The sequence below is a fragment of the Peromyscus leucopus genome, chromosome 4, assembly GCF_004664715.2.
Source record: "Peromyscus leucopus breed LL Stock chromosome 4, UCI_PerLeu_2.1, whole genome shotgun sequence".
Taxonomy (NCBI): Eukaryota; Metazoa; Chordata; class Mammalia; order Rodentia; family Cricetidae; genus Peromyscus; species Peromyscus leucopus.
Genome location: NC_051066.1, coordinates 51,188,244 through 51,260,332, shown reverse-complemented (window position 1 = coordinate 51,260,332; position 72,089 = coordinate 51,188,244). Strand labels below are relative to the sequence as shown.

The following is a 72,089-nucleotide window of genomic DNA, read 5'->3' as shown; positions in this document are numbered from 1 at the left end:
CAGGTTACATTGCATAATGTATATGAAGATGTTTTTCCCAACCTGTGTGCTAGCAGCTGGGTTTGATGTAGCTTTAGAAACAGATACATAGTTACATTGAATTTCAAAATGAGCTCTCACAGCTGGGGCTGGGGGTGAGGTCTCGTCTTCTGCACCGTGTTTCTTCAATGAAAGGTGGTGTGCATACAGGCTTGTGGTTCTGATATTCGTAACTGATGAGTTATCGCGTTAGACTGGGGCTCACAGTGAGAGTAGCTTCAACGGGCTTAAAGAATGTCATGTAACATTTATTAGTCATTGCGGCAGGGACACCTCCCACTCACTTTGATTTAGTGACATTACTTCTGGTTAAAAGCCTTAGGTAAGGCCACACACAGTGGCTGGTGATTTGGATAATTAGAAGGAATGGCAGAGGCCTGTCTCTTTACAAGGAAGTTAGCAGTGACATGCAATTAAAGCCAGCGGTAGGGGGAGGCTGGGTAGCCGTAAGGACTACAGCGGATTGGGTCAAATCAAACATTTATAAAACCCCCTGTCTTCACAAAGGATTTCTGTTTCTCTATTTAACAAATTACTGCTGAGATGACTGTTCATTTACACAAGCAGGATAACGTCTCAGCACCATGGTCATTTTTCTCATAATTTGTAGGAGCACGGAGGGGCAGCCGCTACTGCTGCTTCTGTTCCCAGGCAACCAAAGCATCATTGTCATGTATGTTTGTGTGTGTGTGGGGGCGGATTTCTGCTTTAAAGTGGGGGCTTCGATATCTGTCACCTATCACGATTCCGAGCGCTGTGAGAGAAAGAGGTAGGGGGTTGTTATTAGGTCCTTTTCAAACAAAGAAATAAAAGCTGAGCTCTGAGAAAGTGTCATCGGTTTACTTAGGGTGGAAGCGAGACGAAAACTCAAGCCACACGTGGAAATCGTAAAAGCGTATCCCGCTTCCTGCTCCCGCGCCCGGGGCAGTTTTCTTCCTCTTCTTGAGACGTGGAAGTGGTTGTGAATGTCTTTAGAAGGAATAAGCCAAAGACACACTGATCCGTACACGAGTTAAAGTTTGCACTCACCATCCGGCCACCTCCTCAAGTCTGTCTGGGGAGTGGAACAGAGAACGTGTCAGGGTACTAGCCTGGGCTTGACCTCAGCTGTGTGGGGGTACCTGGCACTCAGAGGGAACAAGGACGGAAACAGAAGCCACAATACTGTTAACACTCACTTTGCTCTTAGTGAGCACCAGGGGCCGAAGTGCGCGCACTGTGTGACGTCAAACACCATGGCAACCTCAAGGTAATTATTAGTATAGAGATGGTGAGTGGACGGAGATGCTTAGAATACCTTACCAGAACTTGAACCCAGCTGTACCCTTTCGGCCCCTAAGCTTCATGGCCTCCCTGAAATGCAAACTATGTGTTACTGAAGAGCTGTTACCCTAGTAATTGGCCAAGCCTGTGTGTGGTGGCTCTGCAGGGGAAGGTGGGGGGGCCTTCTACAAGCTCTTTCAGCAACAAGGGTTCCTTGGGGGACTCAAGGTGGAGGGTTGAAACTGTTAACAACAGTAAAAATGTGAGGTGTAAAAGTGTTCAGATACAGGGACAGGGGAGAACAGAGCAGCGTCCATGGGGTGGTCCATTTCCCTTGAGATGAACGTTGGATATTCAGCTGTGGTATTAATTTTTATGTCATCCACGCTGTTTCCTTGCTGACTTGGCAAATGACTCACTGAGTTACTGGAATGGGCTGGGTAAGCTCCCCATGGGTATTGCCGGGGTTGGGGGGAAAGAGAAGGGAAGTCCCTACATTTGGAGTTTCCTGAACCATAAATAAGGCTTGTGCTGCCATTCCTGGCAATATGCTTCTGTCATTAATTAACTTTTATGGAAAGCTATGATGTTCATGACTCTGGCCTCTCCCAGCTCTTGATCTATGTGGTGTTATGTGGTGTGGACAGCCGTGCTCACAGGTGGGATTTGTCTGACAGGGGAATCTGAATTAGTCTGTTGTGAAAAACCTGCTAATATATGGCATGTTCCTGCAGTGGGCGATGGGAAGAGAGAGCAACAGTGATACCCAGCCCTCTCTGATTGTCCTCCAGCATCTGTGCAGGGGATAGCCTGTTCTTTGTGAGGTTCCAATGTTTTAAGATTTATTTTCATTATTTTTAATTATGCACCTTGTGTGTGTCTGTGTGTGAGTATGTACATGTGTGTGCAAGTGACCTCAGAGGCCAGAGGAATTGGGTCTTCTGAAGTTGAAGCTACAGGCTGTGGGCCACCTCATGTGGATATTAGGAATTGAACTCTGGTCCTCTGGAAGAGCAGTATGTGCTCTTAACCACTGAGTCAGCTCTCCAGCCTATTGGGTTAAATTATAAGTGTCGAGACTTATTTTGATTTTTCAAATGTTGTTGCTTAGCTTAAGATTTTAATGGTACTCTTCACTCAAAGTTGGAAGGACCTAGGTACATAGGACCCTCCTGTCCATCAAAGCCAAAAAAAGTACTCCAGGTCAAGGACAACAAATCCGTCTTTTTGAAACAGATCACACCTGTGTTAACAATTCTGCCAGAAAATTATACCTATTTGACCTAAAGTTTCCCTGTGTGGTTTCCAGACAGGATTTAAAAAAAAAAAAATTAGTACCCATCAATATCACTGAAAGGACTTATTATTGTAATGATCCACATGAGATAATTGTTGACAACCCATGCTGATTAAGCCAATTAAAATTTTCAATTCCTGCAGGGCGTGGTGGCGCATGCCTTTAATTCCAGCACTCAGGAGGCAGAGGTAGGCAGATCTCTGCGAGTTCAAGGCCAGCCTGATGTACAGAGTGAGATCCAGGACAGGCACCAAAACAACACAGAGAAACCCTGTCTCAAAAAAACAAAAACAAAAAATCAATTCCTTTTTATTGATGGCCAGACCAAGAGCGGCTTCAACCTCCAAAAACTCACTTGAACTTGGGGCCCAAGTTCAGGGATACAGTATTTTTAAAGGAAAAACCCACAAAGATACATCAAAGTTAGGGTTGGAATAACCTTGAAATATTTATTCCTAACAGAGCGTAGCAGTTATTTTAGACATAACTTCCCAATTATTTGGGTTATACACATGGGCTATCGTCAAGGCCATGGATATCTCAAAGATGTTGCTGAGGCAGATGTGAGTTTTAGGGGAGGGTAAGAGAGCCTGAGAACTGTCTATGCAAACACAAAATGGAGTTAGAACAGGATGGTATCACCTTAGTCATTCGTTATTGAACACAGTGCTGGCCCTACCCTCGTGGTTTCTGCTTCTGTACCCCAAACAAGGTCCCGACATGGTGATGCACCTGGTTCAGGGAGAAAATCTGGAAAGAAGCATGGGCTTGGGGGTCAGAAAGCCCGAGGTTAGCATCTTGTTGCATTGCTGTGGATATTTGGAAGTTGGCAAGCTTAGGAGGCTTCCTGGCCCACAGAAAAGGGATGTAGAAAGAGTTGGTAAACATTTCATTTTGTCTGTTTTGATTTGGTTTGGTAAGGGGTAAGCAAGCACCCACGTAAAAGTGCTTGCCCGTATCAGGTACATACGGGCAATATAACAGATGTGGCCTCACGCTGGGGACAATTATGCCTCTTCGTGCTAGGTCACCAGAATCGCTGGCCCATGTTTTAAAGCAAAGACACCTTTCAGAGTTAAGAAGGGAAGGGGAATGTGGGTGAAAATAATCTGCCAGAGACCTCGGGACAATGTCTGAAAGACATTCCATTGTGTTATGGGAAAGAACAAGAAAAAAGATCTGTTTTATGTTGAACTCTTAAGAGAAGCAGGTGTAGAGGACCAGGCGTACATGCCAGGAAGTCTATTAGCCTGTCCCATGTAAGCCCAATAAAGTGCTGTCCATTCAGAGCTGAGCCAACTGTGTTTCTAAATGAGCTTTGGAAAGGAGAGAATGAAGGCTAGGTGATCCAGGTAAAGTAGTACACACTAGAGGAATACATGTGTGTTAATCCAAGTTCTTCAGAGAAATGGAATCATAGGAGCCAAGTCACAGCGTGCCACTGTGGAGGCTAAGAGGTGCACACATACAGGCCAAGCGCAGGAAGGCTGGTGGTGAGGCTCGAAGCCAGACACGAAGTGCTGAGGATTCCGACTCCAGTCTGGACCCAGAGGCTTGAAGAACTACGTGAGCTGGGGCAGAAGATCTGCATTCACCTCAGGCAAGAAGCAAACTTACCTTTGTGTTTTCTTGGTGCCTTCACAGATCGGATGATCCCCTCCACCTTGGGGAAGACCACCTACTTCAAAAGACAAGCTTTCCCAGAAGCACCCACATAAATATATCCCCAGATGATGTTAAACCAGCTCTCTGTCACTCTTGGCCCCAACAGGGTGGCACATAAAATTTACCATCACACCGTGAGATGTCTATTTGCAAAGATTGTGTGTGTTGGGGCCAATTATGGAAGAAGTAATGTTGGCCATCTATCTACCTAACTACCTCTGTCTCCAACTTATTTCTCACCCCTGATGGGTGGGTTAGTGGAGTGAATTCCAACTGTCTGTCTCTTTCAGGCAGTACCCCACTGACAAAAAAAATTCCCAAGAAAGGATTTACAAATATTAATTAGAAGCTGAGTATGAAATTATATGCTAAATGTTGCCTCTCCTTTTGACAGAATTTCCCAAGCTGTATTCATAGGGACTACAAAGCCATGATGGAGGAAAAGGCATTGCTAATTACAAATAGATTAAAGGATCTGAAAATTCCTGATGTTTAAAAGTTATACTTTTTTTTAACCCAATGACTTAAAATCTCCCCTTTGAAAAGTTTTTCTGTATTAAAAAAAAATCCTTAATAAAGCTGGGCAGTGATGGTGTATGCCTTTAATTCCAGCACTTGAGATGTAGAAATAGATCTATGAGTTTGAGGCCAGGCTGGCCTACAGGGCTAAATAGAGAAACCCTGACTCAAAAAAAACAAAAACAAAACAAAATCCATAGTAAATTAATATCACTGTTGCAGCGAGGTAAGAATAAAATTACAGAAGAATTTTAAGATGTAATTTGACTCTGGGCCGTGGTGGTGGTGGTGGTGGTGGTGGTGGTGGTGGTGGTGGTGGTGGTGGTGGTGCACGCCTTTAATCCCAGCACTTAGGAAGCAGAGGCAGGCAGATCTCTGAGTTTGAGGCCAGCCTAGTCTACAAAGCGAGTTCCAGGAAAGGCGCAAAGCTACACAGAGAAACCCTGTCTCGAAAAACAAAACAAAACAAAGAACAAAAAAAAAAAGACGTAGATAGCCTGACATCAGATTCTAGAACAAACTCTTCATAAAACACTCTTTTTGAAATGCTACCAGAGTGTGAACAGTTTGTTTAATTGCCGAATGCCTCACACATTTGCATGATTAGAAAGCTTCTTTATCTTGTGCAGACAGGAACCACCCAGGCATCCTTCTGCAATTAACTGCTCAACTTGATTAGTCAAAAGTATGTCAGTCAAATCCCGGGACAATGAAAATTTCCTATGGCCTGGGCACCATTGGATTTGAAAACCACATTCAGTTTTGCCTTTCAGGCTCCAGTTTGGGCAGATGATCAGAGACATCTTGGCTGTAGTTATGGACAAAGGTGTAGGCTTAACCTATCTTTCAGAGATCTGAAAGACACATTGCTAATGATCTTATTAACAAAAAAAACCCCAGAGCCAGATATTGGGGTGAGGCCAAGAGATCAGAGGAATAGGACAAGCCATAGCCAACCTCACCTCACCAACTCCTCAGCCTCCAAAGAGACCTACTTCCTGTATACCCATGTCTATATGCCTTTCTGTTCTGCACCTCACTTCCTCTCTCTGCCCAGCTACATCACTCCCTGTCTGTCTGTACAGACCTCCAGACCTTTATGGTTAGTACTGGGATTAAAGGTCTATGCCATCACACCTGGCTCTATTCCCAATGTGACCTTGAACTCACAGAGATCTGAATGGATCTCTGCCCTCCCAATGCTAGGATAAAAGGCGTGTGCTACCGTTGCCTGACCTCTGTGTTTAATATAGTAGCTGGCTTTTTCCTCTGACCCTCAGATAAGCTTGTTAGGGTGCACAATATATTGGGGGGGGAACACAGTATATCACCACAGAACTCTCACTTCCATCTCTCGGAAGTGCTAAAACATTTTAGTGGAGGCTTTCTGTGTCCATAGACCATATCCTTCTTAGATGTAAGCATTTGGTATCTCTGGTACTTTTAGGATAACCAGGGGCCCAATGCTATCAATTATATTGTTTTCTTTAAAAAAAAAAAATCTAAATTTGTCAAAACCAGACCAGGAAGTAATTCCACAGTCAACATTCTAGAACACAATTTATGCAGTGACCCCAAAACTTGATGGTTTTTCCAATTGGCAAATCATATTACTTTTTAACCACTGTGACAAAATACCAAACGGAAGCGACTAAGTGTGTGTGTGTGTGTGTGTGTGTGTCTGTGTGTCTGTGTGTGTGTGTGTCTGTGTGTCTGTGTGTGTGTGTCTGTGTGTCTAGGATTTGTATTAACTTGTGGATTCAGAAGGGTTCAGTTCATCCTGATGAGGAAGGCATGGCAGAGCAGCCCATGTGTGGCTGTGGAAGCTTTGGGACTTCACAAGAATGGAAAGAACCATGGGCCAGGTATAACTCTATAGTTCCTGAAAGATCTACCTCCACCTTGGGGGTGAATCAAGCATCCGGTTAAGATTCAAACCCGAACAGCAGTGCAGAGGCTCTGCAGTGCTTGGCTTTCCTTGGTAGAAATGAAATCGAATAATAACTCAGTACGTGTGTATCCAGACAAGCAGAGTCACTGCATCCAATCCATCCTGTGGTTGCACCTAGGAGACACTCTTTTCACCTGTCCAGAACACAAAAATGTTAGTTCTTACTAAAAAAAAAAAAGAAAAGAAAAAGAAAAAGAAAAGAAAATTAACTTTGTTCTTAAGAAATTTGGGAACTGAATTTAAAATTCAGTATCCTTAATTATTTCCCACAGTGAGTTCTTTAGTATGAAACTGCCATTATCTCCTTCCAGAAGCAGAACAAGGAGATGAAGGGGGTGGGAGCTGAACTGAAGGAACTGCCCACATTGAAGTAAATGTCAAGCACTGTAGCAGAGCCCATCCTGCACATTGCAGCAGCAGCAGCAGCAGCAGCAGCAGCAGCAGCAGCAGCAGAGGCAGCAGAGGCAGCAATGGCACCTGGTGTTTGGTAGAGCACACACTGGCCTCTGTGGCACAGTCTGTTAGTCTCTCAGTCCTCCTAGCAAATGGGTGTGGTATGAGAACTCTCTAGCTGACACTTGATGGCTCTGTTGACTGAACCCTTACTGACTGGCCAGACACTATGCTATTTGCTTTTCCTCGTATCATCTTTTGCTTAGTCCTCTGAGATAGTTCTGGAGGTCTGATTTCTACTTAGCTGGCCCCTGAGAGAGATATAACTAGAATGTGGGTACTTTTGCTGGATGGGTCAGCAAGCTTCAAACTTCCTCAGACTCGCACTTGAGAAATAGCACAGTTCTAGGTGGTATAATTCATTGGTCCGAAGAATCATTTCATGAAATGCGAGGCTTCTTAATCGATAATTGATGAATGAGAACTTTCCCAAACAATCTGATGCATTATCAAGTATCCTCACTTTCAGTGAAACAAAAATAGTGAGAAGCTTTAGAAGAGTCTTTGTGGATCTACAAAAATACTTATGGATACAGCTGGTGTGTTGAGGGTAGCAGTGTCCCAATATATCAATAGTAAAAGAATTTGTCATCAAGGATTTGAACTAAAATGTAGTCTTCACATTTGTGTGAATCACACAGTTGAAGGTTCCTGAAGTTTTGTTGTGAAATGCTGCCTCTGGTTGAAGCTCACAAAGAATAGAAAAACACCTCCAACAGGCAAGAGCAACTTATTTCCCCATTCTCTTGAGTTTTAGCCTTATTGCTTTTTTTCTTGAGCCCAAGGGATGCTTCCTTTCATGAAGACAGTTTGGGATTATATCATCATTCAACAATCCTACAAAAGACAGATGTTTTCCCATAGAATTGTCTATGAAATCCTAAAAGATTCTAATTGTCTCAGGAGTTTCCTAAGTTCATCACAAGACCACCATATCAACAAATGTGTAACAGACAGGTGCATCCAGCACATGGAAATGAAAAAAAAAAATCTAAAAGATGCTTGATCTCATCTAAAATGATGTAGCACATTAACAAATATAATTGGAGGCAATATATGATATTGAGACAAGAGACATCTGAAATGGTGATGGAAATGAGACAGGCCAGCTGAGTATAACTAGGCTATTTCACAAGAAACACATGGGTTTGTTGATCCAGAAGTTGACTGAACACGTAAAGGCATCTATCCCAAAGCCTTGCTTTCTCATCTAAATTCAGATCCACATCTTCATCCATGCAGCTAGACACTTCCTTGTGTGCCCCATTACAACTTAAGGCTCCCCTTTGCCTGTCTTTCTTTGTGGGAGCATCGTTTTCCCAGCAATTCAGGGATGGTCATTCTTAGGAATAGTTAGCAACTTGGGGGAGTCACAATGATTTCACTGAATCCCATTTTAATGTGGAAGAACAAATTGAGAGAGGATAGGCAACACGCAAGAAAAAAAAATCAGTGTGCAACCTTGGGGGCCTGGTAGCAAAGGAGAAGGGGCACCCAACTGTCTGTGCAGGCAAAGTGAATCTGGTGAAGCAAGCCAAGCACAGTTACAGATAGACTAACAGAAGTGAGCCCAGGGTATTTTGAGCATCAGTTAGGTGGAGATTCCTCCATCACCTCGATAGCTGAGCTTTGGAGACAAATTTAAATATAACATGGCTCAGAAGACTTAAAGGCTTTCCTGGGGCTTGAGAGATGCTGGGGCCATTCTTACAGCACAAGAACCTGAGTTCAGAACTTGCATGCTCATGTAAAAGCTGGGCATGGTAGTGCATGCCTCCGATCCTAGTGCTGAAGAGGTGGAGATAGGATTCATGGGACTTGGTGGCCAGCTAGTCTTGTCAAATCAGTTAGTTCTAACTTCAATAAGAGGCCCTGCATCAAAAAGTAAAGTGGAGAGCAATAGAGAAAGCTGGTGTTGACCTGTGGCCTCCACATGGACACACAGACATACACAGGCATGTGCAGTTGCAAACAGAAATACATATGTGCACCCACAAACATATGTATGCACACATACATGCATATACACACTCACACATGGGCATGCACATATACATACATGACATTCACAATGTTATAAAATAAGTAAACATTTAAAATAGTTTTTAATCTGAATCCAAGTGTGTTGACTTAAATACAGATCATTTGCTTAAATACAGGCCCTAAAATAACAGTGAGTTAGATAGGGCTTATTGTTCTTATGCAATCATAGGAATATGAATAAATATGGCTTCTCAAGGTGGCTTCTCAACAGAAAATAGTTCTGAAACCAGCAGGAGTGTGCAAGTTTGGTGGTTTGAATGAGAATGACTTCCATAGGCTCATATGTTTGAATGCTCAGCTCCAGTTGGTGGGATTGTTTGGGAAGGATTAGGAGGTGTGGCCTTGCTGAAGGTGTGTCAATGGGGGTGGGCTTTGAGGTTTCAAAAGCTCATATCAGGCCCAGGCTCAGTCTCTCTCTGTCTCTGTCTCTGTCTCTGTCTCTGTCTCTCTCTCTCTCTCTCTCTCTCTCTCTCTCTCTCTCTGTCTCCCCTCTCTCTCCCATCTGCCTGAGGATCAGGATGTAAGTAAGCTCTTAGCCACTGCTCCAGCACCGTGTAGCCTGCCTGCCACCACACTTCCCACCATGATGATCATGGACTAACCCTTTGAAGCTGTAAGCAAGTCACGAATTAAACAGCTTCTTTTATAAGCTGCCTTGGTCATGGTGTCTTTTCACAGCCATAGAACAGTAACTAAGACATCATGTCTACAGTCACACCAGCAGGGGAGAGAAAGATGCTAGAAGGGCACAATCTGAGGGTTGTAGACATGACTGTACATCTCAGTGGCCACTACTGACTTTTCTTCAGACCAAGGACTTCTTTTTCAGATGCTACACATAGCAAGAAATTCTAGAATCATGTGCTCACCTGATCAAAATAGCTATATGCTTTTACGCATTGATTTCTGGGAACTAAGAACTGTTCTGAGAGCTTTATACACATTTATTAACAACAATGCTAGGAAGGTAAGCTCTACTATTATTCTCACATTCCAGACAAGAAAACTAAAAAAACAGAGATGCTGAGTAACTCACACGAGGCCATCCGATAATGATAGAAGTGAAAAGTCAATCAAATTCTCACAAGTTGATGCCAAAATTCTGCAATGCTGATTCTAAAACTCAGGGTCCTACTATTAAAGAAATTAGTGGGAAAACAAAAATCAGGGTGAGTTGGTTATTATGACTACAGCACCCAGAATCCATACTCGTCATACACAGAGATGGTTCTAACCTTTGGGAATCTCCTGTTCCTCTGTTCTCTCTAACTCTCTTGTATATTACAGGTATCCTCAGAGCAGAAGTGATCCACTAAGTTAAGTGCTGGCCTGACCTCCAAGCTTCCAGATTTTTCACTCCAACCTTCCCTATAGTTTCCAGTCAAACAAATCTTCCTCACACCCGGCCATGCCCTGCACCCCAAGAAACCAAGAGGATAAATACAACTTAACTAGATCTACTTCCTTATTTTAAGTGTGGCCTTCAAGGTCCTTCACAGTTTGGTTCCAACTATGCATTTCAACGGTATGTAGCCTTCCACAAAGCTCACTCAAGTCCTTTCTGCACCTGTCATCTGCTCTGGTGGCACTATATGTGTATCCATATGTCAGCTGTCTGGATAGAAAAGAAAGGGTCAGTTACATCTAGACAGAGGAGTCTTACTCAATGGCTATGCCTTGCTACTGAGATTTCCTGAAGACTTTCCACCAAGATACTACTCCAACTTGAGTCTTGTCTGCCCAGTGGCTAACTCAAAATTGTATACCATGTACGCTGGCACTGCTCACTCATCTGACTCATGACCCTTGCTCTGTCCTTTGTCCTCATTTCTCCTGCTGGCTGACTAATGGCATCAATCGTATGTATGTTGCCATTCATCTCCTTGGAGACAGAGGCCAAGTTTTATACCATTGTAATCCCCTATTGCATGGAGGCCCTCATTATACTTTGTTAATTGGATCATGGTTCTTACCAACTGGTTTGTTTCCTCACCCTTGAAAAATCCCTTTTATAGAACACAGAAAATTAATTTTTTGGCTCATGTCCTATGATAAGCAGAAATAAATACCCCTTAGCCTGTAGGCATGCTCAATGTTAAATGTAAAGAAAATAAGGACACATCTTTTCCTCTGCCGTGGACATGTATCGTCCTCCTTAAACTGGTCAGAAAAGGCAGACACAGATCTGTAAGGATATTTGATTCCCAAATGAGCACCTTCCTGGGTTTTGTAAGAAGAATGCATGGCTTCCCAGCTGTTTGCAGATACCATTTAGCTGAGGCTGAGTCCTAGCTATTTCTCGAACAACTTTAAGATACAAGGAAGAAAGTCAGTGGGCACTAATGCAAGAGCATTGGGTCAGAATGGATGGGATGGTGTGCTTCTAGATGGAGAGAGGAGGACCACCCTTTGTGGAGCGGTACCTTGCGGAATCCTTTGTGCTCTTGGCTTTAGAGTAAGAGGGAAGAGGTGGTGACGAGAACCTGCTTTAAAGCTAGGGCGTTGTAAGCTTGCCTTAGACTTTTGAGCTTTCAGAGTGTTTGTTCAGGAGGCAGTTTCCAAGGTTTTACAGCTCCGCTAAAACCATTTGGTCTCCTCTTTAGATCTACTCGGCTGATATCATTTTTAGTGACTTCCGAGGCGCATTGTTGCCGAATTGAACAGCAATGAATCTTTACTGATGCCCATCAAAACTGGACATTTGTACCTCACATTTCACTTTGATTATTTTTCATCTCTTCCTGAGATTCCCCGGAAACCAGCTTTGTCTCATCAACTGCATAACAAGCATGGAATTTTTATAATCATGGCCTTGTCACAGTAGAGCAAATTTGCATCTTCTAGTGAAATGCAAATTGTCCATCCTGGAGTTCAGCAACATTTGCCTCTCTTTAAAGCCATGGCACTAAAGTGGCTGGTAGACACAACTGTTTGTTTAGCTTGGTTTCTGTCTTTGATCTCATGTTAACATACCTTAATGGCAGGTAATGATTGATAATAGAGTATTGTAAAGTTCAGGTAATAAATACTGCTTAACTCATAATAATTCTGAATAATGTACTTTTTATGACTTGGTTTGATGGAAAATTTCCTTGTCAGCTCAGTCTAATTGTCCAAACAAAACCACCATTACTTGAAGAAATGCATGTCCCTCCTAGACACATTAATTAGGGTCATGGCTGGGCTGCACAAAGGAATATAGTAACACTTCAGTTATCTTTAAATGTAATCTTTGGACAATCTTACTAATGCTAAACTCAGGTTTAATGAGAAGCTTTTGTTTACACTTGCCCTTTGAGGTTGCCGGGCTCCCATTGAAATCTGTGCTGATGGCTGGAGCCACATGCACATTTGCCCAGGTCTTTCCTCAGAGGCTTCTTGGATCATCAACTGCAGTGGTTTGCACATTGAAAGTCACAATGGGATGTTATCTTTTTCTTAACACATCAAGATAAAATTAAACATTTAATCTGTAAGGCACTGGTGTAAGAAGCTGAAGGCAACAATTAATGGAAAGATATTCCAGGTTCATTTATTAGAAGAATTAATATTCTTAAAATGTCCTAAAGTGATCCCCAAATTCAATGCAATTATATCAAAATTCCAATAAATTTACCCAGAATTAAGGAACAAAACCCTGACATACAAAGGACCAGAAAAACATCCCCAATAGTCATAACAATCTTGGGTAGACATAGCCAAGCTGGATGGATCTATTTAAATATCTGATCTCAACTTCTGAGGCTCCTATAACCCAAACAACAAGACATTGTACAAACAGACATACCCAGCAAAAGGCCAGAGAAGAAAACCCAGAAAAAAATCTACACAGCTGCCGTCACGTGGCAACCAAGGTGCCCAAGGCACACAGTGGGGAAAAGACAGTTTCAATAAACACTGCAAGAAAAACTGTCAGACCACACGCAAAGAATGGAATTGGTTCTTTATATCACTATGCATACACACTCAACTCAAAATGAATTAGACTGAGAAACAAGACCTGAAACTATAAAACTTAGAAGAAAGTATAGAGGGGTTCTCTATCATATTGATCTGACCACAGATTTTAAAAATATGTAATATTTTTAATATATATATGATCCCCAAAAAACACAGTCAATAAAAGCAAAAACAAACTAACACGGTTGCATCAAACTAAAACCCTTCGGCTTGGTGTAGCAAAGGAAGCAATCAGCAGAATGAATTGGTAACCTATGGGATGAGAGGAAAATCTGCACACCATACATCTGATAAGGGGTTAATAGTGTACACACACATCACATGTGCATGCACACACATACACATATACTCCCTACTTACACATGCATGCACACATACACACACATGCACATACACCCCCTACATATACACACACACACATGCACATACACCCCCTACATATACACACACACACACATGCACATACGCCCCTTACATACACACAAATGCACATACACTCCCTACACCCCCCACACACACCTCATACAACTCAATAGCAAAAATCAAATAGTAACTCAAATCTTAAGAATGGACAAAGGGTATGAACAGACATTTCTGAAGGAAGACATACAAATGAGCAATAAATGCATGAAAAATCACTCAGCATTCCAAACATCATGGAAATGCAAATTAAATCCACAATAAATATCACACCCCCCTCTTGTTAGAATGGCTTCTGTCAAAAAGATGAAAGGCACAACAGGAATATGGAGCACAAGAAAACTTTGTGCTCTATTGCCGTGAATGTAAATTTGTATAGCTATTATGGGAAACAGTCTAGGAGACTACCAAAAATTAAAAATAGAATTACCATATAATCCAGTTCTACTTCTGGCACATATCAAAAGGAAATGAAGCCAGTATGTTGAAAAGAAATTAGTACTCCCATGCTATTGCAGTATCAGCATGAGAGCCAAGATCCAAAGCACTATAAGGACTATACAGAGAAATTGTAGTGTGTATACACAATGGAGCAATAGTCTTCAAAAAGAAGAAAATCTTGTCATTTTCAGTAACATGGCATAAAATTGGAGGATATTATGTTAAGTGAAAGGAGCTAGACACATAGAAAAAATATTGCGTGCTGTCATTTGTATGTGGAATCTAAAAATGTCACACTCAGAAGCAGTGAGTACAAAGTATATCAGATCAACTGCCTACCAGGGTGTAGAGGTAAAAGGGTACAATCTTTCAATCAATTAAGAATAGTAACATTTGTATACCATGATGACTGCAGCTAATAATATCATCCTATATACTTGAAATCTTCTAAAAGAATAAATGAGGTGGGGCCCAATGCTGGGATTGAACACGAGGCCTTGCACACAGGCAAGCAAACATCTTACCACTGGGCTACATCTCCAATCCAAGAGAACTAATTAAATGTTCTCATCTCATCCATATATGTGTGTGTGCACAGGATTATGTATGTCAGGTAAGGATATGTTAATATGCTTGATTTAATCATCCTACAATGAATACATATTTCAAAATGTACACTGTACCCAATAAGTATAATATTGCAAATGGAAAAAAGGAGGAAAGTGTCAAAGTGCTAAACGGACTTATTAATTAAAAACCCAGAGCCAGATATTGGGGTTAAAACCGAGAGATCAGAAAAGCAGAAAGAAGCCAGCCATGTTCTTGCCAGTTGGAGATCCTCAGCAAAAGAGATCTACTTCCTGTATACCCATGCCTTTCTGTTCTGCCATCTCATTTCCTCTCTCTGCCCAGCTATATCACTTCCTCTACCTGCCCAGCTTTGTCATTTCCTATCTGCCTATACAGACCTCCAGACCTTTATGGTTAGTGCTAGGATTAAAGGTATGTACCACCATGCCTGGCTCTGTTCCCAATGTGGCCTTGAACTCACAGAGATCCAGACAGATCTCTGTCTCTGGAGCGATAGGATTAAAGGTGTATGCCACCACTGTCTGGCCTCTATGTCTAATCTAGTGGTTCTGTTCTCTGACCCCAGTTTTATTAGGGTACACAATATATTGGAGGACACAATATATCACCACATTTCCCCTTTTTTGTCTAAAATAATAGGTTATGACTAATATAAGAAAAACTATACCCAATAAGTATAATAAGTATATACAATATATAAAGTCAAGAATTACATTAGCACTATCTAGTCCATTAACATTTGACAGATTCAGACAAAAAACTCCATTATATACATTAACAATATTCAGTCCATTAATGTTTGACAAATTCAGACAAAAAACTCATTATTTATCCTATTTTGGTGAGTCTAATACAGAATTTGTATACAATATACAAAAATCCAATCCAATGTAAAATATTTAAAACAAGTAGTTCCTTTTTAAAAGTAGATTCAATACTCTACCTTTTTATCTTATCAGGAAAGGAAGGGAAAAGAAAATCCAGGAAATGACCACATGAGTCTTTAACAAAATGGCTAATGTAACACCTTGAGTTTGGTTTTATGATGTAACTATAACGAATCCAAAACTAGGTCTTTGAAATAGGTACTTAAAGTTTAGAAAGTACTCAACTCAAGATTTCAAAAAGTGGCTATTACTATACTCAGTTCAGGAGGTTGGTGACAGTTTTGCATTTCATGTAAAGCTCAAATTCCCAAGGAAACCCACAAGTGCCTCACACTGGGAAAAGATTTCATCTCTGTAGTAGAGTGTTTCCGGACAAGTATCTATAAATGGCTGTCTTATAGATGACATGCATTCACAGTTCATGCGGCCTACAGCACCCACAATTGTGGATTCCAGTGGACAGTATTGTTCACTCCACATACTGCTTGCTATCTTTTTGGAATCTCATATATTTTAGAAATAGAGTATTTTTCTCTTTCAAAATGTTTACACTTACTGGTTTTGTATAGTTTTTTATGTGTACATTTGTTTATTTATGTGTGTGTACAGGCACACATGTAGGTATGTGCCATAGCACACGTATGGAGGGCAAAGGACAACTTGTGGGAGTTAGTTCTCTTCTTCCACCCTGTGGGTTCTGGGGGTCAAACTCAACCATTAGGCTTGTGGCAAGTGCCTGTGGGTTCTGGGGGTCAAACTCAACCATTAGGCTTTTGGCACGTGCCTTGACTCCTGAGTCAACTCACCCACCCTAGAAATAGGGTATTTATTGCAGGCTTCAGAATAAAATCTGTTCATCCTTAACAGTTTTGCCACTTAACCTTGCCCCTTCATTCATGCCCTAATTTAGTCTATTTCGGATGGAATTCTTAGGTGTTACGAAATAAACAGCAACATTCTTAGAAGTTTGTTTACGAATTTATGAAGATATGTATGTCTATATGGACTTTATCTGCATGCTTCTTTCCATTAGAATACAAGAATTTTTTATTCTTAAATATGCAAAAAAATACCTCCAATAGCCTTGACACACAAGGAGCTTCAGAAGATAACCACACAGTAGATGGACTACAGACGCCACTGGTGGTCAACTGTCCTCCCTTGCAGTTGGAGGTGCTCATGGCTGCCTCAGGGGACCAACTGCTATTTGTCTAACAAGTTTGTAAATCAAACTAATGTCACTTGGATTAAAATTGATCTTGTATGACTTTTTAATTATTTTAAAGTCAAATACTTAGGAACTTTATTTTCATGTATACGTTTTTCATTTCAGAGGGAATCCATTTTTTGTTGTGTCTGGAAACCATTTAGTAGATAGATTTAAGCATCCCAGTGGCAGTCAGTACAGACAGTCTCAATCCTGGCCTCGTGGTAGAGTCAGTTACCAGAGAAGGAGCTGAAAAGATCTTGGCTTTCTAAGGTCCACTTGAGAAAATCTAAATTAAAAGCTTGGGATTGGCAATCTGGCTCTATTAGGTACTTTATAAAAATCTCCCTGGGTATCCTAATATGTACATTGGGAACTAGAAAGCCAGGTTTGGGAGCTGTGTTTCTAAAATCACAGTCCAGGAGAGCCACTGTGCAGAGTGGCCTGAAGCACCTGTTAAATGCACCTTCCACAGCTCCAGGAAGACCTTCTGAAACTTCACCTCAAATCTGCATTTGAACTTGACCCATAATGCATACATAACCCATCACCACATCCAAAGTTAAACATGATTCCTCCCCTAGAAATTTCTTATCTATCTTTTATTTTTTTTCTGCTACAACATATAAATGGCCACATCATTGGTATCATTGTAAACCCTCTCAGATCTGTTTTACCTCACTGAAGTTCGGCTGTGCTATGGTTGTATTATACACATCTGAAATTTTCCAAGATATTCACTCACCAAGTATCATCAAATGTCCACTATATGCCTACTACTGAGTCTAGAGTAGAGATGTAATCATCAGTAAGATAGAACATTCGCCCTCGGGGAACTTGTAGTATAATAAGGAAAACCACCCAAAGCTAATTATTACAATGCACTGTGGGAAACATGGTAGTAATAAGCACAGGGCTTTAAGGGGATGAACAGAGGCTAAGGCCCAAGCTTTCTCTAGTTCCCGATGCCTCTGGGCGGAGAGGGAGGCTGAGCCTCTAAAGCCCTCGGCTAATGGCGTGCTTAAGGAGAATTGTAGACTTCCCAACTCACTGCTTTTCATCCTTCTGCATAACTTGATCTGACGCATCTTCCCTGTCGCTCACTGCCTCTTCTAAGTCCAAATGTTTTAGACGGGTATTCTCTCGCTCCTTTACTACTGATTGTTAATTCCAGTAACTGTTTTCATTGATTTATTTTACCTCTAAAGTAAATACTCTAGCAATACACTGTGGGCTTCTGATAGCTGCTATAACATAAAAGTTAGGGTTGTAACCACCGGCAGTGATGCTAAGCTGTGTTCTGTTTTCACTCTCTCAGGGCTCCACTGAGATGCCAACAGGTTATGAATACAATCAGAAGTGCGGGTTACAGTAACTTCTCTTACACAAAACAATGCAGTAAGACTAAGTGAAATAACATTGTACCGTCTCCTTTGTACATGAAGTCTGAAAAAGACACTCATCAAGACAGTAGGGCAGGGGAAAAGGAATAGGGACATGTCAATCAAAGCTACAAACTAGTGATTATAACACAAAGACATTCAAGAGAAGTAAGATACAGAGTGAATAAGAATGCACAAATTGGCTTGTGATAACCATTGCACAATGCAGACATGTACCACGTCATTATTTATCATGGATATATGAAGTTTACATATATACGTGTGTGTGTGTGTGTGTGTGTGTGTGTGTGTGTGTGTGTGTGTACTTTTTAAAATAACAATCTTTCTTCTTTTAAGACCATTTCCAAAATTGTGTTCCAAGACCAAGTTCATAAAATGTTTTGGACACTGTATTAATAATAAGGTTTCTTTACTCAAGAAATCCTCAGAGGCTTTAATGTAACATCACATTGTGACTCTGTAGATCATTGGTTATAGTGATTCTCATACCTGTCTGACCATGAAATGAGTTTTCTGGCTTTTTGTTTATATATATATATATATATATATATATATATATTATATATATATGTATATATATATATACATATATATATATATATATATTCTCACCTTGGGACATTCAGTTTTGTATGATGAGTAGAGATGTCTACTGTAATAGATGGTTCATGTGTGTCTTTGGTTACTACTGTTGTGATGAAACACCATGACCAAAGCAACCTAGAGAGGAAAGGGTTTATTTGACTTACACTTCCATGTCACTGTTCATCATCGAAAGAAGTCTGGATAAGAACTCAAACAGGATAAGAACTTGGAGGCAGGAGCCGAGGCAGAGGCCATGGACGAATGTTGCTTACTGTCTTAGTCCCCATAGGCTCTTCATGCTGTTTCTTAAAGAACCCAGGACCACCATCCCAGGGGTGGCCCCACCCACAATGGGCTGGGCCCTCCCCCACGAATCTCAAATTAAGAAAATGCTCCCCAGGCTTGCCTGCAGCCACAAATTGTGGAGGCATTTTCTCAGCTAAGGCTCCCTCCTCTCTGATGACTCTAGCTTGTGTCAAGTTGACATAAATCTAGCCAGGACAATGTGCAAGGCTCCAGCTAGTTCTTTATCAGATGAGGAAAACGCCCTTGAAAGTAAACATTGAAATCGATGGTTTACAAAGCACACCTGTGTAATGGAATGGCCTCTTATGCCATGTGGTGGAAGAACATACTGAAGGGCCCATAAGCTGTATCCTGAGACCTACCTAAGCCTTTGTATCTCCCAGGTCTCAATGAGGAAGAACCACCCTGGGGCTTGTCTCTTGCTTCTCCTTTCAACTTTGGCTTTTGTTCCGACCCCTCTCTTTCCTGTTCTCCACCTGCCCCTTCTGTCTGTGGAAGGGTGTGAATATTCTCAGCCGTGAAGAAGACAGAAACAGGCTAAATGGGAACAGATTGGGAAAGAGGCGAACAATGAAGACAGAGGAGAGGAAACAGGACCTTGGGCATCGTCCTGACATGGTGTTTATACATGTGGTTGAATGAGACACATGTGGTATGCAAATCACTTTAAAAGCAGACGTCAAATCTGCTTCTGTGTTACAGAGGAGGGTTTGGCTGTAAGGAGCAGTGCTGATATTGTAACAGTAATCTCATTTCAGAAGCTTCCAAGGAAAGTTCTAACTAAGCAAGCTTTGACTTTGTCATATCCTCCACCACCAGGCTGTGCATCTATCACCATGGTTTATGCTCCTGGAAAGAATAAAGCTGGATTCGACCTCTTTCTGTGGACGGTCTCATTGTGTGGTTAGAATTGAGAAAAGGGTAGTGAAGGGAAGAAATGACTCAGAAGCTTAGAAAATAGCTGTGGGATAAATGGAACACAAGAAGCTGTGGACAGAAATGAGCAGACTTCAAAAGACAGCCTTTCTGTCGGCACATTAGTTAGTATTGCGTTCAGATGGGAGTGAGAGCAAACCACCGTAACAGTGATTAGCCAAACTGGAAGGTTCGTCCTGTCAAGTGGAAAAGTGTGGGCAGGTGGTCTGAGCTTCATAGGGTGCTCTGCACACCTTCTATATTTTCTGAGAGGTCTTGCCTCTACCACCGAATGCTCTGAAGTGTTAGCATCTGCATGCTAGGTGACTGAATGGAGAAAGGCTGTTTTAAAGTGAGAGAGAAGGGTGCAGCTCTTTCCTTCCATTGCCAGACTGTTCACATGGCCATGCCTAACTGCAGGAGAGTTGGGCAAATGAGGTTTTATTCTGTATATCCAGATATTCAGTCAAAGCTTGGAAGCTCATTTGCTGTGAAGGAAAATGTAACTTGTAATGAGAATGGGGAGTGGATGTATAATTAATCACAAAAATCACTGACCTCTCATTTGATACCAATTGCATGTCTGGCCATATGATTTGTTATAGCCAATGAAATGCAAGTCAGAGCCTTAACAGTCAAGCAGCAATTTCCCATATCTCCTTTCTCCTCTGCTGTGAGACTGACAGTGTTTAACTCAGAGGCTTATCAGTCATGCTGGGGGCTGTTGAGAAATGATATGGAGCAGAGCTGGAGCTGACCATCTAGCAGACATGAGATTCAAATGGGAAATAAAGCTTTGGGATTGTAAGAGCTCGAGATTTAGGGATCTTTTGTTACAGCAGCATGACCTCCCTCAATGGCTTTCGAAGTATAGTCCCTAAACTACCTGCATCAGCTCATCTGGGAACTTGTGAGACAGGTAGCTGCTCTGCCCTAGCCCAGACCTACTGAAGTAGGCATGCCAACCGAGTCAGTCCTACCTCCTGAAAGGGGTTCTAAAAGCATGGCAGCCACTGCCTCTGCTTCAGACTAACCATCTCCACCACACAAAGGCTGAATTGTCTGCCACGTGCCAGCAGGTACATGGCACAGGACTGCTGTCCTGGGTTTTATGAGAACAGAGACAAAAGAATCTCTCTCTAAATAACTAAGAATGGAACTGGCATCTCTCAAGGTAGTTTATAATTTTTTGTGCTGTTGCAAAAAGGATTGCCTCCTTAATGTCTTGTTCATACAGTCCATTATTGTCATATAGAAATACTACTGGTTAGCTGGGTGGTCGTGGCGCACGCCTTTAATCCCAGCACTCTGGAGGCAGAGGCAGGTGGATCTCTGTGAGTTCGAGACCAGCCTGGGCTACCAAGTGAGTTCCAGGAAAGGCGCAAAGCTACACAAGAGAAACCCTGTCTCAAAAAACAAACAAAAAAGAAAAAAGAAATACTACTGGCATTTGTAGCCTGGTTTTATATTCTGCAATACTACTGAATTCATTAATCCCAATGGTTTGGGGGAGTAAAGTCTGTAAGATTTTGTGTATCTATATAGCCATGTTTCCCACAGACAATTTGGCTCCCTCCTTTCTAGTTTGGACACTTTTTCTTTCATTTCCTTGCCTAAATGTTCTGGCTAGTAACCCTAGTACCATGAAATCATGAAGCAGACTCCTTGTCTTAATCCAGTTACTAGTGGAACAACTTCGCACCTTTTTCCATTTGTTCTGATGTTAGCTGTGAGTCTGTCATGCAAGTCCTCTAGTAGTGTGGCAGTCTGAATAGGTATGGCCCCCAAAGACTAATGTGTTTGAATGCTTGGTCATAGGGAGTGGCACTATTGGGAGGTGTGGCCTTGTTGGAGGAAGTGTGTCATTGTGGGTATGGAATTTGAGGTCTCATATGTTCAAGCTATACCCAGTGTGGGACATAGTTCACTTCCTGCTGCCTGCAGATCAAGATATAGAACTCTCAGCTTCTTCTCCAGCACCATGTCTGCCTGAATGCCACCCCCCATAATGATAATGAATTAAACCTCTGAACTGTAAGCCAGCCCCAATTAAATGTTTTCCTTTATAAGAGTTGCCATGGTCATGGTTCTCTTCACAGCAATAAAACCCTAATTATTTATTTTTTAATTAAGAAATTTTCCATTCATCCTACATATCAGTCACAGATTCCCCTGTTCTCCCTCTTCCCACTACCCACCCTCCCCAACACACCCCCCATTCCCACCTCCTCCAAGGCAAGGTCTCCCATGGGAAGTCAGGAGAGCCTGTCACATTCAGTTGAGGCAGGTCTAAGCCCCTCCTCCCTGTGCCAAGGCTGTGCAAAGTGTCTCACCATAGGCACTAGGTTCCAAAAAGCCGGCTCATGCACTAGGGACAGATCCCAGTCCCACTGCCTGGGGGCCTCCCAAATAGTTCAAGCTAAACAACTGTCTCACTTATTCAGAGGGCCTAGTCCAGTGCCATGGGGGCTCCTCAGCTATTGGTCCACAGTTCATGTGTTTCCACTAGTTTGGGTAGTTGTCTCCGTTTTTCCAATCATGGTCTCAATATCTCTTGCTCATAGAATCCTTCCTCTCTCTTGTCAAGTGGACTCCTGGAGCTCCACCTGGGACCTGGTCAAGGATCTCTGCATCTGGTTCCATCAGTCACTGGATGAGGTTCTATGATGACAGTTAGGATGGTCAGCCATCTGATCACCAGAGTAGGTCAGCTCAGGCACCCTCTCAACCATTGCCGGTAGTCTATGGTAGAGTCATCATTGTGGATTCCTGGGGACCTCTCTAGCAGTCTGCTTCTTCCTATTCCCATTGTGTCTTCATTTATCATCGTTTCTCTTTCTTGTTCTCTCACTCTGTTCTTGATCCAGCTAGAACCTCCCGCTCCCCTAAGCTCTCTTTCCCCCGACTCGCCCTCCATTACCTGTCCCCCCCCACACACACACACACTTAGTTTGCTCATATAGATCTCATCCATTTCTCAGTTGCTGGGCCATCCCTGTGTCTTTCCTAGGGTCCTCCTTACTAGCTAGCTTCCCTGGAGCTATGGGTTGTAGTCTGGTTATCCTTTGCTTTACATCTAGTATCCACTTATGAGTGAGTATATATCATGTTTGTCTTTCTGAGTCTTGGTTACCTCACTCAGGATGATATTTTCTAGTTCCAACCATTTGCCTGCGAACCTCATGACGTCACTGTTTTTCTCTGCTGAGTGTATATGTACCACAATTTCTATTTGTAGATGATACGATAGTACATAACTGACCCCACAAATTCGACCAAGGAACTCATACAGCTAATAAACACCTTCAGTAATGTGGCAGGATACAAGATTAACTCAAAAAAATCAGTAGCCCTTCTATATACAAATGGCAAATGGGCTGAGAAAGAAATCAGAGAAACATCATCCTTTACAATAGCCACAAATAATATAAAATACCTTGGGCTAACTCTAACTAAGCAAGTGAAGGACCTGTATGACAAGAACTTTAAGTACCTGAAGAAAGAAACTGAAGAAGATGTCAAAAAATGGAAAGATCTCCCATGCTCATGGATAGGTAGGATTAACATAGTAAAAATGGCAATCTTAACAAAAGCAATCTACAGATTCAATGCAATACCCATCAAAATCCCAACATAATTCTTCACAGACCTGGAAAGAAAAAAAAACTCAATTTCATATGGAAAAACAAAAAACCCAGGATAGCCAAAAGAATCCTATACAATAAAACAATCTCTGGAGGCATCATGATCCCTGACTTCAAGTTCTACTATAGAGCTACAGTAATAAAAACAGCTTGGTACTGGTATAAAAACCGACATGTGGACCAATAGAATTGAATTGAAAACCCTGATATTAATCCGCACATGTATGAACACTTAATTTTTGACAAAGAAGCCAAAACTGTACATCTGAAAAAAATAAAGCATCTTCAACAAATGGTGCTGGCATAACTGGATGTCAACATGTAGAAGATTGCAAATAGATCCATATCTTTCACTGTGCACAAAACTTAAGAATGTGGTGGTATTCTATTTGTACTGAAATGTGATTTTGATTGTATGTTAATAAATAAAGTTGCCCGGGGGTCAGAGCTATTAGAGCCATAGCAAGAGCGTGGCGGTGGTGGCACACGCCTTTAATCCCATAGATCTCTGTGTTCAGGGATACAGCCAGCATTGGAGACATACGCCTTTAAGACCTGGAGGGCTGTACTTACAGGCAGTGATAAGGCAGTCATATGTTTGTGTTTACAACCAATGAGAAGGCAGAACAGAAAGACTAGGTAAAGACATACACACAGGAAATAGCTCTCTTTCAGAGAGCTAGGAGCACCACAGGAGGAAGGGTAATATTTTAGCTCTGAACTCTGACCTCTTAGCTTTCTCTTTTACATTGGTTCTGTGTTTCTTATTTAATAAGACGGTTAGTTACATCTACATCTGGCGCCCAACATGACAAGAATCCATTAAAAGCTGCTTGGCTTGGCAGCAGGTGCAGTTTCCCGCAAGGGCTGCTGGCTCCCTAGCCCAGGCAGCCAGCTCCCTAGCCCGGGCCCAGGTCGACTTGGCCTCAGGCCGGACTAACTGTGAGCTACTTGCTTAAAGCCGGTGCTACAAACAACCCAGGCTGGCCTCGAACTCATGACCCTCCTGCCTCCGCCTCCTTCAGCAAATCCTACAGGTGTGTGCCACCACCACCACCGACTGTGTATCAAAGACCTCAACATAAATCCAGTTACTCTGAACATGATAGAAGAGAAAGTAGGAATAGTCTTGAATTCATTGGCACAGGAGATCAGTTCCTAAATATAACACCAGTAGCACAGACACTGAGAACAACAATTAATAAATGGGACCTCTTAAAAGTGAAAGCTTTTGTGGGGCAAAAGACATGGTCAATAAGACAAAATGACAGCCTACAGAATGGGAAAAGATCTTCACCAACCCCACATCTGACAGAGGGCTGATCTCCAGAGTATATAAACAACTAAAAAACTAGACACCAAAATACCTAACAGTCCAATTAAAAAATGTGCTATAGTGCTAAACAGAGAATTTTCAACAGAAGAATCTCAAATGACTGAAAGACATTTAAGGAATGACTCTGAGATACCATCTTACAGCTGTCAGAATGGCTAAGATCAAAAACACTGACGACAGCTTATGTTGGAGAAGATGTGGAGCAAGGGGAACACTCCTACATTGTTGGTGGGAATGCAAACTTGTACAGCCACTTTGAAAATCAGTATGGTGGTTTCTCAGAAAATTGGGAATCAATATCCCTCAAGACCCAGCTATACCACTCTTGGGCATATACCCAAGGAACGCTCAATCATAACACAAGGACACATGCTCAACTATGTTCATAGCAGCATTATTTGTAATAGCCAGAACCTGGAAACAACCTAGATGCCCCTCAACTAAAACCCTAATTAAGACAAGTAGTGTTATGCACTTCATGTATACCTAACTTACTAAGAGATTTTTTAAAATCATGAAATGATGTTGCATTTCATCAAATATTGCCCTGCCTCTATTGAGATGGTCATGTGCTTTTTGTGTTTTGTTCTGTTGATACGATGATATGATGATCATATTTATTGACTTGTTTATTGATATTTACTGGGTCATCCTTGAGGTCTAGAAGTGGCATCTTCCTGCTATTCCATGTGACTTTAGCTCTAAGGGAATAAACCACAGCTACAGAAACTGTATGTTACACAAATGAAATCAGAAGAAATAAGTGATAAAACAGATGTTTCCATATCATGGAAACTATATAGTAGAGCAACATATTAAAACTCTATTTTTCATTTATTTGATCTTAGGATGCCCTATGCAATTAGAATACAAGCAAGACACCAGAACAGCATATCTACATCGCCAAAGTAGACTGCCTGTTTTAGACGGTCTGTATACGATATCCCCCAAATACTAACACCTCGCGTGACAGTTGAATTCAAGCATTCCGCACACAGCTAACTGGACTAACTACTCAAATGCGGCTCAGCTTAATACTTCTCACATTTTCCTGAGAGGGAGTCCTGAGGCTGGTACCAAACATCATCAGCACATGGCTCTGCAGGGCCCTCAATAAGCAAAAGACACATCCTCACAGGAGCTCTCTGGTGTTGCTTTTCTGCTCCCCACAAGACCATTATTTGGATTGCTCTGACTATTGAAAGAATTCCATACTCTGGCAGGCATGTCCAAGGTTGCAGGCATGTTGACATTGCAACATGACATCACAGCTCCAAAATTCATGGTTAAAAAGAATACATCATGAAGAAATGTCAGTGTTTTAAGAGATCTTGGGATTTTTGTGTTGGGATGATTCATAGCTATCCTTGCCCATACCTGCTTTCTCCTTCATCCTCGGGTCTCAGCATTTCATGACTCCAGTTCAGATGATTATATACATTAGAATGAAGACATGTTTGGGGTGCTTTTCACACATAGCTTTATCTCAACATTGAAAACCTAAAAGTGTGAATATGCTTGGCTCCCCCCTTAGATGTTTGTTGGAATATGCCTTCCATGGGATGGTAAATGAAAACAGCCCAAACCAGGGCATGTGGTCAAGAGGCGATACCTCCTTATTCCAGGCAACTGACTGCATTTCCCCCTGTGCTGTGCTTTTCTGAGAACTTCAGGTCTCAGATAAAATGCCAAATCACCCTAATGAGGCAGCTCTTTAGCTTGAATCAGCGGCAGTACTCTACACGCATTTACCTCACAGTGTGAACTGAGCAAAGCTCCCCTTGTGTGAGGGAGCAGGCCCCTCATTTGCTGTCTTAGGTTGAATAGTTGCCATATTTAAAAGAACAAACATGATTTCCCTAGGACGTAACTTTTAGTGTGCTATGGTCAGTTCTCAGGCTAAGCTTTCCTATTAGTCATTCGGCATTTTCCTCAGAGCCCACATGGAAACCCTACTGTCTCCTTCGTACTGAATTCACCATGTGAAACACCACCACATCAAAGAAGCCAAATGTCCTGAGCTCTATAGGAGAGAGCTACGGAGAGAGCATGGCTCTAGATCTGTCCAGTGGGCAGACAACTCAAACGTACAAGCCCAGGGTCACATCAGGACAGTCGCAGGGTCCAGAACAAGTCATATCCCCCAACGTTCTCTATAAACATAATCAGATTTAGATGGATACCAAGGGCCGTAATGAAGGGAGGAAAAAAACCCAGAAGACGTCACAACCCTTACAAGGTTGATGAGGAGACAGAGACGCCCTGTGTCTTCCCTTTAACAGTGAATCCCTGGCCTTTCCGGTAAAGTGCAAAAGACTATTTGAGGTTCTTTCTTTCCCAGCAAACAAACAAAACATCTCTAAACTATTTCATACCTGTGGAGAGGATTAAGACTAAACAAAGGCAAGCAGCAATCCTTAAACTACTTCCCACATCCATCTATTTTGAGACAAGAAACGTACTCTGACTTGGCTGTGTCGGGAATCCATTCATGGAAATTTCTGAGCTCCAACACTGAGAAATTGCCTCACAGAATTCAAAGTTGAGAGATCCCCAAGGCCTCTGTCACTGGAGTGGCTTACTGGTGTGACCTACCAAGCTGGTGAAACCAAGATGTGGAGTGGAGCTACCTACATCTGGCCGTTTGCTCCAGATGTTCCTCCTCTGCTCCTGCCCCTTTCCATCCCCAGGTTTCTAGATATGTTCTGGATGGGTGTAGTGACTCATTAGTACACCCTCGGCTGGGAGCCAAGGCTGTGTAACTGTGGTGGCCTCTTCAACTGACATCATTCCTTGCATGTCACAGGATCAATTAAATACTGTTTACAGATTTTCACAAAGGTAAATAGTTTTCTCTTTTATAATTTTTATACTCATAGTTAAGACATTTACAAAGCCACAAAGGTAGAAGCATTTCAAAAGCTAAAAACAACCCCACCACCACTACTACCTCAACTCTACAAACCACTGGCCAATCACATCCAAATAGAATCTGATTCATCCTTTTCCTGACCCTGAACTGGTTGTGGGTGGCATTCCTGTAGAGCACAGTACTGTGTCCTATGACCCAACCAAGTGTCTCCATCCTCTACTAAAGAAACTGCATTCCGCCATTTCTACAATGCTTCTGCTGTGGAAGAAAGTGACAGCTCCCATCGCCCTCCCCTACAAGGTACCTATCCGTCATCTCCCCTACCTTTACGCATGGCCCTTGCTGTTCCCAGGGATGCTCTGTCTCTGGCTGTCCTGAGGTGTGTGACTGTCTCCTCCACTTGGCCATTTCCTTTTCTCCTCCTCTATTGCAGCCTTCCTGTTCTCTTTGTTTCTCCCGCATCGGCCCCTCTGGATGGTTATTTCCCTCCAGTATGGCCATTTAAAATTTTTGTTATCTCCTTTCAATCGTTTCTCTTATTCAAAATGGAGCATGTGTCCTTATTAACCAAAGAATGATAAACAAAAGAAAGCTTCCAGGCAGTGAATTTTTTTTCAATTCTACATTATTATCTATGGAGTCTAATTTATTTCCTAAGTTTTATTCTGAAAAATTTCAGTTCTGCTGAGAAGTTGCCAAAATGGTATAAGAAAGAAATATAGATTTCACCTTTGCAAGTCAACTATGAACAGTGTGCTACTGAATTTGATATCTTTTCAATATATACTCATTATTTTTCCTTGCTGAGTTAAGGAGAAAGTTGTAGATATTATAAGCCATCATCCCTAGATACTTCTGTGTATCCTTTAAGAAGAAAAATACTGTTTCCCATGACCACAATATATTTATCACACACCAAAACATAAACAGAGGCCTCATACTGCAGTCTAGTGACCCAGCCCTGGGGGCTACTTTAGTATTCAGAGGAAGAATCTATATGTTGTTTTCATGTAATCACATAAATTAAGGTTTCATTACCAGCCTCACCAAAATGAGTATCAACAGAATACAGTGGAGTTATTACAAAGCTTTTGTAATTCTTCAATTTGTGTCGCCAATAGAAAATACCAAACCTACTTATCAACCAACAGAGTCTAGCCAATGAACTGTATTTCCTGCTAAAGCCATTGAAGCAGCACTGGGGGGGGGGGGCATCTGCAAATAGCTTGTAGAAATGTGACATGATTTTTTTTAAAAAAAAATATATAAATTACTTCTGTGAGGACTCTCGTGTTTGGGGTCATACTCAGCCTTGCTTCTTCCAGGAATGCATCTATCAGCCAATCCACTCACAGCAAGGACAAGAGTGATGTCACCGTGGGGCTGAGAGCTCTGCTGTGTTTGAAAGGGAGAGGTGTGTGCTTCGACATATGCCAACAAGCCCGCGACCCATGGGCAGCATGACTAGTGGAGGAAGAGCATCCATATCCCTGCATCCCGGGCAAACAGCTCTCCTGACAACCAGGAAGCCAAGGTTGAATTTGAGATTGATTTCACCAACACTAATGGAATTAACCAAAAAAAAAAAAAAAAAAAAAAAAAAAAAAGTGTGTGTGTGGGGGGGAGAGATCTTTTTTTCTGGTGATCCACCGAACCTAAATCGAAGTCTCTAAGATTTGTTCCTTTCCTGGTTTGGTTGTTTTCCTGCGATATTAAGAGGACATCCAGTCTGTTGCCAAAAGGGATTTGTCCTTTTTATCTAGGCAGAAGAGTGCTTCAGCTATTTGCATTTCTGAATTGCTTAGCTGCCCAAGCATGCTCGGTGTGTGCTGTTTGAAATGTGTCACTGAGGCACGTGACTGCTGTTCTCGAGCTGATGTTGGACTTTCTCCAACAAATATGGATTATGTTAAAGTCGGTTCTGAATTGACGAGGATATGTTAATAACTCCCAGATGGGTATCTCCGTGCTCTCCAGCAGGGGAACGCAAGCAGTCTATGGCAGGAGCAAGTGTTTGGCAGGTCCATCATTCCGTCATTAAAGGCCACATTATTACTTACAACCGCGCTTGCATGACAATGGCTGCTGAGCTGAGCCCAGCCTCACGGTAATGAGCGCTAGGAACTGGCTCTGAGGTGGAGACTTTCCCAGGTGTTGATAAAAAACAGTCTGCAAGACATGCCCCTTTCCCTGTCACCAAACAGGGTGCTGGGAATGACTCAGGCAGCAGCAGCAGCAGCGGAGGTGGGCTTGGAGAGGGACTGAGGCTAAGATGTGTTCAGGGTGCAGCCACCCAGCCCTTGCTCAGCAGGGCAACTCTGCCTGTGTCTGTCCTGAGCTTGTGTGCTTTGGTGCCTGCCTCCTGTCCTAGCAAGTTTTGCTGAGGCCATTATTCACGGTACAGTCATTTACACTGGGGCCACAGTTGTTTTTATTAGATGGTATACCTTCTTTGTCCTTGGTCCTTAACCTATGGAGTATAATTTTTTTCCTTACAATTGGTTTTATAAAAAATGAGAAAATATATGTCTTCTCTAATCATATTTCTAGACCAGAAGGCAAGTGAATATATTTGATATTGAATTTCAATATGACCAGTTACCTTGGAATACACAGTCCATGGGCTCTGTGCTTACTACAGTTAATTATGATGAAGGTGGATATTAAGCTGAAAGGGAATGCCTTGGTAGAAAAAATAATCACTCTGGTGATTATGAATAGATGTGCCTTATTTTAGTAGACGGGTAAAATGCAACAAAGTCTCGATTTGCAAAGTAAATGCTACGTGCTCATTGCTTCCAGATAGAAGGCAAAACAATCTTGCATCCCTCTATGTATGCTGCAGTGAGAGAATCCCTGAGGATGATAAATGTAATTGAAAACACTCAACTGCAGATGATACACGTTCTCCTTTGTTATGAGTCTCTCTCCATAGCAATTCAGCCACAAAGAGCTCCCCCCACTTTACAGTCAGGTAACTGGATTTTACAGTGTCGTTCCATCTACAGAGGCAGATCTATATGTTTTCTTTATCTCCCCCGACCCTTCCCAGCAACTCGAAGGAATTTCAAAGTATAAAACCACATTTGCCAACAACATTATGACAAACCATTTAGGATTTGGATTTTTCACAAGGCAGTGGCATTAAATGCCATGGATTCCCAGCATGCATTTGGGATATTTTTAGTGCTAACAGTCAGGATTTTAAATATATATTATTTTTTAAGTCATTTCAAAATATCAAAAGATCAGCAAAAGCTTTTTAAGCATTTCTGCCTTGAGGCCTTCTTGAAGAAGGTGTGGGCCCCTGAGTGTTAATAGTTTGGATATTCTAGGAAGGTAGAGGAAAGGAAATCCAGTTCGTGAGCTGGGTTTGGGAGCATAGGCCTACAGTCTCAGCACAGAGATGCGGAGGAGGCTGCACAGTTTCAGGTCAGTCTGGGGGCTGCATTGTAAGGCCTGTCTCAAAACAGAAAAACAAAAACAAACAAGACAAAGCAAAGGGGCTGGAGGAGAAAAGGAGGGAGGGAGGGAGGGAGAGAGAGAGAGAGAGAGAGAGAGAGAGAGAGAGAGAGAGAGAGAGAGAGAGAGAGAGAGAGAATCTAGCTCACCAGGACTCACTGCAGGCTACAGATGTGCTCCAGGGTGACAGCTGTCTTCAGATCTCTGCCAATCAAGGGGAAGGCTTTCTTTCTTTTCTTTTCTTTCTTTCTTTCTTTCTTTCTTTCTTTCTTTCTTTCTTTCTTTCTTTCTTTCTTTCTTTCTTTTTCTTTTTCTTTTTTTTTTTTTTTTTAGTTTTTCCAGACAGGGTTTCTCTGTGTAGCTTTGTGCCTTTCCTGGAGCTCACTTGGTAGCCCAGGCTGGCCTCGAACTCACAGAGATCCGCCTGGCTCTGCCTCCCGAGTGCAGAGATTAAAGGCATGCGCTGAAAAGAACTGCCCAGTCCTTTATAAGTGCATCATGTTATGGTTCCTTATGTGTGAGCATTTCGAAGCACCTGTAATCTGGGAATTCACCGAGCCTCGGAAGCTGCTGGTTGTTGAAAATGCTTCAGCGCCCTTCACATTCTTGAGTGCAAATGGCCGCCCAGTAGTTTTGATGCCACTAACTCCGGTGACTGTGCCTGAGCAACAAGAAGGGGAGAGCTTGTGTTCCAAGATGCTATTGTTTTTATCAACACCTAGTATTTCTTAAGTCTCCAGAATGTACTTCTGTACCATTAATATTCCATCAAAGAGATTCAGTTAATGCGTCCGTGTTTGAGAAAGTCTGGGGAGTTCACCAGCAGTTGTAAAAGAAATGGAAGGCCCTGTACTTCGTGGCCATTAGGTTGAAACTTTCTGAGACGCTATGAGACCTGGCTTAGCCAAGGACCACTTGTTCATTGTCGTTAGGAATTAGTAAGCCAACCTCAGAGTGTTAGCTACTCTGTAAAACTCACAAAATCGACTCCGGTATTTGAGAGGGACTCGCATGTCTGGGGGCGTGGCCACTCTAACACCAATTGGAAGGAACATTCTGGGATGAAGAATTCGGTGTGTGGAAAGAGCCGGAGCCGATGATCAACACACAGCATCGCCGTCACATGGAAGAGATCCGGCCTGCAAAGTGGTGGGCTGTGCAGCTGACGGCGCACTGCAGCCCAGCCTTCCGACGCTCTTTTCAATGTTGCGTCACCTTGGCAGAACGTGCCCCAGGCAACACTAGAAGACGGAAAGGGGGAGGGGCTAAAGGGAACACCCTTTATGCAAAAGCACCTGAACAGCACCTGAACAGCGGTAAGCCCAGGGACGGGTTTTTACCTCGCCTGTCCTTCCCTCTACTACACAGCACACTAGTCTACTCATAACGACTCTCAACTTTCTGGGTTGTTAAAAAGAAGCTTATAAGAGCAATTGAAAGTAATACGGGCATTTTAATATTGTGACACTTAATGCTACACAAAACCTTTGTTTCCTACAGGTTTATTGAGCTGGTGTATTAGATTTCCTGCTGTATGGCCAGGAAGATTATGGTGGCTTAGGTCTTAAGTATACTTTGGGGAAGCATTTTGTATTTTCGCTATAAATAGTCTTTCTAAAACAACACGATTGTGTAACTATTAATGTTTATATTGCATTATACATCTTCCAAAGTTTACTACGCATAGTGAAGAGCATGGTAACCAAAGAAAGCGCTTTTGTCTGTGAAATTATTCAAGTGAATCCATCTTGCCAATTATTTCATCAGTAGGATACCCATGCTCTGTTATTATATTGTGGCATTACACTACTAAGCATGTAAGCTTCTAGAAGCTAAGCGATTACAATACATATATGCCTTATTTTAAAATAAAAGTTGTAACAGAAGTGAGAGACTAACTTTTAAATAGAAGTAATGACACAATGCTACAAGTGTAGCAGTTTTCAAATGTATAGTTTCACAAATGCACCATTGGATTGAGAGAACCAGTGTTCAGAATTAGAGCAAAGCCAATGTTTCATATTAAGTCATTTCTCTGACTTGGTGAAAGTAACCAAATTGTCAATTCTACTATAGAATGCTCATTTTTTAGTAGCTGTTCAATTATTCTCACAAGCACACAGCACTATGGAACCCTGATAAAGGACAGCACTGAGTTCTGCTTGGGCTGCAATCCTCTTCTGATTCCTGGGGAAACATAACACATGGCGAAAACACATTTCTTTAGGTAGATGATTTAATGGGCAACCCCTTCAGAATATATAAGTGAAGAAAAGCCCCAGACCTAACACTGCAGACCCCTCTAGAAGCACTTTTCCTTCCATATGTGAATAACCAGTCTCACTGTGTTCAAAACCATAGCCTGGACAAAGCAAAAGGTGAGGTCTGTCTGTCCCACCCAAGGAAATGAAAGATTATCTTCCTCAAGCAACAGAAACGAGACGGATTGGACCCACCTTTGAATCACTCCCCGCTTCGTTCAGATAGAACATGACACCTGGGTAATCTGCAATTTGCTAGGGGCCGTTGTTAGCATGCTTTCCCTCCAGGGTAGGATTTTAACCAGGCCGCCAGCAGCTGTGGATTTGGCTACTTGGCCACATTAGGCCCACAGAACCCCTGCTATTACCCTGGTGAAACCTGTGCCAGGGCCCCTGGTGACTCGGTGAAGGTATTAGGTCAGATGAGTTACATTAAGTGGCAAGTGATAAATTCAAGATGACAATTTGAAACAGCAGTGTTTCTTCTAGGTAATTAATTCCAGTGGTGCCTGGGGCGGTGTGTGGTTGCCGCCACTGGTGTGGCGGAGCTGCGGAGCTAATGAGAAAACATCACAGTGAGGCTTAGGGGCCTGTGCGTTCTGGCAGGCTGAGGTCACTACGATTAGGAAATATTAATGCGGAGTGACTGTGATCGACCATATACACCCAGGAAACTTCATTTTTAGTTTATTAATGCAGAAACTGTTGACCGCTTTACAATGCGGTTGCTCACTAAGTGGGTTAGGGAGAGAACCGGCACATTCCTCTCTGGGTCTGTGGCAGTCCCTAAAGCCTGCTGGCGATGGTGACACAATGGCTTGCCACAGCCAAGGTCCTGCTCACCTCATCTGTGGACACAGTGTCCTCCGCACACACAGAAGGCAGAGAATGATGGGCCTAACTTACTTTCCTAACCCTGACTTCACCAAGACCTTTTGTAGACGGCTCATCTTCTCCGCTTAAGCACTAACTGTGAAATATGTGGAGAGTGATATTGTCAAGCCAGGGGCAAAGAGCTTCTCTTGTTACATCTGTCCTTTGGAGAGGGAGTGGTCAGGTCACCTTTGACCCCCCAGTGCCATCAAGGCGTTAGAAGACGTGCTCGCCTTCATTCCCATGGCCAAACACTCCCGTTCAGCTTGAAGCAGAAGGAACCTGAGGGCCAGATGGGTGGGGTCCCGGACAAATTCAGACCGTCTGGAGGAGTGTGTGTGAGCCTGGAACTCAGCGCCCAGCCCACTTCATCTGGTGCTCACCTGGATGTCTCACTGGGAAGGGAGCAGAGCCAATCGGCCAAACTGTTTCCCTATAAAACAATCAAAGAAAGCTGTTCAGAGACTCTAGTGCACACCGCCATGCACATGCACACATATATACACACACTCGCAGAACTCGGGGTGTTGGCTCATCTCAAGTAGAGGACTTTTAGTTTGAGCAACTACAGATGTCTTGTGGTGTATAAGATGTATAGCCTATAAAATACCTACTAAACACTTTCCCCTTGGCACTGAAAAACAAACTGCTTCTAGCTGTAAGACCATGCCCTTATCACTTGCTATAAATTGGCTGTGGTGTTGGGTACTCAGCTTCAATATGTGCTCTATCCACAGGTATGCATGTGAGTGAAGGCAGATGAGTAGAAAAGCCATTAGCAACACGTGTTCTTTGAAATCTTGAAGGGCTACCAACTACATCCTTGTACTTCCAGCTTCCTATGTTATTAAGAAGCCAAGTGCATTGCAGAAAAAATAAGAGAAACCTTAACTTAAGCCTGGTCTTCTTCTTCTTCTTCTCCTCCTCCTCCTCCTCCTCCTCCTCCTTCTTCTTCTTCTTCTTCTTCTTTTTTTCCATGTAGAATACACTAGCTTGATTTTTGCATTAGTATACTCAGCTCCAGTTTCTAGAATAGGAGAAACAATTAATAGAACTTCTGGGAGGTTTAATCTCCACCGAGTAAAAATTAAAAAATCACGTACAATCTTATATTTACAAATAAATAAATGAAATTCTTGGCATCATTGCATATGGGAAAAAAAACTTAGAAAAAAGTCAGTAAACAAACCCATATTTTTCTTATATATTTTGAGGTGATGGTTCATAAAAAACACCAAGGAATTGCTACAAAACTCCTTTCCAATGTCATTAAGTAGGGAGGAGGCTTGGAAGTGAGAGGTGGCTGCATGAGCAAGGGAGAAGAATGCAGCATTCCAGTATGCCTATTTTACCATCACGGCAGTCAAAAGTAACTGGATCAAAATGATGAAAGGAAATGCATTTGAGTAGACACAAATGATTTGTGTCTTGATATACATAAATGTATATAGTGCAGGATATTTGATCACACTGTGAACCTCGAGTTTGTGTTAATTAAATAAAACCTTAGGTCAGGAGGCAGAGCCACACACATTCAAACACAGCACATCAGGAGGTCAAGTAGCTGTGTTTCATGAAGTGGGTGCCCAGGAAGCACTCATCTTGCTGCTACAATGTTCTCTAGATCAGGGTCATAAATTCTTTTTCTCTAAAAGTCCAGACAGACATATCTTAGGTCTTTATGAATCATATGATTTTTGTTTTAATTATTCAGCTCTACAGCTGGAACATAAAAGTAGCCATAAGCACTGCAAAAATGAGTGCATATTGCTATGTTTCCAGTAAAACTTTATTAACACTGGAGTTTGAAATACACATCATTTTCACGGGTCACAGAGTATTCTCTTTAGGTTTAAATATTTAAATATTTTAAAACTTAGCCCAATAGGCCATATGAAAATCAGGGGATGGGCTGAATTTGATCCATGGATCAAATTAGTGGATCCCTCATTGCAAAGGGTTGCTCTGATCTACAAGATCAAATCATTGCCATCTAACCCATCTCCTACCCAAGAAATGGAGAAAGGGAAAGAAAATGTCAATCACCTTAGAAAGACTCAATGTCACTCTACTCATGTTGTGCTGACTAGCACACAGTCACACTGCCATAGTTAGCAGCAAGTGACTATGAGGCACATGGTTCCTGGGTAGGCTTGTGTGTACTTAGCTAAATGTCAAGGGAATTCTACCCTTCAAGACCTGGTATGCCTACGGAGGAGCCAACTGTCTCTACTCCAGTACTATGGAACTGAATTGAAGCAATGATGAAGATTATCTCCCAGACTTGGAATCTTTTGAGATTTGTCTGTTACTATTACCCCCAAATGGGATTTATGTTACTCATTGATACTAACTGGAGACACACAGTGGCCACAGTACTGAGAGGGGAAAGGTTGCTAGCCACCCAACAAGCAACTTCTACTATTGTATAGTAGAATATAGAATAATATTGTCAAGGTACTCATGGAGAAATACCACAACACCAAAAGGGCATGCCAAAAGCAACTTGAGAAGCAAAGCTCCTTCTGTTGTTCTTTAACTTCTTATGATATCGTCTTTGCTTCTAAAATATTCTGAGCCAGGTATGTAGTACATATGATCAGCAGTTGAGACCAGCCTGGACTTGACAGTGAAACTTGGCTCCACCACCCCAAATTCCAGTATCTGCTAAACCTTACTCACTCACTCACCATTCCTCTTCTAGATCCTATGCCCTGCATCAGATTTTCAACTCATGCTTGAAGAACCAAAGGGAAAGGGCTGGAAGCATTAGAAAGTGATAGAGCCGGGCAATGGTGGCGCACGCCTTTAATCCCTGCACTCGGGAGGCAGAGGCAGGCAGATCTCTGTGAGTTTGAGGCCAGAGTGAGTTCCAGGAAAGGTGTAAAGCTACACAGAGAAACGCTGTCTCGAAAAATCACAAAAAAAAAGAAAGAGAGAGAGAAAGGAAGGGAGGAGAGGAGGAGGGAGGGAGGGAGGGAGGGAGGGAGGGAGGGAGGAAGGAAGGAAGGAAGGAAGGAAGGAAGGAAGGAAGGAAGGAAGGAAGGAAGGAAGGAAGGAAAAGAAAGTCATGATAACTGGAGCTTTCCAGGTAGCTACCTCTCAAGATGCCCAAAGGAAGAAGCCAATCTTCAGACAGGCATGTGGCCGTAGCCAGAAATGTGAAGTCCTGTAGTTCCAGGGAATTATCACTTGGGTTCTAGATGGACAAGAATATATTTATCATGTCTAGTTCAGTGATTGAGTATAAAATGGGTCCATTTTATTTTGTTTGAGACAGTCTAGGCTCACAGGCTCATTATGTGGAGCATACTGGCCTGAAACTCCTGTGTCGGCCTCTCTAGTGCTGGGATTACAAGTATATGCCACCACACCTGGCTCAAAACAGACTTCATGGATACCTATCTGCTCTGCACAGGGTGCTGCAGTGAACCCTGGGAAGTGAAAGGAAGGTGGAAGGGAACAATAGGAATCATTTTTTCTTGAGGAGTTTGAGTTCTACAATGACAGAGATTTACCATATACATAACTACCAGGAGCATGATGCTAGAAGTATGTATGAAAAAGTTCACAGCAGGAAATGAACGGCTCTGTGTTGGGGTTGGTGAGAAAATAGGCCAGAGAAGTGCCAGTCCAAATTCTGGAAGAAAAATAGTCTCTTCTTTCTTCCCAAGAAAATCCGATTTTGAGTAGAGATGCATCCTGTCCTGTATTCATGAGATATAACTCTTACAGTGGTCATGCCAGACGTGTGTGTGTGTGTGTGTGTGTGTGTGTGTGTGTGTGTGTGTGTGCATTCATATATCAGGACTGGGGCACTGCTACACTATTTCCCCCAAGAATCTACATTTTACATCTGTGTTTTGTTTGGGTTTTTTTTGGGGGGGGTTGTTTGTTTTTGTTTTTGTTTTTGTTTTTGTTTTTTGAGACAGGGTTTCTCTGTGTACCTTTCCTGGAACTCACTTTGTAGCCAGCCTCTGTGTTTTGTATTTTGACTGTTTATATACCTTGACTCAAGCACTCTCAATCACAAGGACCATTTACAATTAGTTTTCAAAAAAATCACTTTGTACAGAAATACACTTGAAACACACACACACACACACACACACACACACCCTACTTCCATTATGGGGCTCATCTAACAAGCGGTCAAGTGAAAGATCAAATTGAAGTCCTCTTTTAATTTTACAAATTAAAATGGAAGCTATTGACATATGGTAATATTTAGTTTTTAATTTTCTCTGAATACTAGCTGCATTTGCATATTGGGTTTAGGCATCATAGATACCCCAAAAGCATTAAAAGTAAGAAACAGAAGGCTTAGAGAACACATAAACAAGGAGAGATGACAGGTATTTTTGTAGCAGTTGGAAGCTGGGGATAATTATACCATTGTCTCTCACTCTGTTCCCATGTGGACTTTCTTAAATGTCACTGGAAACAGTAACTTCTCACTCTTTCTTTCCTGGGAAACCTTATCCAACCTGTGCTCAGACATCATGATAGCGTGCTTTAGCCCAGAGTGCAGGCCCCTGGGGAATTCATATTCAGGCATCACGGGTCGTTGACCTGGCTATTGTTGTTTGTGATACTTACTGGTAAAGTTTCTCAATCAATACAACATCAGCCCACTGAGCTCCAGGGACCGGAGAGCCGCAGCAGCGTACTTAATCTTGGCGCCAGCCTGTGCTCTCTGCTCTGCTGCTAAACTGGGTAGTTGGCCTACTTGATGTGGCATTATTGCTGCTGGGGTCAGAAGTGAGCGGTTCGGCAAGCGCTGATGAATGGCTGTTGGTGGAGGAGCATCTCTCCCGCCCACCCGGAGACAGCCATGATAGACTACAACCGCGCTTGCGCAAAAATCCGTGTCTCTTGTTTGTGAGGCTTCTGGGCTGGAGATGTGGAGGGATTGACACTCTGGTGGGAGGAAGCTTTCAAAATGGTAGCGCCTTTACAATCAAGTTAACTTCTCTTTATCAGAGAAGGTGGCTCCCTACACCTGTTCCGTGACCTTACTGTGTGTCCATTTTCTTCCCATCCTTGAGCAAGACTTCCAGGCAGTAGGGAAAAGATAAATGGGAAATTATTTTAATTGTATTAAGATGGGCCATCAATGTCTTCATCATTGAAGGAGTAATTATTCAGAACGTTAGCCATGGACTTAGCAGGGTAACACCCCCTAATGTGGAGGAGAAATTAATATGTAAATAATTGTTGAACCTCATAATGGGATAGCTTCCACTATTGTTAACAATGTAACACCACAAAAGCCTGGATGATTCTTTTAAAAATAGATGTCTTGCAAGAAGCATCAGTGCATTATTTATCTAGCTATTTCCTGTTCAGTACAATTCTTTTTTTAGTAATCAGACAAAGAAAAATAAAAATGCTTGGCATGACCTAAATATTCTGCCTGTTATAAATGAAGGCAGGGCTCTCTGTACGTAAATAGACCACAGAGTGTTGTCAAGGAAGTGATCAAAGGTGTAAATGGTAGGTTCAGACAGATTCTACACACCATCAGGAGATTTCGCTAAATATTTAATCACATAAGAAATAACAAGGAGAGAGAGGGGTGAGTGGACTTCCAGGGGTGTGGTTAGCTATGTGGCACACAAAGGCTGTGGACGGCTGTCTTCTTCGAGCAGAACCACAGACCTTAACCTCTTGTCCCAGAGCCTATCATGAGGTTGGCAATGGTTAAGGACATATTTTCTGGAACTGGGACAATTGATACTCTGCAGAGCCAAATACTGCCCTGTCTTCCCAGGGCTAGCGATTAGGTTATACTAGTGATGTTAGACTATTACTGTCTAGACTGAATGCTACAAAAGAATGGTGTTTTTTCAAATATTTAAGTTAAAAATCAACCCATCGTGATGTGTGTGTGTGTCTGTGTGTGAATGGATGCACATATATATATTTAGAGGTACGTGTGTTTGTGTGGATAGATGTGCACATGTGTGTGCATATGTGGAGGCCAGAAGTCAACCTTAGGTTTAATTTCTCAGGAAATTACCTTGTTTCCTGAGACAGGTTCTTCCTCTCATTAGAAGCCGGATCTCTCAGATTAGACTAGCCAATGAGCCACAGGGACTTGCCTAGCTCTGTCTCTCCAGTGCTGAGATTACAAGTGCGCACAACTGTTTCCGGCTTTTAACAAGGGCACTAGGGACGGATCTCAGGTCTCCATGCTTGCAAGACACGTATTTCACCAGTTGAATTATCTCCTCAGCCCCTTTTAACCATACGTGTTTGCATGTCAACCAACCTTCACATACTTACAAGGAAAACAGTGTTTCCGTTTTCAACGGCCGAAGCAATCTCTATGCATTCCAACTCATTGTGTAGCCGGGGCAGGGTGGGAAGAGGGACAACTTATTCAGTCTACACTGTTACATCTAGTCTGAATAAATAATTTCCACAGATGATTTAGGTATGGCAGATTTTGATTTTCTACTCTTGTCCTGTGCCTCTGTGTGGGGTTATCCAGCCTTCTAACGGTAGGGATGAAGGGTTCCTGGGATGGATAGCAGATTCCTGTCATTGTCCTAGCCCCTAGTTCCTGAGAAATGGATAGCCTGTATTCTATAGTCTCCCGGTGTCTATGGCAGCAGGTACTGACTTTGGCTGCTGATCAATCTGTGGTCTGTTCTCTAGATTGTGTCTACGTCTGAACTGTCTCCACCCCTGGAGTCTGACTAGGATTCCTACATATTCCAGCCAAGGAACCTGCCATCTATTATTAGATTACATGTGCAGGGCTCCTCTGTTTCCCGTGTGGGGATCTTGTAGGTGGGATTAGTAAAAATGATTCAGGCCAACCTAGGCTGGTGGACTTTCCCACACTGCACCACACTGACTCGCCTGATTCCTTTACTTGACCTTGCAGCTGTTCTGAGGTGCTTGTAGAAGCATCCTATGAAGAGATCTCTTTCCAGGTCTCCACGAGAAGCTGACACACACCCTTCCCTACCCCTACTTAGCATGGCGCTTTCCTCCAGGGGTTCGGCATGATCAAGAGGACAGGAGGTATATTTCATACTCTTTTGCTTCTATACTCTCTTAAGGAGCCCCCAAGGCCTGAAAGAGGAGAGCTCTTTCCTGCCTTTTACGGACATGGCACTTCTCCTCTGTTAGAGTTTCTCCTCCTGTCTGTGGTATTATCTCTCTTCCCTTCTCTCTGCATCTATAGGAAGGAAGGCATTCACATATTTTTCACATGCTGAGAAAAAATATCTTAAGTGAAGAAGAACTACAGTTTTTAAAATATCATTCCTACTCTTTACCACAAATGCTCATTAACTTTGTTCCTGTTCCTTGGGGATGCCTAGCTAAATCAATGTTGGAACCTGAGCCTCGGGCTCCTTTGATAATTGGCATCATGGTCTGGTCACTTGACTGGTACCCCCTCCTGATACCAAAGGTAGGTACACATTCTAGAAACTGATTGTGACCTTACTTGGAAAGAGGATGGTGGTAGTTTATATAACAAATGTCCCTCATAGGCTTATGGAGCTGGTAGTAGTACTGTTGTGGGAACTTATGGAACCTTTATCAAGTAGAACCTTGCTGGAAAAGTGTCACTGGGGGTGGGCTTTGAGGGTTTGTCACCTTGCCACACTTCCTTGCACATACACACACACACACACACACACACACACACACACACACACACATACACACACACACACACACACACACACACACACACACACACACACACACACACACACACACACACACACACACACACACACACACACGTACCCTGTGTGGGAATAGAAATGTGACTAGTTGTGATTAGCAAGCTTCTGGCTCCTTCCACCTGCTGCCACACCATCCCTGCCATGATGGACTCTAGCTCTCTGGAACTGTAAGCCCAAAGAAATGCTTCCTTCAATAAGTTGCTTTCATTCATAGTGTTTACCATAACAATGGAGAAGTAACTACTACAAGGATCTTTGCTGTATGACCCAAGATGGGGTCATTGTGGTGGACCAAGAAAGAACTATATGAAGAAGATAAAGATCTCAGTAAGTGAACATCAGCCAAGAAATGACAACCGCCATCAGAAGCAGAACAGACAGAGAGAAGCTCTCCACACAGCTTCTAGAGAGAGTGCAGCACTGTGCAAGAATATACTTATTTTGGTACAAGCCACCCAGTTTTTGGTTGGTCATCTGGAACCAAGCCTAGGGAAATAACACATGAAGTGATGCTAAACTTGTTTTCCAAACCATAATTATTTGCTTATGAACTTTCTAAATCTCTTTCCTGACTGGTTTGTGTGTATTATTCTTCAATTAACTCCATGTGCTTCCTCAGAAAAGTCTCAGTTTTGCAAACATTTATTGGACACATACTAGGTGTACCAGGAGGCAAAGATAAATAAGGTACAATCCTTTCCCTTCAAGAGGTTATGCACCATGCCTGTTTGTGGAAGCAGATAGAAATGTGTTCTTGCTCTGAACTTCGGAGTCCAGAAAAGACTCTGATGATGCCTCTATTGCAATATAGAATGATTTCCATACAAATTTGAACTAAGATGTTCCAGTGGTTTTTATGTCAACCCCGTTTTCAATCTTTCTTGTCAGGATGGTCAAATTATTCCCTGTTTTCTGACACTGACTCCCCAGAATAACAATAATAAGGACAAATATCCCTGGATAATAAGACAACCTGGGAATTAAAGCTGGTGCCAGCAATCATTTTGCAGCGATTAGGCCACGTTGGCTGGCCGGGCTAGATAACAAATACTAGTGAATGAGCACAAGCACAGATTAAAGCGATGGCCTGACGTCCATAGGAGCATTCAGAGACTCTGACCTTTAACTTCAAACACAGCTCTGGCCCCTCAGCTACCTCTTTCATCTATGTGGGACATTGTATGGATGAACTGATGGTGAGCTACATCCTGTTGAATCTTTGGGATGCCTTTCGCATCATATGGGAGATTATGGGATGGGTGTTGGATACTCCACATTAACAAGAAGGAGAGAAGTTGACATTTAGAAAGGCACCCATGGTTCTGGATTTGCTTTTAAAACTGTCCAGAGCTGAACACCTGGAGCTTCAACTTTGAACCGAGGCTACCCACCCCAACTTCCAGAAAGAAAAGGCTACAATGATCTGGGGCTTCGAATGCAGCTGGTTGAACATCTGGGCTCTGAAACTGACCACTATATGACTAGGGGAGAGTGGCCTCTGTGCCTGTTTCCTCTCCTGAAGAATCGAGGCTCTTCAGACCCCGAAAGCTCATCAGCGAATTAAGTTGGCACTTATAACATGACTTGTAGAGTACCTGGTACCTAGCGGTCAGTGAAGGAATGGAAACAATGGTGGTCACTCCACTTCCTACTCCTGTCTCTGACCTGCAGCAACAGGGCATGAAGAACGTGAGCAGCTCTCTTTCACTAGGACGGAGAGAACAGTCCAGTGGAAGGCCAGACTCTGCGAAGAAATCAGGGAAGAAACCAGAGATGGGGTCAGAGAGGGCCATTACTCTTGGAAACTCGGAGTGCATAGACAGTGACCTGGAGGTCAGAATAACCAAGATCAATCCAGATGGGTGACCTGGAGAAAATAATGTATCCTCCCCAGGAAAATATCCTCCCCAGAAAAAAAAAAATATTAGATGTAATGTTATCTTACACCTTAGCCTAGCTCATTACCGAGTGTTTCTTGGCATACACTCAACTATGAAAATTAAGGACCCTGTAGATCATCCGTTACAGCACTAAGCACAATGGTTTGCAAGGGCTTCTTTAGAGTATGCCTGTCCTCCTCCCCATGCTGGGCAGTAGTTCCTCATCAGCAGGAGATGCGTTACAAGAACCTAAGTAAGTGTTGGAAACTACAAAGAATACCAAGCCTTCTATGTATTGTGTCTGCATCTACAATAAAGTTTAATTTACAAATTAAGCACAATAAGATAGTGATAATAAAATACAACATTTATAAACATGCACTGTAATAAACATCCTTGAAAACCTATGAATTATTTCTGAAATTGTCCACCTAATATTTCTAAGCTGGGCATAATTTAGTGTGACACAAATTTCTAAATGGTCTTATTAATAAAAAAAAAAAAACTCAGTGTTAGCTATTGGGGAAAATTCTGAAAGATCAGAGAAACAGAACAAGCCACAGCCAACCTCACCTTGCCAATTCCTCAGCTGATCTTGTTTCCTCAAACTGAAAGCCTCTGAGTCCTCACCCAAATGGATCTCAGCCGAACTGCTGCTCAAAAGCCTAAAAGCTTAAAAAGCTAAAGTTCCTGGTCCTCATGCCTTATATACCTTTCTGCTTCCTGACATCATTTCCTGGGATTAAAGGCATGTGTTTTTCCCAAGCAAGACATGAAATCTCAAGTGCTTGGATTAAAGGTGTGTGTCACCATGCCTGGCTGTTTCCAATGTGGCTTGAACTCACAGAGACCCAGATGGATCTCTGCCTCCAGAATGCTAGGATTAAAGGTATGTGTGCCACCAGTTTCTGGCCTCTATGTCTATCTAGTGGCTGTTCTGTTCTCTGACCCCAGAGAAGTTTATTAGAGTGCACAATATATTGGGGAATATAATATCACCACAATCTAGTGAAAATGAAATCCCAGAAAGAGAATCCATGGATGAAGGGGCATGCTCTGATGCCCTTTCTTGTAGGAAATAATGGTAACAGTGGGTCACAAGTGCATTAAGGCAAAATGCAAAATGTGGGCACTGAAGAGAATCTTCAAGGGCAACTTGTTTGTAACTTACTGAACCCTAAAATCCTCAGTCTTGATGGCCCCTGAGGTCGAGGCTCTCCAGTGCCTGTTGGAAAACCCTCTGGCCCTTTGGAGTATTATTAGCTACCTTATTAGCAATTCTATCCCTAATAATATTTGATCATAGATTATATGCTGAAATAAAAACTTGACCCAAGACAATGTATAGGAAGAGCTACCATACAGGAAAGGGGGTTCCAGGACTGGAGTGAGGTAGTATTGTGCCAGAAAAGGTGCACAGACCTTGGGAGGCAGAGAGAGGAGCCTTGGATCCAGAATCAAGACCTGCCTGTGGTGAGTGAACTACCGTATAGATAGGAACGGGGGCCAACTGAAACCATCTTGCTCAACGGTTTTCAATTCTGGAGATCAGTTTGGGGTTCAGTAAGGAAAAAGAAAACAGAAAGCAGAAGAATGGTGAGTGATCCTAAGGTGGCTCCTCTTTATGTTTTTGCCAAGATGCAATTGTCTACTAACCTGGCCACCAACGCGTCTGTGGGAAGGACAGTTTCCAAGGCGGGACCAGGGTCTGCCTGTGTCTACAGGTGAGTACCCAGAAAGCCTGGTTGAGATAAAAAGCAAACGAGTGGGGGTCGGGGGAGCCGCGTGCATATGCAGAAGTTGCTCCATCACTGCGTGGACAGGAGCTCAGGGACAAGGGGGCTTACTAAAAACATTCAGAGAGGTCTTTGCTATTCGCTGCTTTAAGCTAACACCCCCATTGGGGAGCACAGGCTTAGCAAATCTAGCTTTGTGTGTGTTAATTGCTGCGGTAGATGTAAGAAGCATGACAGGTATTCACTCAAGCAGAAAGAGCAGAATTTCCCAGCCATCTTCCACTCATTTTATTCAAAATTGAAAGGAGAGGCTGCTGTCAGCTGGGGCATTTTGCTCTGCATAGAAAACCCAAAGCCTTCATCACTCCCCCCCCCTCCCACCCATGGCTACAGGCAGCAAACCTCAGAAAGTGGGCACGGCATTGGCTTCCTTCACATGGTCCTTATAACCATCAGAAGCCCTAATGTTAAATTTTGCTTTGAAACCATAGCAGGAAAAAAAAAAAAATGCTGCATAGACTTGTTTGCTTAAGCAGTTTTTCAATAAAAACAAAAGCACCCAGAGGCCAGTAGAATAGTGTGAGACACTTTGGTGGGAAATAAAAGCTGTGAAATAATGACAATAACAACATGGTGGTCAAATTTACTCCGAGTTTATTATCTCAGACCACCGTAAGTAAATACTGTAAACTGGGCAGTCTAAATAACAGAAATGTCTTTCTCACAGTGCTGGAGGCTGAGAAATGTGTGATCAAAGGCTCTACTGATTTGATTTCTGGTGAGGAATTTTTTCTGGCTTATAGGAGTTAGCCTTCTCACTGTCTCCTCACATGCAACAGAGAAACAAAGAAGTGAAGAGAAAAGAAGAGAGGAAGAAAAGGAAAAGGAGTGAGGTAGTATTGTGTCAGAAAAGGTGCACAGACCTTGGGAGGCGGGGAGAGAAGGAGCCCTGTATCCAGAATCAAGACCTGCCTGTGGTGAGTGAACTACCATATAGATAGGAACGGGGGCCAACTGAAACCATCTTGCTCAAAGGGAGAGTAATCTTGATGGTGTGTGTGTGTGTGTGTGTGTGTGTGTGTGTGTGTGTGTGTGTGTGTGTGTGCATCTGTGTGCATCTGTGTGCATCTGTGTGCATCTGTGTGTGTGTATGTGTGCATCTGTGTGCATCTGTGTGCGTGTGCAAGCCCAAACATATTTGTGCAGGTGCAGATGTATGTGTGCCCAGGTGTTTGTGGAAGCTGGAAGGCAATTTCAGATACCCTTCTTCAGATGCCACCCACCTTGATTTATCTCCCTTCCTCCCCACCTCTCTCTGTGTAGCCCTGGATGTCCTGGATCTCGCTCTGTAGACCAGGCTGGCCTCAAACTCACAGAGATGCGCCTGCCTCTGCCTCCTGAGTGCTGGGATTAAAGGTATGTGCTGCCACTGCCTAACTTCACCTTGATTTTGGAGACAGGGCCTCTCCCTGATCTGGACATTCAGTAATCACACTCCTGGGATCATCCACCTGTCTGCCTCCCAAACACTATGATTACAAGCGTGTGCAGCCACACTCAACACTTTTGATGTGACTGCTGGGGACTGAACCTCAGGTTTACATGACAAGACGCTTTCACTGGTGTTTCTCTTTATAAGAGCACAAATCCAGTATGACCAGGGCCTCACCATCAGGACCAGACTTAACCTTACTTACTTTGTAATAGGCCTTATCTCCAACTTCAGTCAACACTGAGAACTAGGGCCTTGAAATTGTAGTGAGACACAATTAGGCCACAACACTTATAATATGCTTGCATTATAAAATGTTAATCATATATATAATACAAAATATATATAGTAGTTTTATCCTATCAATCCAATGAAAAAGGTACCCCAATTATTCCCATTTTATAGAAGAGGAAACTGAGGCTCAAAATATTAGCATCCTTCCCAAGGGTGCACAGCTGTGAGTAATGACTTTATTCATGTGCATGAAGAGTTTGCCATACTGAAAGTATTGCTGATACTTCCCTTGATCCTTGTAGAGCAAGACTTGGCTGTGTCAAGACCCTCAGGGACTCCAAACAACTAATGAGCCTTGACACCCATGATTAGGAGAGCTATATCGGAAATATTTGATGCTCACACTCTCTTCACAACTGAAAGTTCGATTCAAATGCACAGCTTCGTTTCTTCTTGATACTGTGTACCCAGTTTTGCTTCAACTATATATTAAAGCAATGTTTGGGGAGACTGTCCTTTTTATCAAGTATTCAGACAGTTTCTTGTTCCCAAAGTGTTGAGAGAGAGAGAGAGAGAGAGAGAGAGAGAGAGAGAGAGAGAGAGAGAATGTGAATCAAGTGTCTATAAATAATTACAATGCAAAGTAATATATGCAAATAATCAAATGCAAAGTAATATATGCTATGGCTATTTGGGAGCTCGGATGGTAACAAGAGGGTCTGGTCTGCAGGTCACACAGACCATCAGAGAAGATGTTGCACCCAGCATGACTCTTGAGCAATAGAAGGCATTTGGCTGGGAACTTCTGTAAGAAACGGCTGCATAGACCTTTGCAAGGGAGGGCATGAAGCTATTAGAAGCTACACCACACATGGGGTACCACAAGGGCTGAAGGAGGCAGACCAGAAGCAATAGCATGTAGGACCTAGCATCTTATATGGGAAAGGGGCCAAATCACAGATCAGAAACAATTTCCTGTGCTATTCTGCAGAGTGTGGATGTTGCTGCTGCTGGGAAATGCAGTCTTACGCCCAGAACAACAGGACAAGATTTGTGTTTCTGAAGGATAATTATAGGGAAGACAGATTTTGAATCAGCAAGTTGAAGACCAGAGACAATTGCTGTCGATTTCAGCAAAAAACACTGAAAGCCTGAGTTTGAGTCAAGTAGGGAGTTAGGTCAGGCATAGTGGAGTCTTGGTACTTCTGATCTTGACTTTGGAAGTAAATCCACAGGTACTCAGTGTCAGAAAAGGAAAACTGCAGCTTTCTCCCGTTATCTGACTACAGGTAAGTATTCTTGGGCAGTACCAATTCTTCTCCATACTAACTTATGACAGATATTCTTTACACACGGTTCATTGTCACAAATTATACCAGTAGACAGTCACACTCAGAGCTCTCTGGCTGCCAGTGGGAGCCAAGCACAACTGATACATGACTGAGTAGTTTACATTTTATTATAGTTGAGACCCCCTGTATTTTTTCAGACTTTTCCTAGCTCTGTTGCTGTTGTCAAGAACGAGCTGGATGGGAGGAATCCCACAGCCATGGTTCTTCTTGTCTCTGTCAGCACCCTGGATCTGTTCACCAGCATCCCTTGACTCCTCTGCGCCACTCCAGCTACGTCCAGGGACAGACTCTCCTCCACTGGGCTTGAGGTCAATGATGTCTCTTGATTACATAAGGTTAGAAATTTTCAAAGAAAACGTATAGAAGTCTGGCTTCTTGTTGTCATTCAATAAGGAGTAGCATCTATAGGTTTTCTTAGGTAAGACACAGCTTTCTGACTTTATGACAAAATAGTGTGGCCCCTTGGAAGAGTTCTTACATTGCTCCTTTCTTAGGCTTCACTTCCTGTTTGGCTGTCAAGGGACTCAAGTAAAATGGTTCATTTACCTGAGACGCATATTAAAGTTTATTTTGGTTTCCTCCACACTCATTCTCCCTTCCCTCACTCCTCTTTCCTAAGCGTATGGCACTCCAAATCCTTTCGGAGAAGAAAATGAGTCATAAGCAACCTCTCATTGATAAATGCTTCTCAGTTGAGTTTGGGGTGCCCACTGAATTGTCCGGGACAATTGATCAGGGTTCTGATTCTTGCTTTCCTATCCAATTCAGTCTGTCTACAACTCATTCACTGACGAATTTCAAAACTATACATTTGGGAATGGAAACCTACTGCTACCTGGGACCGTGGGCTCTTGAGCTGGCAGCCTGTCCTTCCGGACCTGTCCTCAGTGGCTGTCCCAGGCAGTAGACTGCACCTCTGTCCCCTGTTCTAGGCCCCCAGCACTCTTTCATTGTGCATTCTTTGTTTGCATCTGAAAGGATCCCTCCAGTGTTGGGCTCGTTTTAGAGCTGGAAATACTGGCTTCCTCTGGGTTCAGAGACCCCTCCAACCTCGGCAGACCGGTTGCCTCACTTTCCCTTCCTCCTGCCGGTGTTCTTGACAACTGTTGTATTAATAGCCGGCGTGCAGACTTGTCCTGTGCCTGGACTGTGCTCACTGCTTCTGCTCTATTGTGCCACTGCGCTCTCCCCACACACCTGGAGTTCGGGGAACAGCATCACCATTGCGGGTTTTCTGAAATGAGGTCTGAGACTCAGAGAGAGTCTAATGACAATTCAGAGACAGGGAGCTAAGTTCAAATCCACATAAAAAGTGAAATTGAGGCCCACCCTAGAGTCTCACAGCATCCTTTACCCCAGGTGTGTCATTTCAGAAGCGTGCATGGCAAGTCCTGACCACCACAGTTTGCGATGGTAGACTGCATCTACTACTCTGCGTAGTTACCGGGAAGAGGTGGGCTGTTTCCTCACATGCTTCGCCTATGTCTGGACTGTTGTTAATTCTTCTTATCACGTTTGACTGGAGTATAAATAGGATTTTCAGGGATGAAAGTCGACTCATGCTCACTTCTGCTAGTGTTTGTATGTATCATAAAACTCCATTGTATGTGGTTTATATTTTATGATTACAGGAAAACACTTCCCTAAAAAACAAGATCCTATGCCTTCAGAGAGTCATGTGGTTTTTGCTCAAAGAGCCAACAAGCACTTCTCTCTGTGCCCTGAAGACTTCTCCACTAGAAGATACATATATTAAATGCTCAGAAACAACAAGAGAAACCATGTTTATCATGCATATAAATATCACAGTGGTGATGGCCATTACATTTAGAGCATTTCACATTTCACTATTGTCTATCTGATCTACCCCATCAGGACCAAGCCCCCAAGTATTCTGAAAGAATTCTTTTATGGTAGTATAAAGGAGACTATGTTACAATGGAAACAAGAAAAATGATTTAAGTGCAGAATCTCTATGAGGTTATGTTGTCTTGAGTATGTGTGCTATTGTTTTAACCAAATGAAAATAGCAAGCTCTCCTATATTTTAAAATCTCTCTCTCTCTCTCTCTCTCTCTCTCTCTCTCTCTCTCTCTCTCTCTCTCTCCCTTTTCAACACACACACACACACACACACACACACACACACACACACACACACAGAGTCTTAGCTCATAATAGACATATGTCTCCGAATGGGTTAAAAATAAACACAAGGCCTGGAAAGGCAGAAGCAATAATGACAGTTTTGAAGTTTCTCGTACCTGTTGTGACAGGAATAACAAATTAATTGGGACTATAACGGATTCTTTGTAAAGGTGAAGTAAACACACTTGACTGTATATTTTTCACCATCAGTTAAGTCTCAATTGGTTCTAAAAATAAACAGAAGACATTGAACAGTTTTAATGGATTCTGACACACAGGTATTATGCTGTCACTCCAGTATAAATGAATCATAACTTTGGACTGCACCTAGGAATTACTACACATTTGGAGAAAATTTATGGTGCTCCAAGCTTTGAATCATGATGTGATATCAAAACTAAAGTCAAAAGAGGAAAACTGCTGGGCATAAATTATGACCCTCAAGCCCTTAAGGATAATGCCATGCAACAGGTAGAGATGCTGGAGAGCTTCGGGATGGACCAGTGGTTATCCTTGGTGCTGAAACAAATTGATCCTTCTGAAAGCGATTTGTAGACAAACAACAACAAAAATCCACGCTTGTACCCATGATAGAGACATTTAATTTTTTGCCTGGGTCCCTGTATCCAATTAGACTAGACTCACCCTGAGGGCATGAGTATGTTTGTGATGCCCAGATTTTGATTTTCAAGAGACAACCAGTCTCCAGGCCAGCCCACTTGCTGAACTGACTATACGAGTAGACTGACACAGTCAAACTCATTACCTCCGGTCACATAGATGCAAATCAGAACCTCAACCTGTTTAGGGGAACAGTTGACATTGTCTAGGCATTGCCTTGATGTCAGTGACTACTCACAGAGAGAAGACTGTGATGAATAAGAACATTCTGAGACTCTATGTAGGTCACAGGAAAGTATTAAGTGTTCACGTGTGTATTTGACTGATAGATACTGAGTTTTAGAGAGCGTAGAGCTATCATATTCAGGTAGCAGGCCATCTTTCTGATGCACTTCTACTACATCATGGAAACTGTGATACTGTGCATCTGTCCAGTATTCAATATTTTTCTCAAGGCATTTCATGAGCAGTTCCTTCTCTACCTTTGGTAAAGCAACAGGTCTGGCATGTTACTCCCAATTGTTGGCTGAGAGACAGAGAGGTGTGTTATTCCAACGCTGGTCTTTTGCCTCTTCTAACATGCAAATAGCACTAAATGTTGCAACTAGTCAACAGGGCAGACCTTCGGAACCCACCAATAGAGAGGAAAGCTCTAAGGCTATGATAGGTATGCACAAAAAGGAAATTGGGGATTCATGCCCGGAAATGCCTGTTGGTTCAAGAGCCCCCTTCCTGTGCATTGGCTACAGAAAGCTGGTGTATTGAGCCCTCTTCCTCTGCAACTTCCTGTAGCCAACTACAGAAAGAAGGCTGGTGTATTAAGTCAAACAGCTCTCCACTCTCTACTTTGGCTCACTGTGTCTCACAGTTCGAAACAACCCTGCTAGTCAACTCTCTGAGTCTATTGATTTTCTAAGATATTTTCAAACACCCCAGCCTCATCTCTTGTAGAACAGTGTAAAAGACTAACCAGAGGGTACCTTTGCAGAGGGCTGGTAAGTTGATGGTCCTCTGATACTTGAAGAAAAACATTGCCCAGAGGGCCCTCATCTTTTAACGGTTATTTTATTCCTTACCAAATACATTCCCGTGACACCCTTCTGGGTTGTCAGCTTTGATCTTCTGGACCACTGTTTTTCTAGAAGCATCCTAAGATGGTGACCACACATTTACAATGCTCACTTTGGCTTCTCCTAGTTTTAATCCATCCCTCGTGGCTACTTGTACGGTTTCAGTTTCGATGCAGAAGCTTTCTGCATTGACCTTGTACAGTTATAAATGTTTTAACATCCATAAAAGAATAAAAATGTGCGTTCCCATAAAAAGCAGCAAACAGAAAATGCAGCGAACAGTAGGAAGATTTGAGTCCCTGCAACACCATGCTCCATAAGGCGGCTGTTACTGTTGCATCCCTGAACTTAATGGCTTGAGAACCTGGTTCTCGCAGGGCATTTTAGAGAGCATTATATTAGCGTGACTGTCGGGTAGTCTGACGCTTGCTTCCTTTTATTTGCACTGGGAAGGAGATCATTTTCTGGGCTCCTTCAGAAGGGGAAGCAGGGCTTTGTAGCCCCTTTAACCTGATCACCTACGCTGCACCCCCAAAAGCAAACTGCTGGTGTGGGGACTCACAGCTACTCGCGTCCTCAGCTTTGGAAGTTTTGCCGCTGTTTGGAAAGTATGCTCTTTATGCTCTAACCAAAGTGTCCTGGTATTTTGTTGTTGTTGTTTCTAAGATGAAAAACTGCTGCAGAATGAAACAAAGCGTTTAAAGCTTCATAAAAGGTTGTGAGTTCATTCCTTTCTCCTTCTCGGGGTTATAAACAGGGCTCCTGGAAAAAGCTCCTCTCAGAGCTGAGAGACCTACCAGGCGTTTAAAGGGGTAGCACCTTCGCTTGTCAATTTCAAGAACAGCGAATGATCCTGGAGGGCTATTTTTATTTTTTTTTCTCCCTTTAATCAGCTGTAATTTTCAGCTCTGATGCTGGCTGACAGGCTTCATCTCAGACCCTAAGCAGCATGTTATGTTTCTCCGTCTTCATCCCTGTGAGATCCGAACAAGGGGGAGGAGACCTGAGACTGAGCTGACAGTGGACATGGACAGACTCTTACCCACCTAGGGATGGCACCACAGTCTAGAGGGTGTCGGGGGCGGGGGGCGAGGAAGCCCATGTGCTGAGACATTTTGCGTTTTTCCTTCTTCCTTTCATTCTTCCTTCCTTCCTTCCTTCCTTCCTTCCTTCCTTCCTTCCTTCCTTCCTTCCTTCCTCCCTTCCTTTCTTTCTTATCTTCATACAGGCCTCCTTCTCCTCCACCTCTCTCAAGTTCTTCTGCACTCTTTTCTCATCCTCTTGGAGTCACAGGCACAGAAGCCATGAGTCTTGGGGGCACACGGAAAGGTGCACACCTGCATATATACACATACATCTTTTGCCCTGAACAATTATCATACATTGAGGGCTTCCTGGGTGCCAACCCGTGTTCCATGCTTTCCAAAACTCTAGCCACTGGAGTCCAGTGGGTCCTTTCATCACGAATACTGGTCTCATTTTACATGTCAGAAAACTGATAAAACTGTGAGGGGTGGGGCTAGTTGCAGGGAGAGATGCTTCGGCCTTGGTTTGACTGTGCAGCACAAGACTCCTTCCCTGTCAGGGAGGGCAGCTGAGGCGGGGAGAGGTGGTGTTCTTTGGGGATAGGTATGAGGGTGGTTCCTGGGGGGAAGGGGTCACTCTAGAATTCCCTACCAAATGTCAAATGATAGAAAGACAGGAAGAGCCGTGGCTTTCACTCAGAGACCCACGTGTGTATGCACCAACTTCCTTACATGCTCAATGCAAGACCATCTTTGTCTCCTGCCTCTCCCCATGGGCAGGGCTGCCACTTAGCTGGGCACACTATTTTAGCCTAAAATATATAAATGCTCATGTCATTTAGAGAATTTTTAAAAAACATATTTGTAATTGAAATGGAATAATATCACCTTCCCCTTCCCATTCTTTGTTCCAACCCCTCCCAGCTTCCTCCCTCCAACCCCCCCCATACACCCTCCCCAAGTTGATGGCCTCTTGTTCTTTGATTATTATTATTACATAAACGTGTGTACGTACATATGTGTATTCACAAATACAAACAAATACAACATCTGGAGTCCATTTTTGTTGTTCATGTGTATATGCTCTCAGGGCTGACCACTCTGCACTGGACAACCAATAAGGAAGCTAATTCTCCTTCTCCCAGTATCACTAGCTGCCTATGAGTGAGGGGCAGGAACTCATGACATTTTCCCCCTTCCACGTTAGCATGTCCATTAATACTGCCATTGTTCTGGTCTTGTTTATATACTCATTTTTTATGAGAGACTCTCATGGTGAACATTCTGGTAGTCTAACTCTTACAATCTTGCCGTCTGCTCTTCTGTGACGTTCCTTGAGCCACAGATACAGGAGCTCTGACATAGATGTATCCACTGGGTCTTGGCTCATCATGATGTGTTGGTCTCTGCATTGTTCCAGTTGTGGTTTTCTGGGGTGCTTTCCATTTGCTGTAAAGAAAGATGCTTCTTCTTTGATGAGGGGTGGTAGCTCCATTCATCCAGGAAAAGTGGCTTGAGTGAGCACCCATTTGGAGAGTTCTTATATGTTGAAGTCATTAGTTTTTGAAGTATTCATTGCATTTCTGCCTTGGCTAAATGTGGGTAAAACAGAAACATGAATTGCTTCCTGTTTAGAATGAAAGAGGCAAGAAAAAAAGTAAGATACATTAATTTTAATGATGAAATGGTCGGTGTGTACACAGGTAACATACTCCTCCAGTTTGACATCATTGTATGGTTAACTCACATTGTCTCAAAGGTAGGTCCAATAGCATCCTAGATCAAATAGGATGAGCTAAGAAACATTACCCTTATTCTAATGGGTGCTCAGTGATCTGTCTCTCCAGTCTGCATCCCGTTTTCCCTCCATCTAATTATTACAAAACAAACACCAGAAGATAAGCAATTGGTTAGCATCCCTGTAGAATCTTTCCTTGGTTAAGTTGGTACAACTTGAGTACAGAGCTCACTCCATGACAAAACACTTAGATTCATGTGTATTATATATTGAATATATATATATATATATATATATATATATATATATATATATATATTTCTTTTTAAAAATATATCTGGGTAGGTGAAAAGTCCTACAATGTTGAGAGTTTTAGCTTTCATTTTTGTGCTAGTTTTTTTCACTGGTCAGATTTCTCTCCTAAGTTACAGTTCAGGATCATTGCTCACTTTCTACTCCAATCAAGGATAATACATACAAGAGCTGACACAGGGTACACAGACCATTTTGCTTTTTGGTTATATTTTCAGCTCAAATCTTCCAGCAACCAAACAAGGCCACAGATGCAAAACACTACCTTGAAGAAGGAAAATGACCTAATGACTTTTAATTAAAGAACCCTTGAAAAATCACATGTTCGAATAACTACCCCACACCTTAAAAGAATCACACTCCAGTGTGATAGTAATCAGACACACATAGCTGATCATATGTGTAACCCTCGTGTCGGGATTAGAATCCTGTAAATAATAGCTGTATTTACAGTTCGAATTTGGTTGGCAATTGATTTTTCTAAAACACCTGAAGCCAGAAAAATACATTTTAAAAAAAAAAAAAAAAAAAAAAAAAAAAAAACAGACCATAATTTAGCTTGGAGACTATTTTAAAATTACTCTGGTGTCCTCCAAACTTCAAGATCTTTTGTTTTCATAAATTATAAAAGGGCAATGTCACAGACAGACACTCATCTGTGTGGCGCCCAGGATCTGCTGACAGCTCTGATACACACTCAGTGTGGCAGGTTGGGAGCTGAAAGTTTTATCAATAAATATGACTCTAATCACTTCATGTTGACAGTCAAGGTAATGGCGTTTAGCATCTCAGAAATACACACCTCTTCCAGCCACGCTCAGACTTGAGTGTTGAAATCCACACTGTAGGAAGCATCTCATTCTTCCCTCCCAACAGAAATTTCACTATAATGTACCTGACAATTCTTGATAATGATCCTGTTTTGAGACCATATTTCTTGCTTGCATTTTACCCTCACATGGGGCTGTACACCTTCTGTACAGAGCTCATGGAAGTAAGGGTTACTATATCCTTGTAAATATGCTTCCCAAAGAGCTCAGACATGGGCACCATCACTGCCTCTCTGGACCCCTAACGGTAATTATATCAATGTTTTAAAACATAAAAAAAAAAAAAATGAGCAACACAAAGCCAGAGAAACCAATTCTCCAGACAAGAAGAGTAGCAGGGGTGGAAATTAAGGGTGCTTTTAAAAGAAATCAATATTAAATTTTTTTGTGTGAATTAATTTAAAAATAAATGGCTGCTTTCCTGCTACCCAGACTGCTCTGATGGACCCATTTTTTTTTTCACTTCCCTTTCATCCTTCATCTGCATGTCCAACCTCTACCAAGGAAGGTATTTTATATGGATAGATCCAAGTATTATACGTAACTAATTTAAAAATCCATTATTTTTATTTATTTTAAATATGTATTTGTGTTTCATTTCTCTTACAACTTATATTTCATAGCACATTTGTATATCTAACATCTGATATTTTAAAGGATTTTTTGCAGGGTTGTTTTTTTTTTTTTAATACAAAGATAAAGTAGTAGCAATTGAAACCCACATCTGTCTGGTAACTTGGGATTTGTTTTTAGTTTTGGATCTTGGTGGGATAGAACACCTGTGCAATTAATGCTTTCTGAGTAAGAGTTCTGCTGAAGACATTCTAAATGTCAATGACCTGGGTTGAAAATGTCAGTAAATGCAGTAATTTTGTATCTCTTTACTACTAAAATTTTACTTCAAGGTCTTCTGGTGTGGAGTTCCAGCATATTTGGTGTCCACACTCAGCTTGACAATATTTTCAGTGTCTGAAACATGTTGTATTAATCTGACCAGACATGGTCCCTTAACCATGTGGCATACAAAGGCAAAACCCAGGGGAGGTGCTTGCACCCCGGAATTTCAGAATGGTGAGCCAGTTCCCACATGGCAGCAACTATGGGAGAGAGTTTGGCAGATGACTATTGAGAACCAAGTCTTCCCAACAGCTAAACTAGCCTTTCCTCTTTGGAATCTACTAGCCAAAATAGAAATGATATTAAAATGCAACCAAAGAATTCTCAGAAAAAAAAAGTAAGAAAGGAAAAAGAAAAGAAAAAGTTTAAAGAAACCGACTTATATGTAAAAAGATCAAGAAAGATGAGGTAATTTTTAAAAGCCCCGTGCTTGACAATAATTCTTGATCTCTGCAAAATCCATTTTATTCTTATAATGACCTTCTCTTTTCATAAAGAAAATACTTTCCCTCTCTGCTTTACTGACCAAACTGTAATGAGAAAATAAGAAGTTTAATGCCGGTGGGTTATTGTTACTTTTTTTCCCACCTGAAAAAGCTGGGAAAGAATTGGCTCCAATTAATGCAGAGGCCACTTTATTCCTGTTAAAAATATAACACGGTTAATAAAGTGTTAGCTGGAAATAAAAATGTAAGTACGGTGAATTGCAAATGTAGGCGCAATACAGAGTGGTTACATACACCCATGTCGACTTCTGTAGTGAAGAAAAAATATCTATGATGCTCTCAGTGAATGGAATTATATGAGAATGTACTAGAACGCACTTCAATTTTGGAAGCTTGTGATTTCAGACTTTAATGCCTGCACACAAAACTGACTTTAAAAAGCAAAGGTTGGAAACAGATAAAGCAACATTTTGCCTAAAGTTCATTCATCAAAGGGCCGCATATTTTGAAAAGGGTAAAAGCACTCCTAAACCCATCAGGGATAAGCAAAGGCTATATACTATAGATTATTTTAATCCCCCAGCTAGATATAAAAGGGATAATTACATATTTGTGGTTGAAGCCATGTGGTAGAAAAATCAATACAACTTTTTTGTATGACACTTCATTAGTGTGAAAAATTTTAAAAGCTGAGAAGAAGTGCCTTGCAATTAAATGCCTCTGCTACTTCAGCTCCAGTAATGGGTTTGTATTATTATCTAGTTTATTTGAAATAGTGGCTGCACTATAGAAGTAATTGGAAAACATTGATTATGCGCTTGTATCTGGAAAGCCTGGCAAATCATTACAGGGCCCGGCAACAGTTAGTTAGCCTTACTAATGAAGCACTAATTGCTGTAAGTAGGTTAACATGTTAGTGAAACTAGAGGGGATAATAGTTCAGAAAATTCTGAAGGATTTTGCCAAACATGTATTTCCATTTATTTACCAAAGATAGAAGTCCCGTGGGATTTTTCCTCTCTTCCTTTTTTGTTCTGTTTGGTTTTGGTCACGACACTCTGTTGGAGAGGAAAAGGCAGCCTGGATGAAGTCTGCATAACCATTTGGCTTGAAGTGACTTCATTTCCTTCTATACCGTCTGTCTGTTGACCAACCTAGTTTTCGCAGATGGGACTGAGCCACCACTAGCATGATGCCTTGAGCAGGTTTGGGGGTCTTCCAGTTCAGAAACAGTTCTGACACCCCTCTCTTGGGTCAAGGGCTTTGCGCTTTCCTAGTGTACGACCTCCCTGGGGTTACATTGCAACCTCATTGTCCTACATTCATAGCAGCTAGCGGTTTTTAACTTTTATTTTTTTAGTTTAGTTCATGAGATTATTTCAAGGAACTCAAAGGCCTTGTTAGTTGGAAAGAGAATTTTAAAAAAAAATTCACTGTGAGGTTCTTAGGAGGAAAAAAAAAAACCTATCAGTGTTAGAGGAAATATTTCATAAGTACCCCAGGAAACAAAAATAAGGAAGTTTGGTGTCGAATAGCAAGCAAACAAACAAACAAACAAACAAACAAACAAAAAAACAGGAACACTTGAAATTACCCAATATCCACTGACCGAATGGTAGATAAGTAATTAAGTAATTGTATTATGGTCACATAATGGACTATTATGCAGTAGGGAAAAATGAATGACATAACAGCATAGGTACACACACACACACACACACACACACACACACACACACACACTGAATGAATCTTAGTGTTGGATGAGAAAATCCAATTCCAAAGACTGTATGACATGGTAACGTTTTATAGAGCCCCAAACAAAACTGAATAGCCATAGTGATACGTACATATATAGAAGCATTGCCTTAAAGGGATTCATAAAATGTGTCAGTAAAATGTTCAAGACAGTAATAGTAAGTAGGTCCTTCAGAGAGGTGGAATGGAGAACAGAGCCATCTGAGATCGTTGGTGGGATTGTCAGCGGGTATCTTAATATTGTGATTTATAATTAAAGTTTATGTTGCAGATGTTCTTTCGTACACAAGCAAAAAAGTTTAAGTAGAATCACTATCCTCTACTGACCTAAAAATGACATCATCTTGTCCAGTCAAATTACAAAGTCTTCTAAATCACCAGAGAGAAAAATGCCACTTTAAAATAGTTGTACTTTTTTTTATTTCATTATTGACAATATTAGAATAAAAAAACTAAAAAGGAAGAAAAATGTGTTTAATTCAAAAAAAATCTATGTAGAATATTTTGTAAAGAATTCCCTTGTTTGTCTATAACTTACTTATAGAAATGGGGACTCACTATTTCTCTTTGCAGTGTTTGGTGTTCTTTACCAGCAACTTTGGGGCACTTCACAGTTTATGTATAGATAATAGATCTAGAAAATAGTTCTTCAGGGGCAATTAAATAGACAGTAGTGATATCAAAGTTGAAAACAGAAAAGTTCCTGCATATATAATATGAACCACCAATACAAAAGGAAATTGAATAACATCATCCCTGTAAAGCGTGCAGCAAAGTGTGGGCCAGTGGGAGATGGGAGGTTAATGTGCTCCATCTTCCTTTCCTTGCTTGGTCCTCCTTGTTTTTCTGTGCCACTGCGGTGAGTAGCGTATAGTAGGTGTACAGACATGTTTTCGTAAACCTACTGGAATAGATCATTTATCTGAATGCCAAAAGTAAAGGTTTACAAACGACAGGAGAGCGACCCTCAGGAGGAAAACCCAGCTTCCCGAATTTCTGTGACCAGTGACAATACACCCCTGTGAAGCAATCCCAGGACTTTCTAACATGGGGGCTGGTGGTATTCTCTTACAAAATGCAGCTCATGGGAGAAGCCACAGAAATTTAAAAAGACCTAAAGTTCAAAATCTTTCCTTGAGCTGTTTAAAAAAAAAAAAAAGCCGAAGTATTCCGGTTTGGAGCTAGTCACCGGAATGTCGCAGGTAAGACGCCAAGGGGTTGCTCCCCACCCTCGCGAGGTGGCGATGAGCAGGGCAGAGGGGACAGTGAGCAGCGAGCAGCAGGCACAGATGAATCTCTGTGACCGTAAGCATGGCATTTGTTCAAGTAAATGATGAGTATGTGTGACATTAGCACCGTGTTCTGTCTCCTTTTGTTTCATTTTCTGTAACAAAAATAAAAATCTGCGAGATCAGCCTTACTGAAATCTTACTTTAAAACATTTTATTGAGTGGTTAGTGCCTGCCCATAGCCATTTTCGGGGAAATGTCAGATTTCTTTTCTGGCAACTGAGTGCCCTGAAGAGACTCCTCCTTTTATTTTCGAGTGAGGTTGGGTGGTGGCACCCAGGTGCCATCAAGGGTGCTGGGTGCCGCAGAGCCCTCAGCTCCCCACGAGCGGTTGTTTCTCTTAACGTTAATAACGTTTTCCCGTTTGGAGTTATTGGAAGGATCTGGCTGGGGTGGGAGGTTGCAAAGAGGGAGGATTATTGTTTAAACGGGACCTGGTTTGTAGCCTTAAGTCAGAAGAGAGCCATTCTGTTTGCGTTCAACATTTCAAAGAAAAGTAACAATGCTCTAGGAGAGCCCCTCTCTACAAGGCAGCTCATTATTGTAAATGTGGGACATGTTTAGACTGCTAAGGAGAATCATAAAAGTACAGCCGCCACCACAAGCTCCTCCAGCAGCAAACACTGTCCTCAGGCCAGATCCATTTCTGGGCAGCTCGGGAGCCTGCAGCCTGAGTGGCAAGCTCACCCGATGAGACCCAAACGGAGCAAGTGGAGTTACAGAGTCTAAGTGTGCACGGGGCACATTATCGGCAAGGTCTTTTATGTTAAGGAAATCATGACACCTGCCAATCTTTCAAATTCCAAAGGGTAAAGCATGAGGCCCGGTAGGCTGTCATTGAACATGACAGGCTTAATGCCAAGTTTATAACAGAGAAAGGGCAATCTTATTGTGGTTTATTCAGTTTTCTGTTGCTGCTTCAGGAGGAAGTCTCGCTGTCTCTCTTCCGTGCTCTCTCTCTTTGTAAAAGCTAATTTAGAGCATTTGAAATACCAAACGGATTCTTTACATATCTCCTGAGCCCCACTCCTCTTCACTACCCCCGGTCTCTCCTTTAGGGAGCAACCCCTAAATCCTTCCAATTTAGCATCGTGGTGAGACCAGCCTGTTTTCAGTTGAGCGTCTCCTGCCATTGTGACAGAGATGTTTCTACCGGCGAACGTTCCTGTTTAATTACTGCGCACACTGTTGCTCCATTTCCGTCCAACCTGCCCCTCGCCTGAGCCCATTGGGCTGAAGAAAGAATTACTCCCTGTGCTGTTCCTTAGCCTTTCTTCTTCAGATCTGTAATTGGCCCTGTGTTTTTGACTTTTTGCTAATAAGCAGCTTACTTTCTCTCCCCCTAGACTCAACCCACCACTTTTGTTTCATGAATTTTACAAAGGATTTTAATAGATGCTTTAGGCTATGCAAAATGTTATATGAAGGGAAGGCATTAATGCAACAGCCTTGACACAAAGGACGTGTGGATCGCTGCTTATCATTATGGTCAGGTCTCAAAATTTTCATTAGTTCTGGAGGACAAAAGAAAAAAAAAAAAACCAGCCCTGCTGTATGAAGGAATATTAACCTGTATTGTGTAACCAACTATAATTGCTTAGCATTTTACATTAACTCTCTTCAGACATGGCCTCTCATTATCTTTACACATACATAATAACTGCTTATTACAGCGGGATACTTCATGCCGATACATGGTGGGTAGGGCTGTGTCAGCACTTCTAACCGGAGACCCACTTCCATGGATTTAAAAGAGCTGTAAAATTTACCTCCAGACTAAAGACTGGTAATCAACTTTTCACCTGGAGAGGGAATTTTTGTTTCAAGTAAAATGAAACAACAACAACAAAAAAAAAAACCCCACTTTTGTTGAGGGAAAAGAGTTGGGTTCGTTTAAATTAGGAATGTAAACAAAAACGGATGAATGTGCTTAAGTCACTAGTGAGTTCCTGAAGCAGAGAATTATTGAAACCTACTATGAAATATGTTTTTGATGATTAAATATAAATAGACGAATGTTAAGTAGCATTGGAATGTGGGCTTTACGGAAATGACCACATGCTCCAGGAAGGCCCTTGTATGCAGTGGTAGAAGAACACAACACATATTTTCAAGATGTAGAACCCATAATTTTCATTGGGAAATAAATTAAAATGCTTATAAATGTTGAATGTTCGAGTTTGTGAAAAGTCATCCAACTATATAAAAACATCTGGGCTTTTTAGAATTATTTCAAAATTCTCTTTTCGGAAAGTCTGAGCAACTGTTGTTGACTCAGGAAAGGGTAAGAATTCGGCAGCACTGATATCACCAACTGCTTGAATGGGGACTTTGAAAAATAGTTGGTCAGGTTGACATATTTTTTTTAAATGAGCCTGCTGCAAGGGCTTGAGTTTCTGGTAGAAGTATCCCCAGGATGAAATTTATTATTTCCATTGGCTTTATAAGATATCCCAAAGTTTTCTCAGTAATCAAGATCTAAGACTATTTTAAAATCATGCTGAAATGATAGGCATGAGATATGTAGATACATCTACACTCTGTCCCATAGCATCCTCAGTTTGTCTGTCCTCAGATAGAATACATTTGTCTGTGTTGGACAAGGCAGCTACAATAATAGAATGTCGTGTCTTAAAGCTACCAGACAATGTCACCCCATGGCCGAATGAGAACTTGCATGGACGTTCTCTCTTGGGTTGAAAGAAATCTCAGAAAAAAATATTTTGAAAATGATTCCAAACCAGGTGGTTCTATAACAGAAATTAGAGCTATTATCTTTAAGTTCATTGTGTTTATGAACAATTCATCCAACAAGAGTGGCAGAAGCAGAGTTTGTGTCCTTAATGTCCATTAACCATCTAATCATGTCATCTGCTTCTCTCTTTACTTCGAAAGCCAACACCAATCTTAGCTCCATTTCTTAGACTGGAAACATTACCCGATATGCCAAGAAAATTTTTTAAAAGATACTCATTTAAAAGTGCTAGGCCACTTGGACTATCACGAGATTTTACTACTGTGTCTAGAAGTGACAGCTTACAGAAGTGGGAACATGGACTGAAAGTGACTCTCGGCACAAATGCATTAATGTGTCTTGGTGGTAGTGCGTAAGAAGTATCAGCCTTGTCCCTAAACTGATGGAGTGAAGGGTTCCTGGCTGACAATGACTGTCCTGTGATGGAAAAAGCTACCACTTGTTAGTGTAGTTCCAGTAAACAGCACGCTGGCCTCACATGCTAATTAGCTGTGGCCCAGCTCGCCTGGGCTGTGCAGAGGCACTCTCATCAGAGATGATTGTCATCAGGTATCACAGATGCCTCTCCTGTGGCTCAGCCCAGGCGGGGGCCTGGTGGGGCTTAGAGAAGGAGAGGCAGGAAGCTGTGCAGAGAGAGCCCCGGGTCTCCGGTGCCTCAGCTGCTGGCTGCAAGCAGCTCGTCATTTCTGCCTGCAGAAAGAAAGAAACAGGGTGAGGCAAGAGGGGTATCCTACCTGTCGAGTATTCCGGGAGGCAGTGATGCAATTCGTTTGAAGGGAGAGGCTTCAGAGCAAAAACCCTGCAACTAAAGCTACTTGGGGGCTCTCCCCCCCCCCAACCTGGGATTCTTGGAGATGACAAATGCTAATTCTTTCAATTCGTTACATATTTTTGAATGGATGTCTGAGTGGGGTAAAGGAACAGGCCTAAAGATTTACAAGCTGCAATCAAAGATGTGGTGAAGAAAATAAAGCCGCATGCCAAGAGGTGTGACTGGAGCCCTAAAGTGAGAACCCATAACCCTGCAATCTTCACCCCCTCCCTGGCAGCCCCACCCTCCCACTTCACCCCAACAACTTCAGGTCTTCCTCCTGACTCCCCGCCCCACCCCACCTCACCCTTCCAGCACCCTGCCCTCAGTAACTGAAATTCCCTCCCTGGGGTTACTAGAAATTCCCTGCTCTAAGGAACTTGACTTCTCTCAGGGAAAAAAAAAAAAGAAAATCCCAGCTCCAACTGTGCTAGACTGCCCACCTCCACATGGCCACACTCTCTCTGCTTTCCCAATTGCTCTGTCTTGTGGTCTTGGGCTCTGCTTCAGTCTTTCATCACGAGTTTTCAGGAGCACTGAAGCCTCAAGAGGCTTCCTTGTCAATCTTGTCAAGTCCTTGACTGTTGCCTCCTCCACAACCCCACCCACACCATGGCTCCATCCACCAAGCCCACCTTGAGAGGTCCAGATCTTCCCCAGAGCTCACTCTTAAGCTCCATATTTATTCAACATGCTCATAAAAAACATTCCATGAGCAAGAGCTACGTAACTTTCTCCAAACTATGAACCCACCCGCCCATGCCTCAGCCTCTTACCTGAGACTCTTCCTCTCACCACAACGCCTGGTGTACTTGCCACCCAGTGATTTCACTCTCCACTTTGCTCATCCACGTCAGAAACAAGAACCTACCCTTCTCAAACCATGTCTCTGGCTTTGTCTCTTCCACTCCATCTCTCCACCTCAGCCTTCCTGAAGGTTTTTGTCTCTCCTTACTGAGCTAATTCTTGTCTCAGACTCATCCTTCATATTATAATCAGTTGGATCTCTCTACAACCTCAAGACAACCGTGTTATTCCTCTTTTCAGATCTTGCTGAGAAGCGAGGCACGGTGTCCATGTCTGTAATCCTAGCTTGGCAGAGGCTGAGGCAGGAGGAGGCTTTCCTGAACTCCATAAGCGATTCCCAAGCCAGATCAGGTTACACACAGTGAGAACTTGTCCCAAACAAAACCAAGCAAAACATTTGACCAGATCCTAGGGAAGGCCGAGCACGCACAGCTCTCTCCAGTGGGCGCCAGCCTCCTTCCCTGGACCTGCCTGAGGCCCCTCCCCACACTGTACCTCTTGTCCAGCTTCCCCACCTCACCACCCACCCCCACTCTGATCACTCATAAGTATTTACACCAACATAGAATATTCTTCCTTGTTTTTCCAGGCTCAGATCAAACCCCGCTTTTCTAGGACCACATTCCTGATATTTCGAACAGAAGAAGAAAATGCTACTTCCTGTGTGCTCCCAGAATCACATTTAAAAATATTTTTTTACTATGTTCGTGTGTCTTGCCTGAAGGTATGTCTGTGCGCCATGTGCATGCCAGGTGCTTGCAGGGTCTAGAAGAAGGTGTCAGATCCCCTGGAACTGGAGTTTTAGGTGGTTATGAGCCATTATGTAGATGCTGAGAGCTGTACCCTGGTCCTCTGGAAGAGCAGCCAGTACTCTTTAATGGCTGAACCTTGTGTCCAGCTCCCATTCCAGCATCATATTTTTTATGTTTCTGTCATAGCTCTAATTATATATTATGAATGTGGATCTATCTGTCCACTGCACTTGACTCTCAAGAAGGCCAAGGAATGCTTTACCTTTGCAACTTCGTATTTGGCTGAGGGCTTGGCACACAGTAGACCCTGATCACCCAAATTAATAAGCAAATGCAAGGATGAGTGAATGGGTATAAATCTTATAGCTTCCTATGTCTTGCAGATGGAGGAAGAAACGAGGCTCAGGGGCCAGGATAGGAGTCCAAGAATCGCTGTTGTGTATCAGTCACACTGCCTGCGCTGTTGACAGGCATGGTCTTGGGGCTTTTCTACTTTGCAATTTAGGCCAAAGTAGACTTGGGAAAGAGTGTGAAGAGCATCCCCACTACTTTATGATCAAAACCAAATGGAGGTTTTCACCAAAACTTGACTAGCCTGTTACCTTGGCTAATTATGGTGCCAACTGTGCTGAGGCTTCTGCTTCTTCCTGCTCCTCAGCCTTTGGGCTGCCATGAATTCCTTACCTATGACTGGTCACCTTGTAACATGCAGGTCTCCATTCATGAGTGAGGCACAGGAAAGAGTTGAGCTTGAGATGGCATTTAGAATGCTGGCCAGAAAACTTGGTTTGCAAATAAACATTTTCACAACCCACTTATTTGTGAGATGTGATGCCTTCCACCAGATGAGTTGAGTAATTGCACCTGGGGTCATTGTGGTACCGGGTAGGCAACCTCAGCAACACACAATAAAGAATGTGTATTGGAGCCAGTGAGGATGTGGGAGACTTGGTTGAATTAAAACTTCTGAATGCTTGTAAATAATATTGAAGGCTGTTTTCCAGCATTTAATTAGGTGAAATATAAGGGTCTTTTTATTTTAAAAACATTTTGGGGTTTTTTTGGGTTTCTTTTTTTTTTTTTTTTTTTTTTTTTTTGGAATAAGGAGGAAGTACAGGGGAAAATCCATGTCTCCAGCTTTGGCACTGAAAACATAGAGGTCTTGTAGGTCCCCCCACCACCAGGGTGTTTATGAAATTTTTCAGGCTCCTATTTAAACTTTACTTTGTCAATTCTCTGAAGTTACAAGGCATACAAAATGATCTAGCAAGGCGATAGATACTGACTCATTTTAACTTGACCCATTTTTCTGGGCTCATCAAAACAATGATCTTAAAGCCCCCTACATTCTTACAGCCACAATGACTGATGGCCAAGGTAGACCACTAAAGGCTGTTTTTAATGTATTTATTTTAAAGACTCTTGATTTGAGTGTGGGTTCATAAGTTTAATGAAAGTATAATCTGTTATTTTTACTAGGGAGCCTTTTTTTTTTTTTTTTTTTTAAAGAAAACCCCATGGTATGTGTTAGAAGAACAAACACAAGACTAAGAATAGGCAAAACTCAGTGGGAGAATGCTTGACCTGTACGCACAAGGAGGCCCTGGGTTTAGTGCCCAGGAGTGGGGGCAGGAGGGGAGGATAATAATCTAAGTTATCAAGTGTTCATCCAATTTATACATTACAGAGTGTACCATTTATGATCACAATGTCACTTACTAACCTTGTAATTCAGAAAGTACTTTCTCATGAGTACATAGATAGACAGATTATATACAGATGCACACATTAGATATAAGCATATATTCATATGGTCACATTTGGATCATAGATCAGACATATAAGGTTGACAGATAAGGATGACAGATAAGTATTATTTCAACCCAGAGAATAGATAACTCAAATTCAGCAAGAGGCGATGAATTGCCTGTGAGTTAAGTAAGTTCCCTTAAGCCAAAAACACTAGACACACGTGCGGCCTGTGTGAGCTGAAAGCTGTGTTCGGAGTGGAGTCTGGATCCTGTAGCAGGTCTGACTGTACAAATTTAAGATCATATCCAAGCCGCATTTCTGGTCCCAAAGCCTGATTTAATAAAAGCAAATCAGCCTTGGCTATTAGCTAAGTAAAGGAAAGTGTTAATTAAGCTCAGCTCCCTGGCCAGGCATACAAGCCTGTAAATCGCCAACATACCTGAGGAATGTGGGCAGGCGACTGCAAATTTGTGTACAAGGGTGGAGTTGCATTCATTTGTTTGCCTGGTGTTCAGCCTGGGGACTGCAAGATGGTAAAGCTTTAATATTAAAAGGAGCAGAGGAGGAAAAACAAAAAGGAGAAAGAAAAGACATGAATAAAAACTGAAAGAAGGCATACAGGGAGAGAGTCTAAATTCTGTTCACTAATTGGCTGCCACTCTGAAGGTGAGTGTTAACTGAGACAGGGTTTGGAGAGTTGCCAAATTATTCTCCAGGTCTTGACTATTACATGACTGCCTCTCTCTCTCTCTCTCTCTCTCTCTCTCTCTCTCTCTCTCTCTCTCTCTCTCTCTCTGTCTCTCTCTGTATGTATGTATGTATGTGTCTGTCTGTCCACAGTGTTCATAGATGAAAAAAGAGTGTTTAGTCTGAACACACATTCTACAATGTATATGTGTCCCCATACACATGCAAACACACTCAAACTGGTCTTTGCATTTAACACAGAAGATTAAACCAAAACTACGATTAAAGAGGACAGAGAAAATACTATCAAGGAGGAGAGTCCTACAATGTTAAATGATTGGGATAATGAAAGCTCAAATATACAGAGTCTTGATAAGCTTGGAAAGTGTAGGGAGGTGATGCTGTTGTTGAAATCTGATTCGAAACATTGACTGAAATATGGATGCTACTCAAAGTGAAGGACTTTGTAAAAAAATCAGGACAAGAAACAAAAGAGCCCAACTTCTAAAGATGCTGGCCACATCATGATCTGCTTCCAGCAGAAAAAATCCACCTTAAGAAAGGTCCAGAGAGCGCAGGAGAAAGCACATCCAGTAGGAGGAAGTTGGGAGCGTGGGTGTCAGGCTGTCAGGAGTCTGACAGCTATGGTAACTACCCTCTAATCCAGCCAGCTCCAGCCACGCTCTCGGCTGACACCCCCAGGACTGACTGACAGCTGAGAAGCAGGCACGTTTTACAGGCTCAAGTGACATCCAGTCTATTAAGGCTGACAAGCACAAAGCAGAGATTTGCCCTGGATGGTTCGGTACTGAAGCCTAGTAAAGGGGTTATTCCAAAGGTCTTAGATAAAGTGTCAGACTCCAGAGCTCAGCATTTGAATTAACCGAGATATATTGTAATAGTATGTGGTTACTGGGACAATGACAGTTCAGATGTTGACTGAAATACGCGCCCTCGGCGAGGTACCGGAAAGGGACTTTTGACGGCTCATGGTGTGCTGACGAAGCCAGGAGGCAAAAAGAAGACCATACCGCGTGCCACGGAGCTGGTTTGATTCGTGGATTTTCCTGTGTAAGGCCAGTGCGATGCAAAGCAAAAGCACTTTTCAAGGGAGATATTCCTTCCTTACCGGCGGTGGGTATCTTCTGGGTTGATCTGGGGTGTTGCCTATCCAGTTTGTCCCTCTATAGCGCATTACTGGCTACTATTTGGTCAGTAATGGGGTCTGGTAGAGGGCAGATAGCTCAGGTTCTGTAGAAACTATCTGGGCTATTATCTAGGTATCCCTGCTAAAAGGTAATAGTTCACCTTTTTCTATTGCTTATTGTACATGCTTTCCAGCTCAATCTTCAATAAGGGGCACTTCAAAGTATCCATTTTGCAGCCACTCAGTGTGAAATCATAAGGATTTTTACTCAGGCCTAAAGGCGAGGGAATGACTGCAATCTGATCTCGGCTAAGCGTGCAATGCCATTCAACCCCACTCACGTGACCATCATCAGCGGCCACCCCCTAAACACCACAGACTTATTAATGCAAGTTTTTTTTCTCCCTATACAGTCCGTCTATAGACGTCAACTAATTAGTTATTTGCAAATATGTGTTCATTTTTTATGTTTATCCGTAACGCTAGATAGGACAGCAATCATTCCATAATGCATTAACAATATTGGCTCCAAAACATCATACGTTTTTCCATTTCCATCAGTCCAAAGCTGCGAGGACATTAGTACAGAATAACTTGAAAATAATGATATCAAAAAAGAATCAGAGGGAAAGATTTGATTTTCACTAGAACCTCTTACCAGCAGTCCTGTTTGAGCGACTGTCTCCTAGGCTTCCTGTGTGCGAATCCCACTCATTCGGGTTCAGACTGTCTGCAATGCTGCTTAGGTTCAGTGCCTGAAATTCTATTAGTTTGCATCTCGCTCATTTCCAAGCCACAATGACGAGGCTTCAAACCGCTAAGTCTTGAATTAGTAGCTTGCTCGACCAACATCTTGCGTCTTCGCTTATCCATTCACTGTGTCTCTGATTCCAGGCCTGAGGCTGACAATTTTCTGATTCCAATAGGACCAGCTACTAAAGAATGCGTATTCACCCTTGAACTTGCTATCGTGTATGGGAGCATGAGTAATGTCCTGCAGGGGAGCCCCTTCTCCCTCTCCCCGCTCTTGCTCGCGGCCTCTCTCTCATCTGTTTCTTTCTATGAGACTACTCTAATGCGTATCGTCCGCACGGATCACGTCGACAGACAAAGCGGTAGACACCCAGCCGCAGCAGCTTTCCCCTCTCACGTGTCCTCAGTCGTGTCATCTCGACATCGGCAACCGATTGTGTGACTGTGTAGTTGCCTCACCATAAGTAGGACGTCACTAGCTTTCCAATTTATTTTAAAAATTGTCAACTCTCCTTCGGCCGGACGCTCAACTTCACATCTCTACGAAAGCCTACCCTCGTGTCTCAATAGACCAAAAATCCTCTTCTCTTAGCGAGTTTTTTCCCCAATGATAGTAGGCTTCTCTTGTGCGCCCTCCACAGCAATACAGCGGACCTCAAAGTCTGTGTGTACATCAGGTAATCTCTATATCATTCAACTCATGAAATTTTAGAACCTAGATATAAAAGTCAGAGAAATGTTTCTATGTACAGATAATTTAAATATTTTTATGCATCCTACTGTGATTTAATTTGGTTGTATCTTTTCCTATCTATTTGGCAGTGACTTAGGTGACATAGAATTGGCCCTTTAGCATTATCCATAGATGACAAAAAAAAAAGATTATATATATCACTGATTATTGATTAATATACTTCTATAAACACATTTTAGCGTTTGCCATTATTTCTCATATGCCATGAAATAATAAATGACTTATTAATTTTATACAGTATTGACAGTAATAAGATGTTATTTCATAAATCATGTAGTCACTCTCATTGTAGGATAACTGCCAGTAGAAATATTCAAACAGACTTCCATCATGTCACGCTAGCTGGAGCATCCAAAAGATACCGATACCCAGCTCATCCTCAAACGGCGACAATTCACGCATTCACATGTCGCTTCCTCATCTGTTGAGAACAAAACTATTACACAGTCATCAACCCCAATGGAACACACCTGGCCTGCTATTCCACAGAGAGCTAAACTCAGCATCTTTCGATATGCTAAGGCTACCTATCGCCAAATCTCAAAAACAAATAATAACTCTTTACTTTTATAAGATTCGCTCACTATAAGGTTGCCCTAATGCCCAAGTAAGCACAAAAGAGACAGCATGGCTCATGGAATTATAGTTGCGAGCGTAGTACAGGTCGAGAGCGATGTTGCATTTTTTTTATTTCTATAGTTTTACGGTGAGTATCATACGTACAGTGCGTCTGAAGCTATGACTTGGCCTCTAAAATTAAGTAAAGTTAAGCAGTCACGTTGTGAGCTTTCAGAGAGGAGCACCAGGTTATCGAATTCCACACTCAGAGAGAGATGTCTCCAGAGCAGATACATGAAACTCAGCCAAGGGATCTGACTGCCTTGCTTCTGGTCCTCAGTTCCCAGTACTAGCACACACCTAGGCTCACAGGGACACAGC

General features: G+C 42.4%; 1 long non-coding RNA gene across 1 annotated transcript; it reads left to right on the top strand.

Annotated features, from left to right (window-relative positions):
• The first annotated feature begins 32,524 nt into the window (after positions 1–32,524).
• Positions 32,525–47,905, top strand: LOC119087764. The gene is made up of 4 exons (XR_005091242.1): positions 32,525–32,575; positions 45,624–45,709; positions 46,449–46,698; positions 47,750–47,905. It is a non-coding gene; the product is annotated as an uncharacterized LOC119087764 (long non-coding RNA).
• The last annotated feature ends 24,184 nt before the right edge of the window (positions 47,906–72,089 follow it).